Source organism: Oncorhynchus nerka, linkage group LG26, assembly GCF_034236695.1.
Source record: "Oncorhynchus nerka isolate Pitt River linkage group LG26, Oner_Uvic_2.0, whole genome shotgun sequence".
Lineage (NCBI taxonomy): Eukaryota > Metazoa > Chordata > Actinopteri > Salmoniformes > Salmonidae > Oncorhynchus > Oncorhynchus nerka.
The window spans coordinates 28,098,452-28,170,540 of NC_088421.1; the positions used below are offsets into that span (position 1 = coordinate 28,098,452).

General features: G+C 44.8%; 2 protein-coding genes and 1 pseudogene across 3 annotated transcripts; 1 reads left to right on the forward strand and 2 right to left on the reverse strand.

Annotated features, from left to right (window-relative positions):
* Positions 1-295: 295 nt before the first annotated feature.
* On the reverse strand, positions 296-17,899 carry LOC115121160 (alpha-ketoglutarate-dependent dioxygenase alkB homolog 7, mitochondrial). Its single transcript, XM_029650190.2, is given in 5 exon segments — positions 296-1,222; positions 9,166-9,290; positions 9,547-9,720; positions 17,505-17,727; positions 17,729-17,899. Coding segments are annotated over 5 exon segments (702 nt in total). The 5' UTR covers positions 17,788-17,899; the 3' UTR covers positions 296-1,101.
* Positions 17,900-19,453: 1,554 nt separating this feature from the next.
* Positions 19,454-27,781, reverse strand: LOC135564943 (alpha-ketoglutarate-dependent dioxygenase alkB homolog 7, mitochondrial-like). 2 transcript variants are annotated; one of them, XM_065011022.1, is made up of 4 exons: positions 27,488-27,781; positions 22,924-23,097; positions 22,541-22,665; positions 19,454-20,127 (listed from the first exon to the last, which is right to left on the reverse strand). In XM_065011022.1, exons 1-4 carry the CDS (start codon positions 27,671-27,673, stop codon positions 19,863-19,865), a joined length of 750 nt encoding a protein of 249 aa, XP_064867094.1. In that variant the 5' UTR covers positions 27,674-27,781; the 3' UTR covers positions 19,454-19,862. The 2 variants fall into 2 exon arrangements, with proteins under 2 accessions (XP_064867094.1, XP_064867093.1); XM_065011021.1 differs by having other exon boundaries at positions 27,386-27,781.
* A 41,700-nt stretch (positions 27,782-69,481) lies between these two features.
* The window catches only part of LOC115126624 (voltage-dependent P/Q-type calcium channel subunit alpha-1A-like), a 340,470-nt pseudogene continuing 337,862 nt past the window's right edge, over positions 69,482-72,089 (forward strand).

The following is a 72,089-nucleotide window of genomic DNA, read 5'->3' on the forward strand; positions in this document are numbered from 1 at the left end:
CTTAGAAAACCATAATGAGTGGTACACCGCAACCCATTACCTCAGATAACCTTTGAGTGGTACACCGCAACCAATTACCCATTACCTCAGATAACCCTTATGAGTGGTACACCGCAACCCATTACCCATTACCTCAGATAACCCTTATGAGTGGTACACTGCAACCCATAACCTCAGATAACCTCAGATTTAAATGTATGGATTGTAGTTCTATCCTTGTGATGTATTACATCATGTTTTTGTGGACCCCAGTAAGAGCAGTAGCTAATGGAGATGCTAATAAAATACTAAATACCACTGACAGATTTTTTTATAAACAATGATGGTAAAACATGGGCTTAAAAATGAAGTTTAGTCATTAATTTAATCAGATTATTATTTTTTAAACAGGACATGGGCATGAGTCCTCTGGTTATAGGTGCCGGGTTGGAGAAGAGTTTCAGACGGTTTCTATACAGATATCCACACATTAAACAATTTGGATGGATGGACAAGGAGTTACAGATTATAGATATGCCTTCTAAAAAATATTCAAAAAAATGTCACCAGTTATTTCCCAGGCTCCGCATTGTAGCCTTCTAGAACGCTCATGAGCGACGTCGAATATAGGGCTATAACTATTTGAAGTATCCATTTACCTCTAAGAATTCAAAGCAATTGGTAATTACCTAGTACAGATCTTGGATAGAAAATGCAGGTTCTCCTTCAACTGGTTCTCCTACAACTTATCAACTTGCCTTTCTATGTGGCATTTTTGAAAAGGCTAATAACTCAGATTCATTATATAATGATAATTAGTATAAGAAGGTCATAGATACTTATGACAAGTCTTGTAATGCATTATGACCCTTTGAAATGCATCATACCTGAATGCCTTCCCAACATCTAATTCAGAATCAAATCCTGTACAGGTAGTTTATTATGAAGTGCTCCAATGAAAACTGATAAGGGAAACATCATCTTTCCCAACATAGTCTCTCGCACAGTGAGAAAGCGTGTACATCAACTTTTAGCACAGTGATGTTCTTGAAGTCTCAGATACCAAGCTCTGGCTATTACCAGTGATACTGTCACAGTTGTGGCCCTCTTGGCTCTAATGCTTCAAACAGGAAGGTTCCGGCAGATGACAGAGATGCGGCGATGGCGGGGAACTCTCTGTCCAGAGAAAAGAGACTCATCATCTTTAAGGATCTCATGGGTGAACTTATATCTGGCCTGGTCCCTGGAAGGATGCATGAAAACAATGTCATCAGTCATTCACCACACACGCACAATGTGAAATGCCAGGAGTTATATCAAGTGTTTCAGAGTATGAGTGCCGATTTAGGATCAGTTAGCCTTTAAGATCATACATTTTTTTATTTCCCCTTTATTTAACCAGGTAGGCAAGTTGAGAACAAGTTCTCATTTACAACTGCAACCTGGCCAAGATAAAGCAAAGCAGTTTGACACATATAACACAGAGTTACACATGGAGTAAAAAAAACATACAGTTAATAATACAGTAGAAAAATAAGTCTATATACAATGTGAGCAAATGATGTGAGATAAGGGAGGTAAAGGCAATAAATAGGCCATGGTGGCAAAGTAAATAAAATATAGCAATTAAAACACTGGAATGGTAGATTTGACAGTAGATGAGAGTGCAAAGTAGAAATACTGGGGTGCAAAGGAGCAAAATAAATAAATAAATACAGTAGGGGAAGAGGTTTGGGCTAATTATACAGTGGGGCAAAAAAGTATTTAGTCAGCCACCAATTGTGGAAGTTCTCCCACTTAAAAAGATGAGAGAGGCCTGTAATTTTCATCATAGGTACACTTCAACTATGACAGACAAAATGAGAAATAAAAATCTAGAAAATCACATTATAGGATTTTTAAGGAATTATTTGCAAATTATGGTGGAAAATAAGTATTTGGTCACCTACAAACAAGCAAGATTTCTGGCTCTCACAGACCTGTAACTTCTTCTTTAAGAGGCTCTTCTGTCCTCCACTCATTACCTGTATTAATGGCATCTGTTTGAACTTGTTATCAGTATAAAAGACACCTGTCCACAACCTCAAAATGTCACACTCCAAACTCCACTATGGCCAAGACCAAAGAGCTGTCAAAGGACACCAGAAACCAAAATTGTAGACCTGCACAAGGCTAGGAAGACTGAATCTGCAATAGGTAAGGAGCTTGGTTTGAAGAAATCAACTGTGGGAGCAATTATTAGGAAATGGAAGACATACAAGACCACTGATAATCTCCCTCAATCTGGGGCTCCACGCAAGATCTCACCCTGTGGGGTCAAAATGATCACAAGAACGGTGAGCAAAAATCCCAGGACCACACGGGGGGACCTAGTGAATGACCTGCAGAGAGCTGGGACCAAAGTAACAAAACCTACCATCAGTAACATACTAAGCCGCCAGGGACTAAAATCCTGCAGTGCCAGACGTGTCCCCCTGCTTAAGCCAGTACATGTCCAGGCCCGTCTGAAGTTTGCTAGAGAGCATTTGGATGATCCAGAAGAAGATTGGGAGAATGTCATATTGGCAGATGAAACCAAAATATAACTTTTTGGTAAAAACTCAACTCGTCGTGTTTGGAGGACAAAGAATGCTGAGTTGCATCCAAAGAACACCATACCTACTGTGAAGCATGGGGGTGGAAACATCATGCTTTGGGGATGTTTTTCTGCAAAGGGACCAGGACGACTGATCCGTGTAAAGGAAAGAATGAATGGGGCCATGTATCGTGAGATTTTGAGTGAAAACCTCCTTACATCAGCAAGGGCATTGAAGATGAAACGTGGCTGGGTCTTTCAGCATGACAATGATCCCAAACACACCGCCCGGGCAACGAAGGAGTGGCTTCGTAAGAAGCATTTCAAGGTTCTGGAGTGGCCTAGCCAGTCTCCAGATCTCAACCCCATAGAAAATCTTTGGAGGGAGTTGAAAGTCCGTGTTGCCCAGCAACAGACCCAAAACATCACTGCTCTAGAGGAGATCTGCATGGAGGAATGGGCCAAAATTCCAGCAACAGTGTGTGAAAACCTTGTGAAGACTTACAGAACACGTTTGACCTCTGTCATTGCCAACAAAGGGTATATAACAAAGTATTGAGATAAACTTTTGTTATTGACCAAATACTTATTTTCCACCATAATTTGCAAATAAATTCATTAAAAATCCTACAATGTGATTTTCTGGATTTTTTTTCTCATTTTGTCTGTCATAGTTGAAGTGTACCTATGATGAAAATTACAGGCCTCCATCTTTTTAAGTGGGAGAACTTGCACAATTGGTGGCTGACTAAATACTTTTTTGCCCCACTGTAGATGGGCTATGTACAGGTGCAGCGATCTGTGAGCTGCTCTGACAGCTGGTACTTAAAGCTAGTGAGGGAGATAAGTTTTTACAGTTTCAGAGATTTTTGTAGTTAGTTCCAGTCATTGGCAGCAGAGAACTGGAAGGAGAGGCGGCCAAAGTAGGAATTGGCTTTGGGGGTGGCAAGTGAGATATACCTGCTGGAATGCTACGCATGCTACGGGTAGGCGAAGCTATGGTGACCAGCGAGCAGAGATAAGGCAGGACTTTACCTAGCAGGGTCTTGTAGATGACCTGGAGCCAGTGGGTTTGGCGACGAGTATGAAGCGAGGGCCAGCCAACGAGAGCATACAGGTCGCAGTGGTGTGTAGCATATGGGGCTTTGGTGACAAAACGGATGGCACTGTGATCGACTGCATCCAATTTGTTAAGTAGGGTGTTGGAGGCTAATTTGTAAATAACATCGCCAAACTCGAGGATCGGTAAGACGGTCAGTTTTACGAGGGTATGTTTGGCAGCATGAGTGAAGGATGCTTTGTTGTGAAATAGGAAGCCAATTCTAGATTTAACTTTGGATTGGATATGTTTTATGTAAGTCTGGAAGGAGAGTCTACAGTCTAACCAGACACCTAGGTATTTGTAGTTGTCCACATATTCTAATTCAGAACCGTCCAGAGTAGTGATGCTGGACGGGCGGGCAGGTGCAGGCAGCGATCGGTTGAAGAGCATGCATTTAGTTTTACTTGTATTTAAGAGCAGTTGAAGGCCACGGAAGGAGAGTTGTATGGCATTGAAGCTCGTCTGGAGATGAGTTAACACAGTGTCCAAATAAGGGCCAGACGTATACAGAATGGTGTTGTCTGCGTAGAGGTGGATCAGACTCACCAGCAGAATCGGCCCAAGAATTGAACCCTGTGGCACCCCCATAGAGACTGTCAGAGACCCGGACAACAGGCCCTCAGATTTGACACACCGAACTCTGTCGGAGAAGTAGTTGGTGAACCAGGCGAGGCAATCATTTGAGAAACCAAGGCTGTTGAGTCTGCCGATGAGGATGAGGTGATTGACAGAGTCGAAAGCCTTTGCCAGGTCAATGAATACGGCTGCACAGTATTGCTTCTTATCGATGGTGGTTAAGATATCGTTTTGATCCTTGAGTGTGGCTGAGGTACACCCATGACCAGCTCTGAAACCAGATTGCATAGCGGAGAAGGTACGGTAGGATTCGAAATGGTCGGTGATCTGTTTGTTAACTTGGCTTTCGAAGACCTTAGAAAGGCAGGGTACGATAGATATAGGTCTGTAGCAGTTTGGGTTAAGAGTGTCCCCCCCTTTGAAGAGGGGGATGATCGCAGCTGCTTTTCAATCTTTGGGAATCTCAGACAACATGATAGAGAGGTTGAAGAGGCTAGTAATTGGGGTTGCAACAATTTCGGCAGATCATTTTAGAAAGAAAGGGTCCATATTCTCTAGCCTGGCTGATTTGTGGGGGTCCAGATTTTGCAGCTCTATCAGAACATCAGCTGACTGGATTTGGGAGAAGGAGAAATGGGGAAGGCTTGGGCGAGTTGCTGTGGGGGGTGCAGTGCTGTTGATCGGGGTAGGGGTGGCCAGGTGGAAAGCATGGCCAGCCGTAGAAAAATGCTTATTAAAATTCTCAATTATAGTGGATTTATCGGTGGTGACAGAGTTTCCTATCCTCAGTGCAGTGGGCAGCTGGGAGGAGGTGCTCTTATTCTCCATAGACTTTACAATGTCCCAGAACTTTTTTGAGTTTGTGTTGCAGGAAGCAAATTTCTGCTTGAAAAAGCTAGCATTGGCTTTTCTAACTGCCTGTCTATATTGGTTTCTAACTTCCCTAAAAAGTTGCATTTCACGGGGGCTGTTCGATGCTAATGCAGAACGCCACAGGATGTTTTTGTGTTGGTTAAGGGCAGTCAGGTCTGGAGAGAACAAAGGGCTATATCTGTTCCTGGTTCTAAATTTCTTGAATGGGGCATGCTTATTTAAGATGTTGAGGAAGGCATTTTAAAAACAATAACCAGGCATCCTCTACTGATGGGATGAGGTTGATATCATTCCAGGATACCCGGGCCAGGTCGATGAGAAAGGACTGCTCGCAAAAGTCTTTCAGGGAGAGTTTGATAGTGATGAGTGGAGGTCGTTTGACCGCTGACCCATTACGGATGCAGGCAATGATCGCTGAGATCTTGTATTTAGAGGGCAAGTTGGTTAGGATGATATCTATGAGGGTGCCAGTGTTTACGGCTTTGGGGTTGTACCTGGTAGGTTAATTGATAATTTGTGTGAGATTGAGGGCATCAAGCTTAGATTGTAGGATGGCTGGGGTGTTAAGCATGTCACAGTTTAGGTCACCTGGCAGCACGAGCTCTGAAGATATATGGGGTCAATCAGTTCACATATGGTATCCAGAGCACAGCTGGTGGCAGAGGGTGGTCTATAGCAGGCGGCAACGGTGAGAGACTTGTTTTTAGAGAGGTGGATTTTTAAAAGTAGAAGTTCAAATTGTTTGGGTACAGACCTAGATAGTAGGACAGAACTCTGAAGGCTATCTCTGCAGTAGATTGCAACACCGTCCCCTTTGGCCGTTCTATCTTGTCTGAAAATGTTGTAGTTAGGGATGGAGATTTCAGAGTTATTGGTGGTCTTTCTATGCCGGATTCAGACATGGCTAAGACATCCGGGTTGGCAGAGTGTGCTAAAGCAGTGAATAAAACAAACTTAGGGAGGAGGCTTCTAATGTTAACATGCATGAAACCAAGGCTTTTACGGTTTCAGAAGTCATCAAATCAGAGTGCCTGGGGAATAGGAGTGGAGCTAGCCACTGCAGGGCCTGGATTCACCTCTACATCGCCAGAGGAACAGAGGAGGAGTAGGATAAGGGTATGGCTAAAAGCCATGAGAATTGGACGTCTAGGACGTCCGGAACAGAGAGTAAAAGGACCAGGTATCTGGGGGCGATAAAATAGATTCAAGGTATAGTGTACAGACAAAGGTATGGTAGGATGTGAATACAGTGGAGGTAAACCTAGGCATTGAGTGATGATGAAAGAGATATTGTCTCTAGAAACATCATTGAAACCAGGTGATGTCATCGCATGTGTGGGTGGTGGAACTGAAGGCTTGGATAAGGTATAATGAGCAGGGCTAGAGGCTCTACAGTGAAAGAAGCCAATAAACACTAACCAGAACAGCAATGGACAAGGCATATTGACATGCTTAGCCGAGTGATCATAAGGGTCCAGTGAGTAGTGAGGTTGGTTGGGGTCACGGCGATTCAGACAGCTAGCCGAGCCATGGGTAGCAAGGTAGCAGAAGATGGAGGTCTGTTTTTAGCCACCCCGTACGTTTCCGCCAGTAGATTAGTGGGTTCCGTGTGGTAGAGGGGACCAATCCAATTGTCAAAATAGTTATAGTTATAGTGGCCCAAGAAGATTGTTCGATAGACCTGTTCAGATAGCAGCCGATATAATGAATATATGGACAAGTGTTGGTCAATTCCAATTTAATTTGAAATTCCAATGAATTCACTCATGCAGTGGTTAATTTACTGTACGTTGAATTCAATTTCAATGTCAACAACCAAGTTATGGAATTAAACTGGAATTAGACTGTTTGAATTGGAATTGTGAAAAAAAGTAATATTTGGAATTTAATTGGAATTCAATATTTGTACAATTCCCAGTTAATGGAATTAATGTACTTCGTATAAAAAAAATGGACTGCTTTTTTTATATACCGTTGAAGTGGGAAGTTTACATACACCTTAGCCAAATACATTTAAACTCAGTAAAAATTCCCTGTCTTAGGTCAGTTAGGATCACCACTTTATTGTAAGAATGTGAAATGTCAGAATAATAGTAGAGAGAATTATTTATTTGGGCTTTTATTTCTTTCATCACATTCCCAGTGGGTCAGAAGTTTAGATACACTCAATTAGTATTTGGTAGCAATGCCTTTAAATTGTTTAACTTGGGTCAAATGCTTCAGGTAGCCTTCCACAAGCTTCCCACAATAAGTTGGGTGAATTTTGGCCCATTCCTCATGACAGAGCTGGTGTAACTGAGTCAGATGGCCACTCCAATACATTGACTTTGTTGTCCTTAAGCCATTTTGCCACAACTTTGGAAGTATGCTTGGGGTCATTGTCCATTTGGAAGACCCATTTGTGACCAAGCTTTAACTTCCTGACTGATGTCTTGAGATTTTGCTTCAATATATTCACGTAATTTTCCTACCTCATGATGCCATCTATTTTGTGAAGTGCACCAGTCCCTCCTGCTTTTGTGAAGTGCACCAGTCCCTCCTGCAGCAAAGCACCCCCACAACATGATGCTGCCACCCCCGTGCTTCACTGTTGGGATGGTGTTCTTCGGCATGTAAGCCTCCCCCTTTTTCCTCCAAACATAATGATGGTCACTATAGCCAAACAGTTCTATTTTTGTATCATCAGACCAGAGGACATTTCTCCAAAGAGTACGATCTTTGCCCCCATGTGCAGTTGCAAACCTTAGTCTGGCTTTTTTATGGCAGTTTTGGAGCAGTGGCATCTTCCTTGCTGAGTGGCTTTCAAGTTATGTCAATATAGGACTTGTTTTACTGTGGATATAGATAATTTTGTACCTGTTTCCTCCAGCATCTCCACAGGGTCCTTTCCTGTTGTTCTGGGATTGATTTGCACTTTTCGCACCAAAGTACGTTCATCTCTAGGAGACAGAACGCGCCTGTGTGGTCCCATGGTGTTTATACTTGCGTACTATTGTTTGTACAGATGAACATGTCACCTTCAGGTGTTTGTAAATTGCTCCCAAGAATGAACCAGACTTGTGGAGGTCTAAAAAATCTGAGGTCTTGGCTGATTTATTTTGATTTTCGCATGATGTCAAGTAAAGAGGCACTGAGTTTGAAGGTAGGCCTAGAAATGCATCCACAGGTACACCTGCAATTGACTCAAATTATGTAAATTAACCAAACAAAAGCTTCTAAAGCCATGACATCATTTTCTGCCATTTTCTAAGCTGTTTGAAGGCACAGTCAATTTAGTGTATGTAAACTTCTGACCCATTGGAATTGTGATTATAAGTGAAATAATCTGTCTGGAAACAATTGTTGGAAAAATTACTTGTGTCATGCACCAAAACTATAGTCTGTTAACAAGAAATTTGTGGAGTGGTAATATGTTTTTATATGTTATATGTTTTATTGATTCCAACCTAAGTGTATGTTAACTTCCGACTTCAACTGTAAATCATTTAAACTACCTGTGTATGCGCAGTGACATGGCCATGAGGAATTTAATGATCTCAAGTCAAAGACTTACCTGGAATTTGATGTTAAATTAATGGAATATAGAGGGAGAGGGGATTGAAATACTGTAGAATTTAATTTGTGGAATGAACCCCAACACGGACAGGGGAGGACCTGATCCTAGATTAGCACTCCCACTCTGAGATGTTTCATAGTTGATACATACGACCCCAGGTCATCGGACCAGGCGGACCACTGGGACCTCATAAGGATAGTTATAGGCTATAGGAGGCGTTCAGTCAGAGTGTACAAGCATGGAGGTAACGTAGAACAATTAAGTAAACCACTTCATGTTCTTCACAGGAGATACTGTGGGTTTGTTTAGTGCAGGGTATTTACAGTGCAGGGTATTTACTCAGTTGCTCTTTCCCATGTCAAATAAATCCATAGAATTGTTTTGGGTAGTACAAACCTACCTTAGGCCTACCAGGTAGACTCTGATTAAAGTGTATGTGCAGGTGGTCGTTTGTAAACAATGAAAGACAGAATGTTGCTATGGCAAGTCTTATTGGGTCCTTACCTGAGTATGTAGAGAGAGCGACGGGGCAGAAACAAGTTCAGATATTCAGCGGGTTCATCCTCCCTCACCAAGCGCATCACACTGTCTGACAACAAACTCAGCCCTGCTATAGTGCTGCCACAGAACTGACAGAGAGAGAGGACAGGAAGGGAAAGAAAGGGTCAGGGAGACAGTGAAAGAGAAAGGCAGGATGAAAGATTAAAAAAACAGGGGTGAGGGGGGATGAGAGAATGACTGAGTTTCAAACTGCATTGAAAAAGAAATGTCACTTTTGCCCAAAAAGTATTCACATTGTGCCCAGTCAATAATCATGTACACAGAACACCGTGTTCCATATTTATCACGCCTTTCATCTCAGGTTAATAAGAGCCGTCTACCTACCTTGACACTGTCAATGTGTGGTTTGATGTATGTAGCCTTGTCCAGGTCCAGGACATGCACAGGGCCTAGGAGAGGGCTGCCCTCAGAGAAAGCCACAGCTCGGAGGCGATCCATCACCCCCTCACACACCTCTCCCCACTGAGCACGCTCTGTCTCCCGGTAACCATGAATCGCCTGGTGAGCACAATGTTGAAAGAATGAATGAAGAAATGTAATTAAATGATGGTAGGGGCCTCAAGGGAGTGATCATTGTAAACAGGGGTGGGATTGTGGAGGGGGACTGTGTTCCAGGAGTGAAAATATTTGGATACTTTACATTGATTTCAAGGATTTTACATAATCAGAGTGTGATTTTATTTTCCAATTTTCATCCCTGATTGCCAACAAACACTGTTCTGGGCATGGATTCCCAAAAGCATTTTAAGGCTAAGTTCATCACTAGAATTTGTAGGAACATCATTAAATCTCAGAGCTGTTCCACAAAACCATCGTCATTAAAATTGCAATTGAAAACGTGTGTTATTTACCGACTGCCTCAGACCACTCGTAGATCAGCTAAGTGCGTCGTTGGAAGATTTTTTGCCCTTTCGGCATCAAACATAGAATCAAGCTGTTTATCCGTCTTGCTGGGAATGCCGATTACTTCGGAACAAAGTTGACTACAAATACAAAGTTGCCAATTTCTTTGCAGTTGTTTCAAACAAGCAAAGGATAAAAATATGCTTAAAATAAAAACCGAGATAACTACATTAATAGGCTACAGTAGGCTATAGGCTACAGTAGGCTATTGGCTACAGTAGGATATAGGCTACAGTAGAATATAGGCTACAGTAGGATATAGGCTACAGCAGGCTATAGGCTACAGTAGGCTATAGGCTACAGTAGGCTATAGGCTACAGTAGGCTATTGGCTACAGCAGGATATAGGCTACAGTAGGCTATTGGCTACAGCAGGATATAGGCTACAGTAGGATATAGGCTACAGTAGGCTATAGCAGGCTATAGGCTACAGCAGGCTATTGGCTACAGCAGGCTATAGGCTACATCAGGATATAGGCTACAGCAGGATATAGGCTACAGCAGGATATAGGCTACAGTAGGCTATAGGCTACAGTAGGCTATTGGCTACAGCAGGATATAGGCTACAGTAGGATATAGGCTACAAAGGCCAGGGGAGGCCTCTCAGAGGAGGACCATCCTGCTCAGTGAATTTCATAAAAATACATATAGTGAAACATTAAAAAAAGTGATCCTTTTTAGATAGAACGATACTAAATATACCCACGTCACCAAATAATTGATTAAAACCCACTGCTTTACAATGAAGGTCTACAGTAGCCTCAACAGCACTCTGTAGGGTAGCACCATGGTGTAGCCAGAGGACAGCTAGTTTCCGTCCTCTTCTGGGTAAATTGACTTCAATACAAAACCTAGGAGGCTCATGGTTCTCACCACCGTCCTTAGACTTACACAGTAATTATGACAACTTCCAGAGGACATCCTTCAACCTATTAGAGCACTTTCAGCATGAACTGACATGTTGTCCACCCAATCAAAGGATCAGAGAATTAATCTTGTACTGAAAGCATAAACTCCAGCTAGCTATCACCGCAGTGCATAAAATGTGGTGAGTAGTTGACTCAAGAGAGAGAAAGCAACAGGTGAACAGTTTTGAACAAATACATTAGTTTAAAAATGAAGGAGAAGAGAGAGAGATAGCTATCCTTGGTATTTTTTTTCACTTTCACTTAGCTAGCTAGTTTAGCCTACTCAAAACACCCAGCTCAGACAGAGAGGGATGCTATGTTCAATAGCTGGCTATGGCTATTCAACGCTGTATGATTGTAATGGGTTTACTAACGCGTTAGTTCTCGTAGCTATGTTGACTATGACGTTAGCTAATACGGTTACAACAATGTAGGCTGAGTGTAGCGGTTAGCAGTTATGATATGAAGGTTTGGCTTAAGTTTTTTTTGCCTGGTCAGACAGCTGATTTGTTGTGCACTGAAGTCCACAAGGGAAAAGGTGAGAGGAGGAGAGAGTGCAGAAGTGAGAAGGAATTATACAATGAGCAAAGTGATCACACTGTTTGTATGTGGCTGCGATCAAAGTGAACTGTGATCAGGGGTCTATTCATTAAAACACATTTCTTAAATGGGAGCAAAGGGAATGGGGATGAATATACCTGAATTTGTCCAAAATAAACATTTGTTTGCAACTGTTGGACTAATGATTACACCCTAGATCAGCAAGATGCAGGCAAGAGTGTGCAAGGCAGTATTGAATGTGTCATTGTCTGTCACCTTGACTACTAAAATTTCTCTCGAGCTGTGCACTTACGTTTCAAACTTTCATTCAGAGAATAGATTTTAGCAACCTCATGATGGGTATAGGGAACCTATCAATGTTATATTGAGCTGGGTGAATGGAATATGAATGACAGTCATCTAATATGTTGTAATAGAAATAAGGCGATGCTCATCATAAAAATAATCAACCTCCCTCATATAAAACAGCACCGACCACCACTGACATAGGCATTCAGTGGGGCAAAAAAGTCTTTAGTCAGCCACCAATTGTGCAAGTTCTCCCACTTAAAAAGATGAGAGAGGCCTGTAATTTTCATCATAGGTACACTTCCAACACACACTGTTGCTGGTATTTTGGCACATTCCTCCATGCAGATCTCATCTAGAGCAGTGATGTTTTGGGGCTATTGCTGGGCAACACGGACTTTCAACTCCCTCCAAAGATTTTCTATGGGGTTGAGATCTGGATATTCTAGGACCTTGAAATGCTTCTTACGAAGCCACTCCTTCGTTGCCCGGCGGTGTGTTTGGGATCATTGTCATGCTGAAAGACACAGCCACGTTTCATCTTCAATGCCCTTGCTGATGGAAGAAGGTTTTCACTCAAAATCTCACGATACATGGCCCCATTCATTCTTTCCTTTACACGGATCAGTCGTCCTGGTCCCTTTGCAGAAAAACATCCCCAAAGCATGATGTTTCCACCCCCAACGGGTTTCTCCACGCATCGCGCCGACAGAAACAAACATCTTTCTGGTAAGAAGAGTGGCGGGGGCGTATGCCTCATGACTAAAGAGACATGGTGTGATGAAGGAAACATACAGGAACTCAAATCCTTCTGTTCACCTGATTTAGAATTCCTCACAATCAAATGTAGACCGCATTATCTTCCAAGATAATTCTCTTTCTTTTATAATCACAGCCGTATACACCCCCCCAAGCAGACACATCGATGGCTCTGAACGAACTTTATTTAACTCTTTGCAAACTGGAAACCATTTATCCGGAGGCTGCATTCATTGTAGCTGGGGATTTTAACAAAGCTAATCTGAAAACAAGACTCCCTAAATTTTATCAGCATATCGATTGCGCAACCAGGGGTGGTAAAACCCTGGATCACTGTTACTCTAACTTCCGCGACGCATATAAGGCCCTGCCCCGCCCCCCTTTCGGAAAAGCTGACCACGACTCCATTTTGTTGATCCCTGCCTACAGGCAGAAACTGAAACAAGAGGCTCCCACGCTGAGGTCTGTCCAACGCTGGTCAGACCAAGCTGACTCCACACTCCAAGACTGCTTCCATCACGTGGACTGGGACATGTTTCGTATTGCGTCAGATAAAAATATTGACGAATACGCTGATTCGGTGTGCGAGTTCATTAGAACGTGCGTTGAAGATGTCGTTCCCATAGCAACGATAAAAACATTCCCTAACCAGAAACTGTGGATTGATGGCAGCATTCGCGTGAAACTGAAAGCGAACCACTGCTTTTAATCAGGGCAAGGTGTCTGGCAACATGACTGAATACAAACAGTGCAGCTATTCCTCCGCAAGGCTATTAAACAAGCTAAGCGTCAGTACAGACAAAGTAGAATCTCAATTCAACGGCTCAGACACAAGAGGCATGTGGCAGGGTCTACAGTCAATCACGGACTACAAGAAGAAACCCAGCCCAGTCACGGACCAGGATGTCTTGCTCCCAGGCAGACTAAATAACTTTTTGCCCGCTTTGAGGACAATACAGTGCCACTGACACGGCCTGCAACGAAAAACATGCGGTCTCTCCTTCACTGCAGCCGATGTGAGTAAGACATTTAAACGTGTTAACCCTCGCAAGGCTGCAGGCCCAGACGGCATCCCCAGCCGCGCCCTCAGAGCATGCGCAGACCAGCTGGCCGGTGTGTTTACGGACATATTCAATCAATCCCTATACCAGTCTGCTGTTCCCACATGCTTCAAGAGGGCCACCATTGTTCCTGTTCCCCAAGAAAGCTAAGGTAACGGAGCTAAACGACTACCGCCCCGTAGCACTCACTTCCGTCATCATGAAGTGCTTTGAGAGACTAGTCAAGGACCATATCACCTCCACCCTACCTGACACCCTAGACCCACTCCAATTTGCTTACCGCCCAAATAGGTCCACAGACGATGCAATCTCAACCACACTGCACACTGCCCTAACCCACCTGGACAAGAGGAATACCTATGTGAGAATGCTGTTCATCGACTACAGCTCGGCATTCAACACCATAGTACCCTCCAAGCTCGTCATCAAGCTCGAGACCCTGGGTCTCGACCCCACCCTGTGCAACTGGGTACTGGACTTCCTGACGGGCCGCCCCCAGGTGGTGAGGGTAGGCAACAACATCTCCTCCCCGCTGATCCTCAACACGGGGCCCCACAAGGGTGCGTTCTGAGCCCTCTCCTGTACTCCCTGGTCACCCACGACTGCGTGGCCACGCACGCCTCCAACTCAATCATCAAGTTTGCGGATGACACAACAGTGGTAGGCTTGATTACCAACAACGGCACGAGACGGCCTACAGGGAGGAGGTGAGGGCCCTCGGAGTGTGGTGTCAGGAAAATAACCTCACACTCAACGTCAACAAAACTAAGGAGATGATTGTGGACTTCAGGAAACAGCAGAGGGAACACCCCCTATCCACATCGATGGAACAGTAGTAGAGAGGGTAGCAAGTTTTAAGTTCCTCGGCATACATCACAGACAAACTGAATTGGTCCACTCACACTGACAGCGTGCCGTGAAGAAGGCACAGCAGCGCCTCTTCAACCTCAGGAGGCTGAAGAAATTCGGCTTGTCACCAAAAGCACTCACAAACTTCTACAGATGCACAATCGAGAGCATCCTGGCGGGCTGTATCACCGCCTGGTACGGCAACTGCTCCGCCCTCAACCGTAAGGCTCTCCAGAGGGTAGTGAGGTCTGCACAACGCATCACCGGGGGCAAACTACCTGCCCTCCAGGACACCTACACCACCCGATGTTACAGGAAGGCCATAAAGATCATCAAGGACATCAACCACCCGAACCACTGCCTGTTCACCCCGCTATCATCCAGAAGGCGAGGTCAGTACAGGTGCATCAAAGCTGGGACCGAGAGACTGAAAAACAGCTTCTATCTCAAGGCCATCAGACTGTTAAACAGCCACCACTAACATTGAATGGCTGTTGCCAACACACTGTCATTGACACTGACCCAACTCCAGCCACTTTAATAATGGGAATTGATGGGAAATTATGTAAATATATCACTAGCCACTTTAAACAATGCTACCTTATATAATGTTACTTACCCTACATTATTCATCTCATATGCATACGTATATCCTGTACTCTACATCATCGACTGCATCCTTATGTAATACATGTATCACTAGCCACTTTAACTATGCCACTTTGTTTACTTTGTCTACATACTCATCTCATATGTATATACTGTACTCGATACCATCTACTGTATGCTGCTCTGTACCATCACTCACTCATATATCCTTATGTACATATTCTTTATCCCCTTACACTGTGTATAAGACAGTAGTTTTGGAATTGTTAGTTAGATTACTTGTTGGTTATCACTGCATTGTCGGAACTAGAAGCACAAGCATTTCGCTACACTCGCATTAACATCTGCTAACCATGTGTATGTGACAAATAAAATTTGATTTGATTTTGATTCTTCACAGTAGGTATGGTGTTATTTGGAAGCAACTCAGCATTCTTTGTCCTCCAAACACGACGAGTTGTGTTTTTACCAAAAAGTTATATTTTGGTTTCATCTGACCATATGACATTCTCCCAATCTTCTTCTGGATCATCCAAATGCTCTCTAGCAAACTTCAGACGGGCCAGGACATGTACTGGCTTAAGCAGGGGGACACGTCTGGCACTGCAGGATTTGAGTCCCTGGTGGCGTAGTGTGTTACTGATGGTAGGCTTTGTTACTTTGGTCCCAGCTCTCTGCAGGTCATTCACTAGGCCCCCCCCCCCGTGTGGTCCTGGGATTTTTGCTCACCGTTCTTGTGATCATTTTGACCCCATAGGGTGAGATCTTGCGTGGAGCCTCAGATCGAGGGAGATTATCAGTGGTCTTGTATGTCTTCCATACTTATTTTCCACCATAATTTGCAAATAAATTCATTAAAAATCCTACAATGTGTTTTTCTGGATTTTTTTCTTCTCATTTTGTCTGTCATAGTTGAAGTGTACCTATGATGAAAATTACAGGCCTCTCTCATCTTTTTAAGTGGGAGAACTTGCACAATTGGTGGCTGACTAAATACTTTTTTGTCCCACTGTATATATTTTATTCATGTTGAAATCTATTTTATTTTCAGTAAATTGAGTTCTATTTTGCTAATTGTAGGCTACACTGTCTGTTATTTTTGCCATAATATATACTAAACAAAAATATAAAACATATATATGCAACAGTTTCAAAGGCAGCTTATGGTAGACAAATTAGCATTAAATGATTTTGCAACAGCTCTGGTGGACATTCCTGCAGTCAGCATGACAATTACACTCCCAATCAAAACTTGAGATGCCTGTGGCATTGTGTTGTGTGACAAAACTGCACATTTTATAGTGGCTCTCACTTGTCCCTAGCACAAAGTGCACCTATGTAATGATCATGCTGTTTAATCAGCATCTTGATATGCCACAGCCGTCAGGTGGATATATTATCTTGGCAAAGAAGAAATGCTCACTAACATTGATGTAAACACATTTGTGCACAAACATTTTGAGAAATAAGCTTTTTGTGCTTATGGAACATTTCTGGGAATTTTTTATTTCAGCTCATGAAACATGGGACCAACACTTTACATGTTGGGTTTATATTTTTGTGCAGTGTATTTCATGATGTGTAGCATGTGCAATAATGTGCCAAATCTGTGATTAAGTGCATAAATATTGGGTAAGTACTAGAATTTCCAGCATCAATATTTGCAGGTGATAATATTGTAATGAAACAGGCAGGGAGCAGGTCTCGAACCCTCAACCTCAAGCTATCGACTGTGCCACAAAAACATGCTCGTGCGGCAGATTCGATTTATCTGGAGATAATCAGTATTGTGGAATAACTATCAAGTAAAGGTGATATTTGAAGCTGATTCGAGAGCACCGATAGATTTCTTTGTTTTATCTCAAAAATATCAGTATCAACAAATGACCAACGATGCACTTGGCAAACGTTCTTTCTGCGTGGTGTTTTGGGAATCTTCGGCAGATGCATCGTTAAAACACGCATAAGCCTAAATTGCATTGCTATTGGGAAACTGCCTGTTCAATCTAAATTAATTAAGATCGATTCAACTTGTAATGTATGATGACGATAATTAATAGTCTAATAATTCAAATATGAAACTTTACATCATCTAGTATAGTATGGATATTGATGTTATTGCTGCCGCTGTTTTTTTCTCTGCATGTTTATAGGTGAAATATGACTACAAAGCATTTGCATGATGCCAATAGAGAAATTAATCAAAAGAGCTCCTCCGTACATACTGTAGCAGCCCCTCTGAGTGTCGGCTGGAGCTGAGGACGTGCAGCAGCTTTATCTAGCTAACGTGAGTGTGAGCTGGGCACTTCTTTGTAGTCAACAAGCAAGGTCTATTTACAACTTACATCGTCCCAGTGGTCGAACTCGTATCGTTTCTTTCTCAGCCCAGGCTCGAGTTCTTTCATGAGAGCACCCTCCTCTTCCTCACTTATGAATTCCATCCTCACCTCCACCTGACCGCGAAGCCTCTGGACCAGCTCTCCGGTCGAACCGCAGACCAGTTGGTCATCTCTGAACTGCAGGCCGCTGTTCGTAGCAGCCCCGGAGCAACTCGCTGCTGAACTTAAGACATGATGTGTACAGAGGCCGTTTATGAATACGTCTGGCAACTGTAATCAGCAGTCTCATGCTTCAGTAAATACAATTATTTATGTAGACTGTCAGATTTGCTAAATTAAGCTATGCTTTGTTGTCTGGTGGCACAGAAGTCAAGTCACGAAGGAGGGCGACATTTTGAAAACGCACTGCATTGTGGGAGTTGTATTGTCACACTTTTCATTAAATAAATAAAGCCTGCCTAGGCCTAAAATAACAAGCTATTAACCTTTTCACTGAAATTACAACAAGATTCTGTGTTATCCATGTCAAATGTATAAAGGCTACGTAAATAAGGAATGTATAAGTCTTTTTAAATCAAATAGATTGTCTTACAAGAACGGTACTTAACTAGGCCTAATGCTGTCAGCTCTTTTATTGTCTTTTAGGTGTTGTTTTTTTCTCACTAGCCTATGCCTATGCTGTCTTTGTAGGTCATGCCAGAGCTAAACAGTTAGAGGCAATGTAAATAAGTCATTACTTTCCATATCTACATATGGCTCTGGTTCGTGCTAACTTTGTGAAGCATGACCTACCCTCATAAAATCCCAAGGTCTCTTACATGTTTGACTTCCCCATCTTGCACAATGGGGTGGTGATGATATGGGTGTGGAGGACTCATATGAGTTGTGGCGTTTAACACTCTACAAAGCTAACTCAGCATAGGCAGGTACATGTATGCAGACACTTTAGAACACTGTTTTTTTACTAATTGCCTCTGTACAAACACATGAAAATGATCGACTAGGTAAACTACTCTCCTTTTATGCAACAAAATAAATAGAAAGGTTAAACAGGTTATCTGGTGGGCCTCAAACAAACTAAAACCAACCATGAATAGTTCATGTTTGATGCATCCACCTGCCATTACTCAACAGAGGACACAATTCTAGCCTAGTCAGGTGGGGTTTTGTTGAGGACAGTCATGCAGCTTACTACAACCCTCCCAACCGTCACTTTGAGTGACTAGGACTGTGTGAATCAAGGATACTTGAATGTCGGGACAATCCTTGTCTGGCAGGGAAACTTTATAGTTATAGTAAAAAAAATGTTTTGTTCATTATTTGAGCATAAAAATCAAATGTAGAGGTATTTTATAAAGGAAAACATTTGTTTTTGGAATTTTCAAAATACTTTCATTATTCATTTCCATGCCTGGAAATGCCCTTGTCCGGATCAAAGGATCTCCATTTCAAACTCTCCAAAAAAGTGTTTACAAAACAGGCAATTGTGGATATTAACTGAACTATTATCTAATGTAGTTTCTTGCAATAGCCCTCTGTGACATTTAATAATATTTCTCTCAAAACTGTGATTCCTAAAAAGATGTGTCAGGAGACTAGATGAACTCCGTCAGATTTGTCTAAAATGAATCAGGAATGAGCAGGGTCAGCTATACCATAAGGACCCCTTCTTCATGTCCTCATTACTTGTAGTGCGACAAGAACACTCATGGTCTGTAAAGTTCTCTACTTTTGATAGATTTAAACAAGCAATATTGTAATAACCATGGTCACAACCATAAACTGTCAACCTCATCTACCTGATAGAATATGAATTTTGGTTCAAATATGTTTATTTTAGAAAAGCTACTGTGTATACCACTTGAATGAAGAAGAAAAAAGCTATTTCTGTCAACTGTAAAACATCAACTCCATAAAATGTCTGTCTAATGTCAACTACATCAGAGTGCTGAAAGTTCAAATAGAATGATTATGTTTTTATTGGGGATTTTCAAATGAATAATTTTTCAGATTTTATAATGTGTAATTACACTGTAACAAGTATTGTAGTTAACTAACAACTCAAAGTTACAGTGTAATAACAACATGCAACTGGTAGTAATTTTGGTCTTTCATTACAGAAGTGTAACAACGAATGCTTGTTTAAAAATAATAAAAATAATAAATAATAAACAGCGAGTAGCAGCAGTGTAAAAAAAAAGGGGTGGCCGTTTGAGGGTAGAAGCTGTTAAGGACTATTTTGGACCTAGACTTGGAGCTCCGGTACCGGTTGATGTGTGGTAGCAGAGAGAACAGTCTATGATTTGAGTGATTTTTTTGGGCCTTCCTCTGACACCGCCTAGTATATACCTGTAGGTCCAGGACCTACAGGGCCATACACATTACCCTTTGTAGAGCTTTACGGTCGGATGCCAAGCAGTTGCCATGCCAGGCGGTGATGCAACCGGTCAGGATGCTCTCAATAGTGCAGCTGTAGAACCTTTTGAGGATCTGGGGACCCATGCCAAATCTTTTCAGTCTCCTGAACTGGAAAAGGTGTTGTCGTACCTTCTTCACAACTGTCTTGGTGTGTTTGGACCATGATAGTTTGTTGGTGATGCGGACACTCTCGACCTGCTCCACTACAACCCTGTCAATGTGAAAAGTATTTGGTTTTTAAATATACTGAAGTATCAGAAGTAAGTCGATAAAATGCTATTGTTTTTGTTGTCCGTAGCTTATGCCTGCCCATACCATAACCCCACTGCCACCATAGGACACTCTGTTTACAACTTTGACATAAGCAAAGTTGGAGGGAGAAAGTCAAACAAAAGGCATCACAGGAAGGGTTAGCCAAGAAAACAGACAGGTGTCCATTTTAACCAGGTTAAAATATGTTGTTTGAAACGGTTGACAGGCCTCTGCTTCATACTGCTTACGCAGCTGGTTCAGCAAGATACAAGGTCACAAAATGTTCAGTTAGAACAGTTAAGAGTTCAACCAAAACAATGTAAATATCACCCACGCATCCCCAGGTGGAGTAGTCTAGAAACCCGACCCTAGGCAACATTGACTAGGATCTGGTTACAATGATTAACTCTTTTGGCAGTAGAGTACAGAGCAGAGCAGTACAGTATAGTTTAATTCAGTAGAGTATAGTACAGTGCAGTAGAGTTTAATTCAGTAGAGTACATTGGAGTAAAGTAGGGTACAATAAAGTACACTATGCTTTACTTTTCTTTACTTTACTCTACTCCACTACTCTACTATGCTCTACTGTATTGTACTATACTTTGGTATACTCTAATTGTGTTTACTGTACTGTGTACCTACTGTAATGTACTATACTCTGCAGTGCTCTACTGTATTGTGATGTACTGTGCTGTCCAATCTTGTGAAACATACAGTAGATGTGTATGAATGGTTCAGATTTGGTCCGGACTGCACCAAAAGAAGACGGGTGGTCCGGACTGCACCAAAAGAAGACGGGTGGTCCGGACTGCACCAAGTCCCTCCTGCTTTTGTGAAGTGCACCAGTCCCTCCTGCAGCAAAGCACCCCCACAACATGATGCTGCCACCCCCGTGCTTCACTGTTGGGATGGTGTTCTTCGGCATGTAAGCCTCCCCCTTTTTCCTCCAAACATAAGGATGGTCATTATGGCCAAACAGTTCTATTTTTGTATCATCAGACCAGAGGACATTTCTCCAAAGAGTACGATCTTTGCCCCCATGTGCAGTTGCAAACCTTAGTCTGGCTTTTTTTATGGCAGTTTTGGAGCAGTGGCATCTTCCTTGCTGAGTGGCTTTCAAGTTATGTCAATATAGGACTTGTTTTACTGTGGATATAGATAATTTTGTACCTGTTTCCTCCAGCATCTCCACAGGGTCCTTTCCTGTTGTTCTGGGATTGATTTGCACTTTTCGCACCAAAGTACGTTCATCTCTAGGAGACAGAACGCGCCTGTGTGGTCCCATGGTGTTTATACTTGCTTACTATTGTTTGTACAGATGAACATGTCACCTTCAGGTGTTTGTAAATTGCTCCCAAGAATGAACCAGACTTGTGGAGGTCTAAAAAATCGGAGGTCTTGGCTGATTTATTTTGATTTTCGCATGATGTCAAGTAAAGAGGCACTGAGTTTGAAGGTAGGCCTAGAAATGCATCCACAGGTACACCTGCAATTGACTCAAATTATGTAAATTAACCAAACAAAAGCTTCTAAAGCCATGACATCATTTTCTGCCATTTTCTAAGCTGTTTGAAGGCACAGTCAATTTAGTGTATGTAAACTTCTGACCCATTGGAATTGTGATTATAAGTGAAATAATCTGTCTGGAAACAATTGTTGGAAAAATTACTTGTGTCATGCACCAAAACTATAGTCTGTTAACAAGAAATTTGTGGAGTGGTAATATGTTTTTATATGTTATATGTTTTATTGATTCCAACCTAAGTGTATGTTAACTTCCGACTTCAACTGTAAATCATTTAAACTACCTGTGTATGCGCAGTGACATGGCCATGAGGAATTTAATGATCTCAAGTCAAAGACTTACCTGGAATTTGATGTTAAATTAATGGAATATAGAGGGAGAGGGGATTGAAATACTGTAGAATTTAATTTGTGGAATGAACCCCAACACGGACAGGGGAGGACCTGATCCTAGATTAGCACTCCCACTCAGATGTTTCATAGTTGATACATACGACCCCAGGTCATCGGACCAGGCGGACCACTGGGACCTCATAAGGATAGTTATAGGCTATAGGAGGCGTTCAGTCAGAGTGTACAAGCATGGAGGTAACGTAGAACAATTAAGTAAACCACTTCATGTTCTTCACAGGAGATACTGTGGGTTTGTTTAGTGCAGGGTATTTACAGTGCAGGGTATTTACTCAGTTGCTCTTTCCCATGTCAAATAAATCCATAGAATTGTTTTGGGTAGTACAAACCTACCTTAGGCCTACCAGGTAGACTCTGATTAAAGTGTATGTGCAGGTGGTCGTTTGTAAACAATGAAAGACAGAATGTTGCGATGGCAAGTCTTATTGGGTCCTTACCTGAGTATGTAGAGAGAGCGACGGGGCAGAAACAAGTTCAGATATTCAGCGGGTTCATCCTCCCTCACCAAGCGCATCACACTGTCTGACAACAAACTCAGCCCTGCTATAGTGCTGCCACAGAACTGACAGAGAGAGAGGACAGGAAGGGAAAGAAAGGGTCAGGGAGACAGTGAAAGAGAAAGGCAGGATGAAAGATTAAAAAAACAGGGGTGAGGGGGGATGAGAGAATGACTGAGTTTCAAACTGCATTGAAAAAGAAATGTCACTTTTGCCCAAAAAGTATTCACATTGTGCCCAGTCAATAATCATGTACACAGAACACCGTGTTCCATATTTATCACGCCTTTCATCTCAGGTTAATATAAGAGCCGTCTACCTACCTTGACACTGTCAATGTGTGGTTTGATGTATGTAGCCTTGTCCAGGTCCAGGACATGCACAGGGCCTAGGAGAGGGCTGCCCTCAGAGAAAGCCACAGCTCGGAGGCGATCCATCACCCCCTCACACACCTCTCCCCACTGAGCACGCTCTGTCTCCCGGTAACCATGAATCGCCTGGTGAGCACAATGTTGAAAGAATGAATGAAGAAATGTAATTAAATGATGGTAGGGGCCTCAAGGGAGTGATCATTGTAAACAGGGGTGGGATTGTGGAGGGGGACTGTGTTCCAGGAGTGAAAATATTTGGATACTTTACATTGATTTCAAGGATTTTACATAATCAGAGTGTGATTTTATTTTCCAATTTTCATCCCTGATTGCCAACAAACACTGTTCTGGGCATGGATTCCCAAAAGCATTTTAAGGCTAAGTTCATCACTAGAATTTGTAGGAACATCATTAAATCTCAGAGCTGTTCCACAAAACCATCGTCATTAAAATTGCAATTGAAAACGTGTGTTATTTACCGACTGCCTCAGACCACTCGTAGATCAGCTAAGTGCGTCGTTGGAAGATTTTTTGCCCTTTCGGCATCAAACATAGAATCAAGCTGTTTATCCGTCTTGCTGGGAATGCCGATTACTGAACAAAGTTGACTACAAATACAAAGTTGCCAATTTCTTTGCAGTTGTTTCAAACAAGCAAAGGATAAAAATATGCTTAAAATAAAAACCGAGATAACTACATTAATAGGCTACAGTAGGCTATAGGCTACAGTAGGCTATTGGCTACAGTAGGATATAGGCTACAGTAGAATATAGGCTACAGTAGGATATAGGCTACAGTAGGCTATAGGCTACAGCAGGCTATAGGCTACAGTAGGCTATAGGCTACAGTAGGCTATTGGCTACAGCAGGATATAGGCTACAGTAGGCTATTGGCTACAGCAGGATATAGGCTACAGTAGGATATAGGCTACAGTAGGCTATAGCAGGCTATAGGCTACAGCAGGCTATTGGCTACAGCAGGCTATAGGCTACATCAGGATATAGGCTACAGCAGGATATAGGCTACAGCAGGATATAGGCTACAGTAGGCTATAGGCTACAGTAGGCTATTGGCTACAGCAGGATATAGGCTACAGTAGGATATAGGCTACAAAGGCCAGGGGAGGCCTCTCAGAGGAGGACCATCCTGCTCAGTGAATTTCATAAAAATACATATAGTGAAACATTAAAAAAAGTGATCCTTTTTAGATAGAACGATACTAAATATACCCACGTCACCAAATAATTGATTAAAACCCACTGCTTTACAATGAAGGTCTACAGTAGCCTCAACAGCACTCTGTAGGGTAGCACCATGGTGTAGCCAGAGGACAGCTAGTTTCCGTCCTCTTCTGGGTAAATTGAATTCAATACAAAAACCTAGGAGGCTCATGGTTCTCACCACCGTCCTTAGACTTACACAGTAATTATGACAACTTCCAGAGGACATCCTTCAACCTATTAGAGCACTTTCAGCATGAACTGACATGTTGTCCACCCAATCAAAGGATCAGAGAATTAATCTTGTACTGAAAGCATAAACTCCAGCTAGCTATCACCGCAGTGCATAAAATGTGGTGAGTAGTTGACTCAAGAGAGAGAAAGCAACAGGTGAACAGTTTCGAACAAATACATTAGTTTAAAAATGAAGGAGAAGAGAGAGAGCTAGCTATCCTTGGTATTTTTTTTCACTTTCACTTAGCTAGCTAGTTTAGCCTACTCAAAACACCCAGCTCAGACAGAGAGGGATGCTATGTTAGATAGCTGGCTATGGCTATTCAACGCTGTATGATTGTAATGGGTTTACTAACGCGTTAGTTCTCGTAGCTATGTTGACTATGACGGTAGCTAATACGGTTACAACGATGTAGGCTGAGTGTAGCGGTTAGCAGTTATGATATGAAGGTTTGGCTTAAGTTTTTTTGCCTGGTCAGACAGCTGATTTGTTGTGCACTGAAGTCCACAAGGGAAAAGGTGAGAGTGCAGAAGTGAGAAGGAATTATACAAAAGCAAAGTGATCACACTGTTTGTATGTGGCTGCGATCAAAGTGAACTGTGATCAGGGATGTATTCATTAAAACACATTTCTTAAATGGGAGCAAAAGGAATGGGGATGAATATATCTGAATTTGTCCAAAAGAAACATTTGTTTGCAACTGTTGGACTAATGATTACACCCTAGATCAGCAAGATGCAGGCAAGAGTGTGCAAGGCAGTATTGAATGTGTCATTGTCTGTCGCCTTGACTACTAAAATTTCTCTCGAGCTGTGCACTTACATTTCAAACTTTCATTCAGAGAATAGATTTTAGCAACATCATGATGGGTATAGGGAAAATAATGTAGTAGTATCATGTAGTAGCCTAAACCTATCAATGTTATATTGAGCTGGGTGAATGGAATATGAATGACAGTCATCTAATATGTTGTAATAGAAATAAGGCGATGCTCATCTTAAAAATAATCAACCTCCCTCATATAAAACAGCACCGACCACCACTGACATAGGCATTCAGTGGGGCAAAAAAGTATTTAGTCAGCCACCAATTGTGCAAGTTCTCCCACTTAAAAAGATGAGAGAGGCCTGTAATGTTCATCATAGGTACACTTCAACTATGACAGACAAAATTAGAAAAAAAAATCCAGAAAATCACATTGTAGGATTTTTAAGGAATTTATTTGCAAATTATGGTGGAAAATAAGTATTTGGTCAATAACAAAAATGTCTCTCAATACTTTGTTATATACCCTTTGTTGGCAATAACAGAGGTCAAACGTTTTCTGTAAGTCTTCACAAGGTTTTCACACACTGTTGCTGGTATTTTGGCACATTCCTCTATGCAGATCTCATCTAGAGCAGTGATGTTTTGGGGCTATTGCTGGGCAACACGGACTTTCAACTCCCTCCAAAGATTTTCTATGGGGTTGAGATCTGGAGATTCCAGGACCTTGAAATGCTTCTTACGAAGCCACTCCTTCGTTGCCCGGCGGTGTGTTTGGGATCATTGTCATGCTGAAAGACACAGCCACGTTTCATCTTCAATGCCCTTGCTGATGGAAGAAGGTTTTCACTCAAAATCTCACGATACATGGTCCCATTCATTCTTTCCTTTACACGGATCAGTCGTCCTGGTCCCTTTGCAGAAAAACAGCCCCAAAGCATGATGTTTCCACCCCCATGCTTCACAGTAGATATGGTGTTCTTTGGATGCAACTCAGCATTCTTGTCCTCCAAACACGACGAGTTGAGTTTTTACCAAAAAGTTATATTTTGGTTTCATCTGACCATATGACATTCTCCCAATCTTCTTCTGGATCATCCAAATGCTCTCTAGCAAACTTCAGATGGGCCTGGACATGTACTGGCTTAAGCAGGGGGACACGTCTGGCACTGCAGGATTTGAGTCCCTGGCGGCGTAGTGTGTTACTGATGGTAGGCTTTGTTACTTTGGTCCCAGCTCTCTGCAGGTCATTCACTAGGTCCCCCCGTGTGGTCCTGGGATTTTTGCTCACCGTTCTTGTGATCATTTTGACCCCACGGGGTGAGATCTTGCGTGGAGCCCCAGATCGAGGGAGATTATCAGTGGTCTTGTATGTCTTCCATACTTATTTTCCACCATAATTTCCAAATAAATTCATAAAAAATTCTACAATGTGTTTTTCTGGATTTTTTTCTTCCCATTGTCTGTCATAGTTGAAGTGTACCTATGATGAAAATTACAGGCCTCTCATCTTTTTAAGTGGGAGAACTTCCACAATTGGTGGCTGACTAAATACTTTTTTGCCCCACTGTATATATTTGATTCATGTTGAAATCTATTTTATTTTCAGTAAATTGAGTTCTATTTTGCTAATTGTAGGCTACATTCTCTGTTATTTTTGCCTCAATATATACTAAACAAAAATATAAAACACAACATGCAACAATTTCAAAGGCAGCTTATGGTAGAGAAATTAGCATTAAATGATTTTGCAACAGCTCTGGTGGACATTCCTGCAGTCAGCATCAATCAAAACTTGAGATGCCTGTGGCATTGTGTTGTGTGACAAAACTGCACATTTTATAGTGGCCCTCACTTGTCCCTAGCACAAAGTGCACCTATGTAATGATCATGCTGTTTAATCAGCATCTTGATATGCCACAGCCGTCAGGTGGATATATTATCTTGGCAAAGAAGAAATGCTCACTAACAGTGATGTGATTTTTTCTCTGCATGTTTATAGGTGAAATATGACTACAAAGCATTTGCATGATGCCAATAGGGAAATTAATAAAAATACCTCCTCCGTACATACTGTAGCAGCCCCCCGGAGATTCGTCTGGAGTTGAGGACGTGCAGCAGCTTTATCTAGCTAACGTGAGTGTGAGCTGGGCACTTCTTTGTAGTCAACAAGCAAGGTCTATTTACAACTTACATCGTCCCAGTGGTCGAACTCGTATCGTTTCTTTCTCAGCCCCGGCTCGAGTTCTTTCATGAGAGCACCCTCCTCTTCCTCACTTATGAATTCCGTCCTCACCTCCACCTGACCGCGAAGCCTCTGGACCAGCTCTCCGGTCGAACCGCAGACCAGTTGGTCATCTCTGAACTGCAGGCCGCTGTTCGTAGCAGCCCCGGAGCAACTCGCTGCCGAACTTAGACATGATGTCGGAGTGTACAGAGGCCGTTTATGAATACGTCTGGCAACTGTAATCAGCAGTCTCATGCTTCATTAAATACAATTATTTATGTAGACTGTCAGATTTGCTAAATTAAACTATGCTTTGTTGTCTGATGGCACAGAAGTCAAGTCACGAAGGAGGGCGACATTTTGAAAACGCACTGCATTGTGGGAGTTGTATTGTCACACTTTTCATTAAATAAATTAAGCCTGTCTAGGCCTAAAATAACAAGCTATTAACCTTTTCACTAAAATTACAACAATATTCTGTGTTATCCATGTCAAATGCATAAAGGCTACGTAAATAAGGAATATATAAGTCTTTTTAAATCAAATAGATTGTCTTACAAGAACGGTACTTAACTAGGCCTAATGCTGTCAGCTCTTTTATTGTCTTTTAGGTGTTGTTTTTTTCTCACTAGGCTATGCCTATGCTGTCTTTGTAGGTCATGCCAGAATGGCTCTGGGTTGTGCTAACTTTGTGAAGCATGACCTACCCTCATAAAATCCCAACGTCTCTTACATGTTTGACTTCCCCATCTTGCACAATGGGGCGGTGATGATTTTTATTTATTTATTTATTTCACCTTTATTTAACCAGGTAAGCAAGTTGAGAACAAGTTCTCATTTACAATTGCGACCTGGCCAAGATAAAGCAAAGCAGTTCGACACATACAACGACACAGAGTTACACATGGAGTAAAACAAACATACAGTCAATAATACAGTAAAAAAAACAAAAAAAAAAAAACAAGTCTATATACAATGTGAGCAAATTAGGTGAGAAGGGAGGTAAAGGCAAAAAAGGCCATGGTGGCAAAGTAAATACAATATAGCAAGTAAAACACTGGAATGGTAGTATTGCAATGGAAGAATGTGCAAAGTAGAAATAAAAATAATGGGGTGCAAAGGAGCAAAATAAATAAATAAATTAAATACAGTTGGGAAAGAGGTAGTTGTTTGGGCTAAATTATAGGTGGGCTATGTACAGGTGCAGTAATCTGTAAGATGCTCTGACAGTTGGTGCTTAAAGCTAGTGAGGGAGATAAGTGTTTCCAATTTAAGAGATTTTTGTAGTTCGTTCCAGTCATTGGCAGCAGAGAACTGGAAGGAGAGGCGGACAAAGAAAGAATTGGTTTTGGGGGTGACTAGAGAGATATACCTGCTGGAGCGTGTGCTACAGGTGGGAGATGCTATGGTGACCAGCGAGCTGAGATAAGGGGGACTTTACCTAGCAGGGTCTTGTAGATGACATGGAGCCAGTGGGTTTGGCGACGAGTATGAAGCGAGGGCCAGCCAACGAGAGCGTACAGGTCGCAATGGTGGGTAGTATATGGGGCTTTGGTGACAAAACGGATAGCACTGTGATAGACTGCATCCAATTTGTTGAGTAGGGTATTGGAGGCTATTTTGTAAATGACATCGCCAAAGTCGAGGATTGGTAGGATGGTCAATTTTACAAGGGTATGTTTGGCAGCATGAGTGAAGGATGCTTTGTTGCGAAATAGGAAGCCAATTCTAGATTTAACTTTGGATTGGAGATGTTTGATATGGGTCTGGAAGGAGAGTTTACAGTCTAACCAGACACCTAAGTATTTGTAGTTGTCCACGTATTCTAAGTCAGAGCCGTCCAGAGTAGTGATGTTGGACAGGCGGGTAGGTGCAGGTAGCGATCGGTTGAAGAGCATGCATTTAGTTTTACTTGTATTTAAGAGCAATTGGAGGCCACGGAAGGAGAGTTGTATGGCATTGAAGCTTGCCTGGAGGGTTGTTAACACAGTGTCCAAAGAAGGGCCGGAAGTATACAGAATGGTGTCGTCTGCGTAGAGGTGGATCAGAGACTCACCAGCAGCAAGAGCGACCTCATTGATGTATACAGAGAAGAGAGTCGGTCCAAGAATTGAACCCTGTGGCACCCCCATAGAGACTGCCAGAGGTCCGGACAGCAGACCCTCCGATTTGACACACTGAACTCTATCAGAGAAGTAGTTGGTGAACCAGGCGAGGCAATCATTTGAGAAACCAAGGCTGTCGAGTCTGCCGATAAGGATGTGGTGGTTGACAGAGTCGAAAGCCTTGGCCAGATCAATGAATACGGCTGCACAGTAATGTTTCTTATCGATGGCGGTTAAGATATCGTTTAGGACCTTGATATGGGTGTGGAGGACTCATATGAGTTGTGGCGTTTAACACTCTACAAAGCTAACTCAGCATAGGCAGGTACATGTATGCAGACACTTTAGAACACTGTTTTTTTTTACTAATTGCCTCTGTACAAACACATGAAAATTATTGACTAGGTAAACTAGTCTCCTTTTATGCAACAAAATAAATAGAAAGGTTAAACAGGTTATCTGGTGGGCCTCAAACAAACTAAAACCAACCATGAATAGTTCATGTTTGATGCATCCACCTGCCATTACTCAACAGAGGACACAATTCTAGCCTAGTCAGGTGGGGTTTTGTTGAGGACAGTCATGCAGCTTACTACAACCCTCCCAACCGTCACTTTGAGTGACTAGGACTGTGTGAATCAAGGATACTTGAATGTCGGGACAATCCTTGTCTGGCAGGGAAACTTTATAGTTAAAGTAAAAAAAATGTTTTGTTCAATATTTGAGCATAAAAATCAAATGTAGAGGTATTTTATAAAGGAAAACATTTGTTTTTGGAATTTTCAAAATACTTTCATTATTCATTTCCATGCCTGGAAATGCCCTTGTCCGGATCAAAGGATCTCCATTTCAAACTCTCCAAAAAAGTGTTTACAAAACAGGCAATTGTGGATATTAACTGAACTATTATCTAATGTAGTTTCTTGCAATAGCCCTCTGTGACATTTAATAATATTTCTCTCAAAACTGTGATTCCTAAAAAGATGTGTCAGGAGACTAGATGAACTCCGTCAGATTTGTCTAAAATGAATCAGGAATGAGCAGGGTCAGCTATACCATAAGGACCCCTTCTTCATGTCCTCATTACTTGTAGTGCGACAAGAACACTCATGGTCTGTAAAGTTCTCTACTTTTGATAGATTTAAACAAGCAATATTGTAATAACCATGGTCACAACCATAAACTGTCAACCTCATCTACCTGATAGAATATGAATTTTGGTTCAACTATGTTTATTTTAGAAAAGCTACTGTGTATACCACTTGAATGAAGAAGAAAAAAGCTATTTCTGTCAACTGTAAAACATCAACTCCATAAAATGTCTGTCTAATGTCAACTACATCAGAGTGCTGAAAGTTCAAATAGAATGATTATGTTTTTATTGGGGATTTTCAAATGAATAATTTTTCAGATTTTATAATGTGTAATTACACTGTAACAAGTATTGTAGTTAACTAACAACTCAAAGTTACAGTGTAATAACAACATGCAACTGGTAGTAATTTTGGTCTTTCATTACAGAAGTGTAACAACGAATGCTTGTTTAAAAATAATAAAAATAATAAATAATAAACAGCGAGTAGCAGCAGTGTAAAAAAAAAGGGGTGGCCGTTTGAGGGTAGAAGCTGTTAAGGACTCTTTTGGACCTAGACTTGGAGCTCCGGTACCGGTTGATGTGTGGTAGCAGAGAGAACAGTCTATGATTTGAGTGATTTTTTTGGGCCTTCCTCTGACACCGCCTAGTATATACCTGTAGGTCCAGGACCTACAGGGCCATACACATTACCCTTTGTAGAGCTTTACGGTCGGATGCCAAGCAGTTGCCATGCCAGGCGGTGATGCAACCGGTCAGGATGCTCTCAATTGTGCAGCTGTAGAACCTTTTGAGGATCTGGGGACCCATGCCAAATCTTTTCAGTCTCCTGAACTGGAAAAGGTGTTGTCGTACCTTCTTCACAACTGTCTTGGTGTGTTTGGACCATGATAGTTTGTTGGTGATGCGGACACTCTCGACCTGCTCCACTACAACCCTGTCAATGTGAAAAGTATTTGGTTTTTAAATATACTGAAGTATCAGAAGTAAGTCGATAAAATGCTATTGTTTTTGTTGTCCGTAGCTTATGCCTGCCCATACCATAACCCCACTGCCACCATAGGACACTCTGTTTACAACTTTGACATAAGCAAAGTTGGAGGGAGAAAGTCAAACAAAAGGCATCACAGGAAGGGTTAGCCAAGAAAACAGACAGGTGTCCATTTTAACCAGGTTAAAATATGTTGTTTGAAACGGTTGACAGGCCTCTGCTTCATACTGCTTACGCAGCTGGTTCAGCAAGATACAAGGTCACAAAATGTTCAGTTAGAACAGTTAAGAGTTCAACCAAAACAATGTAAATATCACCCACGCATCCCCAGGTGGAGTAGTCTAGAAACTCGACCCTAGGCAACAGTGACTAGGGTCTGGTTTCAATGATTGACTCTTTTGGCAGTAGAGTACAGAGCAGAGCAGTACAGTATAGTTTAATTCAGTAGAGTATAGTACAGTGCAGTAGAGTTTAATTCAGTAGAGTACATTGGAGTAAAGTAGGGTACAATAAAGTACACTATGCTTTACTTTTCTTTACTTTACTCTACTCCACTACTCTACTATGCTCTACTGTATTGTACTATACTTTGGTATACTCTAATTGTGTTTACTGTACTGTGTACCTACTGTAATGTACTATACTCTGCAGTGCTCTACTGTATTGTGATGTACTGTGCTGTCCAATCTTGTGAAACATACAGTAGATGTGTATGAATGGTTCAGATTTGGTCCGGACTGCACCAAAAGAAGACGGGTGGTCCGGACTGCACCAAAAGAAGACGGATGGTCCGGACTGCACCAAAAGAAGACGGATGGTCCGGACTGCACCAAAAGAAGACGGGTGGCCCGGACTGCACCAAAAGAAGACGGGTGGTCCGGACTGCACCAAAAGAAGACGGATGGTCCGGACTGCACCAAAAGAAGACGGGTGGTCCGGACTGCACCAAAAGAAGACGGATGGTCCGGACTGCACCAAAAGAAGACGGGTGGTCCGGACTGCACCAAAAGAAGACGGATGGTCCGGACTGCACCAAAAGAAGACGGATGGTCCGGACTGCACCAAAATAAGACGGATGGTCCGGACAGGACCAAAAGAAGACGGATGGTCCGGACAGGACCAAAAGAAGACGGATGGTCCGGACTGCACCAAAATAAGACGGATGGTCCGGACAGGACCAAAAGAAGACGGATGGTCCGGACTGCACCAAAAGAAGACGGATGGTCCGGACAGGACCAAAAGAAGACGGATGGTCCGGACAGGACCAAAAAGAGACGTCCAAAAGACGTCGCCGTTGGTAAATTCGATCCAAAATGAATTCTGGGGACTCTCCCAACACGATGCAGACATTCCAGAACATCGCTATTCAAAACCAATGTTTTCAGGCAAAACCTTTGCAGTGGTTTTAGTTAAGGTAGTTCATGGAAACTAGCCATTTGCGAAATGCACTCATTAAAAATAAGCTGTGTGATCTCCATCTTGTTAGCGAAAATGTGGTATTTTATTCAAGCGCATAAAGAAGTGTCGTCGGTAGTGACGTAGTTACTCTGTGTGTTGTGGTGCAGGTGTGGTGCAGGTGTGTTGTGGTGTAGGTCTGTGTGTGTTGTGGTGTAGGTGGTCTGTGTGTGTGTTGTGGAATAGGTGGTCTGTCTGTGTGTGTGATGTGGTGTAGGTCTGTGTGTTGTGGTGCAGGTTGTCTGTGTGTGTTGTGGTGTAGATGGTCTGTCTGTGTGTGTGTGTTGTGGTGTAGGTGGTCTGTGTGTGATGTGGTGTATGTCTGTGTGTGTTGTGGTGTAGGTGGTCTGTGTGTGTGTTGTGGTCTGTCTGTGTGTGTGTTGTGGTGTAGGTATGTGTGTGCTGTGGTGTAGGTGGTCTGTGTGTGTGGTGTAGGTGGTCTTTGTGTGTGTTGTGGTGTAGGTGGTCTGTGTGTGTTGTGGTGTAGGTGGTCTGTGTGTATGTTGTGGTGTAGGTGGTCTGTCTGTGTGTTGTGGTGTAGGTCTGTGTGTTGTGGGGCAGGTGGTCTATCTGCTTCCTTGTTTCTAATGTAATGAGAGACTGGTAGAGGCCTACTGGCTGGATTTACTAGTCTCAGAAACCCAGACATAGGGGCAAGAGCATGAGGTCTTGGGAGGCTATCAGATTCTCGTAGACATGACAAAAGGTGAAGACATTTTTCTGGGGGTTTCGACCTGAAACCGGTTCAGCAAGGTGTAAGGTTACGGAAGGTTCAGATTGAAAATGTAGTCTTTGTGATGTGTGTGTTGTGGTGTAGGTCTGTGTGTGTGGTGGTGTAGGTGGTCTGTGTGTGTGGTGGTGTAGGTGGTCTGTGTGTGTTGTGGTGTAGGTGGTCTGTGTGTGTTGTGGTGTAGGTGGTCTGTGTGTGTTGTGGTGTAGGTGGTCGTGTGTGTTGTGGTGTAGGTCTGTGTGTTGTGGTGCAGGTGGTCTGTGTGTGTTGTGGTGTAGGTTGTCTGTGTGTGTTGTGGTGTAAGTGGTCTGTCTGTGTGTGTTTTGTGGTGTAGGTCTGTGTGTGTTGTGGTGCAGGTGGTCTGTGTGTGTTGTGGTGTAGGTCTGTGTGTTGTGGTGCAGGTGTGTTGTGGTGTAGGTCTGTGTGTGCTGTGGTGTAAGTGGTCTGTGTGTGTGTTGTGGTGTGGTGTAGGTGGTCTGTGTGTATGTTGTGGTGTAGGTGGTCTGTCTGTGTGTGTGTTGTGGTGTAGGCGGTCTGTGTGTGATGTGGTGTAGGTCTGTGTGTTGTGGTGTAGGTGGTCAGTCTGTGTCTGTGTGTTGTGGTGTAGCAGGTCTGTGTGTGATGTGGTGTAGGTCTGTGTGTTGTGGTGCAGGTGGTCTGTGTGTGTTGTGGTGTAGATGGTCTGTCTGTGTGTGTGTTGTGGTGTAGGTGGTCTGTGTGTGATGTGGTGTAGGTCTGTGTGTGTTGTGGTGTAAGTGGTCTGTGTGTGTGTTGTGGTGTAGGTGGTCTGTCTGTGTGTGTTTTGTGGTGTAGGTGGTGTGTGTGTTGTGGTGTAGGTCTGTGTGTTGTGGTGCAGGTGGTCTGTGTGTGTTGTGGTGTAGGTGGTCTGTGTGTGTGGTGTAGGTGGTCTTTGTGTGTGTTGTGGTGTAGGTGGTCTGTGTGTGTTGTGGTGTAGGTGGTCTGTGTGTGTGGTGTAGGTGGTCTTTGTGTGTGTTGTGGTGAAGGCCTGTGTGTGTTGTGGTGTAGGTGGTCTGTGTTTTTTTTATTTTACCTTTATTTTACTAGGCAAGTCAGTTAAGAACAAATTCTTATTTTAAATGACGGCCTAGGAACAGTGGGTTAACTGCCTGTTCAGAGGCAGAACGGCAGATTTGTACCTTGTCAGCTCGGCGATTCTAACTTGCAACCTTTCGGTTACTAGTCCAACGCTCTAACCACTAGGCTACCCTGCCGCCCCGGTGTTGTGTGTTGTGGTATAGGTGGTCTGTGTGTGTGTTGTGGTGTAGGTGGTCTGTGTGTTGTGGTGTAGGTGGTCTGTGTGTGTGTTGTGGTGTAGGTCTGTGTGTTGTGGTGCAGGTGGTCTGTGTGTGTTGTGGTGTAGGTGGTCTGTGTGTGTTGTGATGTAGGTGATCTGTGTGTGTTGTAGTGTAGGTGGTCTGTGTGTGTTGTGGTGTAGGTGGTCTGTCTGTGTGTGTGTGTTGTGGTGTAGCAGGTCTGTGTGTTGTGGTGCAGGTGGTCTGTGTGTGTTGTGGTGTAGGTCTGTCTGTGTGTGTTGTGGTGTAGGTGGTCTGTGTGTGTTGTGGTGTAAGTGGTCTGTGTGTGTGTTGTGGTGTAGGTGGTCTGTCTGTGTGTGTTTGTGGTGTAGGTCTGTGTGTGTTGTGGTGTAGGTGGTCTGTGTGTGTTGTGGTGTAGGTCTGTGTGTTGTGGTGCAGGTGGTCTGTGTGTGTTGTGGTGTAGGTCTGTGTGTGATGTGGTGTAGGTCTGTGTGTTGTGGTGCAGGTGGTCTGTGTGTGTTGTGGTGTAGGTGGTCTGTGTGTGATGTGGTGTAGGTCTGTGTGTGTTGTGGTGTAGGTGGTCTCTGTGTGTTTTGTTGTGTAGGTGGTGTGTGTGTTGTGGTGTAGGTCTGTGTGTTGTGGTGCATGTGGTCTGTGTGTGTTGTGCAGTTGGTCTGTGTGTGCTGTGGTGTAGGTGGTCTGTGTGTGTGGTGTAGGTGGTCTTTATGTGTGTTGTGGTGTAGGTGGTATGTGTGTGTTGTGGTGTAGGCCTGTGTGTGTTGTGGTGTAGGTGGTCTGTGTGTGTGTTGTGGTATAGGTGGTCTGTGTGTGTGTTGTGGTGTAGGTGGTCTGTGTGTTGTGGTGCAGGTGGTCTGTGTGTGTTGTGGTGTAGGTGGTCTGTGTGTGCTGTGGTGTAAGTGGTCAGTCTGTGTCTGTGTGTTGTGGTGTAGGTGGTCTGTGTGTTGTGGTGCAGGTGGTCTGTGTGTGTTGTGGTGTAGGTGGTCTGTGTGTGCTGTGGTGTAGGTGGTCAGTCTGTGTCTGTGTGTTGTGGTGTAGCAGGTCTGTGTGTTGTGGTGCAGGTGGTCTGTGTGTTTTGTGGTGTAGATGGTCTGTCTGTGTGTGTTGTGGTGTAGCAGGTCTGTGTGTTGTGGTGCAGGTCTGTCTGTGTGTGTTGTGGTGTAGGTGGTCTGTGTGTGATGTGGTGTAGGTCTGTCTGTGTTGTGGTGTAAGTGGTCTGTGTGTGTGTTGTGGTGTAGGTGATCTGTCTGTGTGTGTTTGTGGTGTAGGTGGTGTGTGTGTGTTGTGGTGTAGGTCTGTGTGTTGTGGTGTAGGTGGTCTGTGTGTGTGTTGTGGTGTAGGTGGTCTATTTGGAAGATGATACACACAATGACTCAGCCGCGAAGTGGTAAACCACATAAGCTCACAGAAAGGGACCACCGCATGCTGAAGCTTGTAGCTCGTAAAAATCATCTGTCCTCGCTTTCAACACTCACTATGGAGTCCCAAATGGACTCTGGAAGCAACGTTAGCATAAGAACTGCTTGCGGGGGCATCATGAAATGGGTTTCCATGGCCAAGCAGCCGCACAGAAGCCTAAGATCACCACGCGCAATGCCAAGTATCGGCTAGAGTGTGGTTTGAAGCTTGCCGCCATTGGACTCTGGAGCAGTGGAAACATGTTCTCTGAATCACGCTTCACCATCTGGCAGTCCGACAGCTGATTCTAGGTTTGACAGATGCCAGGAGACCACTACCTGCGCGAATACAAAGTACCAACTGTAAAGTTTGGTGGAGGAGGAATAATGAAATGGGGATGTTTTTCATGGTCCGGGCTAGGCCCCTTCGTTCCAGTGAAGGGAAATCTTAACGCTGCAGAATACAATGACATTCTAGACAATTCTGTGCTTCCAACTTTGTGGAAACAGTTTGGGGAAGGCCTTTCCTGTTTCAGCATGACAAAGTGAGGGCCATACAGAAATGGTTTGTCGAGATCGGTGTGGAAGAACTTAACTGACCTGCACAGAGCCCTGACCTCAACCCCATCGAACACCTTTGGGATGAATTGGAACGCTGACTGCGAAGCCAGGCCTAATCACCCAACATCAGTGCCTGACCTCATTAATGCTCTTGTGGCTGAATGGAAGCAAGTCCCTGCAGCAATGTTCCAACATCTAGTGGAAAGTCTTCCCAGAAGAGTGGAGGTTGTTCTAGCAGCAAAGGGGAGATCAACTCCATATTAATACATTTGGAATGAGATGTTTGACAAGCAGATGTCCACATACTTTTGCTTATGTAGTGAATTTGTTAGCCTACTGACAGATATTTGTCTTCACTTTTCAGCAGGAGCCATTTGCTTTCCAATCTGTGTTTCCCCCGATTGTGTGAAACCTGAATGTGACCCCCCCCCCCAATTTAATCTCTGAACTGCCTCTACGCTAACCCACGCCAACCTATGTGAGAATGCTATTCATTGACTACAGCTCAGCGTTCAACACCATAGTTCCCTCAAAGCTCATCACTAAGCTAAGGACCCTGGGATGAAACACCTCCTTCTGCAACTGGTGGTAAGGGTAGGTAACAACATATCCGCCACGCTGATCCTCAACACGGGGCCCCTCATGTACTCCTGTTCACTCATGACTGCATGGCCAGGCACGACTCCAACACCATCATTAAGTTTGCCGATGACACAACAGTGGTAGGCCTGATCACCGACAACGATGAGACAGCTTATAGGGAGGGGTCAGAGACCTGGCCGTGTGGTTCCAGGACAACAACCTCTCCCTCAACAGGATCAAGACAAAGGAGATGATTGTGAACTACAGGAAAAGGAGTACCATGCACGCCCCCATTCTCATCGACGGGGCTGTAGTGGAGCAGGTTGAGCGCTTCAAGTTCCTTGGCGTCCACATCACCAACAAACTAACATGGTCCAAATACACCACGACAGTCGTGAAGAGGGCACAACAACGCCTATTCCCCCCTCGGGAGACTGAAAAGATTTGGCATGGGTCCTCAGATCCTCAAAAGGCTCTAGAGCTGCTCCATCGAGTCTGATTGCGTCACTGCCTGGTACGGCAACTGCTCGGCCTCTGACCGCAAGGCACTACAGAGGGTAGTGCGTACGGCCCAGTACATCACTGGGGCCAAGCTTCCTGCCATCCAGGACCTCTATACGAGGAGGTGTCAGAGGAAGGCCCTAAAAATTGTCAGACTCCAGCCATCCTAGTCAGACTGTTCTCTTTTCTACCACACGGCAAGCGGTACCTGAGTGCCAAGTCTAGGTCTTAGAGGCTTATTAACAGCTTCTAGCCCCAAGCCATAAGACTCCTGAACAGCTTATCAAAGGCCTACTCAGACCCCTCTTACACTGCTGCTACTTTTTTTATTATCTGTGCAAAGTCACTTTAACTCTACCTACATGTACATATTACCTCTGTTACCTCGACTAACCGGTGCCCCTCGCACATTGACTCTACCGGTACTCCCTGTATATAGCCTCCACATTGACTCTACCGGTACTCCCTGTATATAGCCTTGCTATTGTTATTTTACTGCTGCTGTTAAATTATTTGTTACTTGTATTTGACATTTTTTACATTCACTCTTATTTTTCTTAACTTCTCAAAGCATTGTTGGTTAAGGGCTTGTAAGTAAGCATGTCACTGTAAGGTCTACATCTGTTGTATTCTCCGCATGTTACAAATAACATTTGATTTGATGCCGTTCACTGAAAGATTTTCCCGACTGTAGGCATGTTTTGTGATTGGGCTACACACAATCCACGGCTAGGCAATTGAAAGAAAAAAAAGCTATTGATTCTGTGGCTAAATGATAGGCCTACTCCTGGTGTAGTGTTCTGAACTGTTGAATTTGTTTCTGAACAGACAGCAGTAGTTCTTTGGCAGATGTATTTCAATTTAGATGCACTATTGTAAAGTGGCTGTTCCACTGGATGTCATAAGGTGAATGCACCAATTTGTAAGTCGCTCTGGATAAGAGCGTCTGCTAAATGACTTAAATGTAAATGTAAATGTCTGTGTGTTGTGGTGTAGGTGGTCTTTGTGTGTGTTGTGGTGAAGGCCTGTGTGTGTTGTGGTGTAGGTGGTCTGTGTTTTTATTTATTTTACCTTTATTTTACTAGGCAAGTCAGTTAAGAACAAATTCTTATTTTCAATGACGGCCTAGGAACAGTGGGTTAACTGCCTGTTCAGGGGCAGAACGACAGATTTGTACCTTGTCAGCTCGGGGATTCTAACTTGCAACCTTTCGGTTACTAGTCCAACGCTCTAACCACTAGGCTACCCTGCCGCCCCGGTGTTGTGTGTTGTGGTGTAGGTGGTCTGTGTGTGTGGTGTAGGTGGTATGTGTGTGTTGTGGTGTAGGTCTGTGTGTGTGTTGTGGTGTAGGTGGTCTGTCTGTGTGTTGTGGTGTAGGTCTGTGTGTTGTGGTGTAGGGGGTCTGTGTGTGTCTGTGTGTTGTGGTGTAGGTGGTCTGTGTGTTGTGGTGTAGGTGGTCTGTGTGTGTCTGTGTGTGTGTTGTGGTGCAGGTGGTCTGTGTGTGTGTTGTGGTGTAGGTGGTCAGTCTGTGTCTGTGTGTTGTGGTGTAGGTGGTCTGTGTGTTGTGGTGCAGGTGGTCTGTGTGTGTTGTGGTGTGATGGTCTGTCTGTGTGTGTGTTGTGGTGTAGGTGGTCTGTGTGTGATGTGGTGTGTCTGTGTGTGTTGTGGTGTAAGTGGTCTGTGTGTGTGTTGTGGTGTAGGTGGTCTGTCTGTGTGTGTTTGTGGTGCAGGTCTGTGTGTGTTGTGGTGTAGTGGTCTGTGTGTTGTGGTGTAGGTCTGTGTGTTGTCTGGTCTGTGTGTGTTTGTTGTAGGTCTGTGTGTGCTGTGTGTAAGCTGCAGGTGTGTGTGATGTGGTGTAGGTCTGTGTGTGTTGTGGTGTAGGTAGTCTGTGTGTCTGGTCTGTCTGTGTGTGTGTTGTGTGTGTGTTGTGGTGTAGGTGGTCTGTGTGTGTTGTGGTGTGGTGGTCTGTGTGTTGTGGTGTAGGTGGTCTGTGTGTGTGTGTGGTGTAGGTGGTCTGTGTGTGTGGTGTGTGGTGTGTGTGTGTTGTGGTGTAGGTGGTCTGTGTGTTGTGGTGTAGGTGGTCTGTGTGTGTTTGTGGTGTAGGTGGTCTGTGTGTGTGTTGTGGTGTAGGTGGTCTGTGTGTGTGTTGTGGTGTAGGTGGTCTGTGTGTTGTGGTGTGGTCTGTGTGTTGTGGTGTAGGTGGTCTGTGTGTGTCTGTGTGTGTGTTGTGGTGCAGGTGGTCTGTGTGTGTGTTGTGGTGTAGGTGGTCAGTCTGTGTCTGTGTGTTGTGGTGTAGGTGGTCTGTGTGTTGTGGTGCAGGTGGTCTGTGTGTGTTGTGGTGTAGATGGTCTGTCTGTGTGTGTGTTGTGGTGTAGGTGGTCTGTGTGTGATGTGGTGTAGGTCTGTGTGTGTTGTGGTGTAAGTGGTCTGTGTGTGTGTTGTGGTGTAGGTGGTCTGTCTGTGTGTGTTTGTGGTGGGTCTGTGTGTGTTGTGGTGTAGGTGGTCTGTGTGTTTGTGGTGTAGGTCTGGTGGTCTGGTCTGTGTGTGTTGTGGTGTAGGTCTGTGTGGTGGTCTGTCTGTGTGTGTTGTGGTGTAGGTGGTCTGTGTGTGATGTGGTGTAGGTCTGTGTGTCTGTGTGTGTGTGTGGTGTAGGTGGTCTGTGTGTGTTGTGTGTTGTGGTGTAGGTGGTCTGTGTGTTGTGGTGTAGGTGGTCTGTGTGTGTGTGTGTGTAGGTGGTCTGTGTGTGTGTTGTGGTGTAGGTGGTCTGTGTGTTGTTGTGTGGTGTGGTCTGTGTGTGTGGGTGGTCTGTGTGTGTGTGGTGTAGGTGGTCTGTGTGTGTGTTGTGGTGTAGGTGGTCTGTGTGTGTGTTGTGGTGTAGGTGGTCTGTGTGTTGTGGTGTAGGTGGTCTGTGTGTGTGTTGTGGTGTAGGTGGTCTGTGTGTGTGTTGTGGTGTAGGTGGTCTGTGTGTTGTGGTGTAGGTGGTCTGTGTGTTGTGGTGTAGGTGGTCTGTGTGTGTGTTGTGGTGTAGGTCTGTGTGTGTGTTGTGTAGGTGGTGTTTGTGTGTATGTTCGTTGTGGTGTGTGTTTTCCCCCCCATTCTGTTTGTTCAGTATATTTGACAGTGTACGTTACATTTTGTTCTATACAGTATGTTACATTTTGTTCTATACAGTATGTTACATTTTGTTCTATACAGTATGTTCCGTTTAGTCTATGTTATATATAGGCTTGTTAGTCGATAAAAAAACGTGTTGATTATTATTATTATTATTTGTATGTTAGTTGAGTAGTCTGTAAACGTTTAACTGGTCTCCATCCCTGTGTAGGTATATTTACATTATAAACAGCCTTGAGGTGGCAATAGGCTCTATATCCCTCCTTTGTGTGTTGTAGCCAACAGTGGAAGAGCCAACAGTGGCAGTCTTGGTAGATTCAGCGCGCTTTCCCCTGCTCAGATGTTGCATGCATCAACCAATGCTTACATACAACGTCATCGCCCGTTCATCGACTGACTGAATGCTAGAACATATGATGTGGTTAGTTGATAGGTAAATACACCTATCCAGGCCTTATAAGATCTGGCACGACTCAGCAATGCCTAGGCAGAGGAATGTGTCTGCTATGCCTGATGACGTCATATCTCTACAACAAGAGGGAGGCCGACACATTGACAGTATTATTCATAGACACTAAGTGGCAGTATAGTATCATAGTTCCTGCTTGCTTCAATGAGAACCTTTCCTTCTCTAGGCTCTGCTCTCTAGGCCATTTACTCTTGTCTATTTTTACCAATGACCTGCCACTGGCATTAAACAAAGCATGTGTGTCCATGTATGCTGATGAGTCAATCATATACGCTATGCGTCAGCAATCACAGCTAATGAAGTCACTGAAACCCTTAGCAAAGAGTTGCAGTCTGTTTAGGAATGGGTGGCCAGTAATAAACTAGTCCTGTACATCTCTCAAACTAAGAGCATTATATTTGGTAAAAATATTTCCTTAAGTTCTAGACAGCTGAATCTGGTAATGAATGTTGTGGCTGTTGAACAAGTTAAGAGACTAAATTACTTGGTGTTACTTTAGATTGTAAACTGTCATGGTCAAAATATATAGATTCAATGGTTGTAAAGATGGAGAGAGGTCTGTCTGTAATAAAGAGATACTCTGCTTTTTTGACACCACACTCCAGAAAGCAGGTTCTGCAGGAATATAGTTTTATCTTATATCATGGTAACATACCTAAATGACTATCACCCCATAGCATTCACTTCTGTCATCATGAAGTGCTTTGAGAGACTAGTCAAGGATCCACCCTACCTGATACCCTAGAGCCACTTCAATTTGGGTACTGCCCAAATAGGTCCACAGACGATGCAATCGCCATCCCACTGCACACTGCCCTATCCCATCTGGACAAGAGGAATACCTACATAAGAATGCTGTTCATTGACTACAGCTCAGCATTCAAAACCATAGTACCCTCCAAGCTCATCATTAAGCTTGAGGCCCTGGGTCTCAACCCCGCCCTGTGCAATTGGGTCCTGGACATCTTGACGGGCCGCCCACAGGTGGTGAAGGTAGGAAACAATATCTTCACTTCGCTGATCCTCAACACTGGGGCTCCACAAGGGTGTGTGCTCAGCTCCCTCCTGTACTCCCTGTTCACCCATGACTGCATGGCCATGCACACCTCCAACTCAATCATTAAGTTTGCAAATGACACAACAGAGTAGGCTTGATTACCAACAATGACGAGACAGTCTATAGGGAGGAGGTGAGGGCATGAAAACAGTGTTGTGTCATGAAAACATCCTCTCACTCAACGTCAACAAAACAAAGGAGATGATCGTGGACATCAGAAAACAGCAGAGGGAGAACCCCCCTATCCACATCGACGGGACAGCAGTGGAGAAGGTGGAGAGTTTTAAGTTCCTCGGCGTACACATCAAGGACAAGCTGAAATGGTCCACCCACTTCACCCACATACAGTGTGGTGAAGAAGGCGCAGCAGCGCCTCTTCAACCTCAGGAGGCTGAAGAAATGTGGCTTGTCACCTATAACCCTCACAAACCTTTACAGCTGCACAATGGAGAGCATCCTGTCGGGCTGTATCACCACCTGGTACGGCAACTGCACCACCCATAACCGCAGGACTCTACAGAGGGTGGTGCGGTCTGCACAACGCAAACTTCCCACCCTCCTGGAAACCTACACCACCCGATGTCACAGGAAGGCCAAAAAGATCATCAAGGACAACAACCACCAGAGCCACTGCCTGTTCACCCCGCTATCATCCAGAAGGCGAGGTCAGCACAGGTGCATCAAAGCTGGGACTGAGAGACTGAAAAACAGCTTCTATCTCAAGGCCATCAGACTGTTAAACAACCATCACTAACACAGAGAGGCTGCTGTCTACATACAGACTCAAATCACTGGCCGCTTTAATAAATGGATCACTAGTCACTTTAATAATGACACTTTAATAATATTTACATATCTTGCATTATCAAATCAAATCAAATCAAATGTATTTATATAGCCCTTCGTACATCAGCTGATATCTCAAAGTGCTGTACAGAAACCCAGCCTAAAACCCCAAACAGCAAGCAATGCAGGTGTAGAAGCACGGTGGCTAGGAAAAGGCCAAAACCTAGGAAAAAACCTAGAGAGGAACCAGGCTATGTGGGGTGGCCAGTCCTCTTCTGGCTGTGCCAGGTGGAGATTATAACAGAACATGGCCAAGATGTTCAAATGTTCATAAATGACCAGCATGGTCGAATAATAATAAGGCAGAACAGTTGAAACTGGAGCAGCATCACGGCCAGGTGGACTGGGGACAGCAAGGAGTCATCATGTCAGGTAGTCCTGAGGCATGGTCCTAGGGCTCAGGTCCTCCGGGAGAGAGAAAGAAAGAGAGAAAGAGAGAATTAGAGAGAGCACACTTAAATTCACACAGGACACCGAATAGGACAGGAGAAGTACTCCAGATATAACAAACTGACCCTAGCCCCCCGACACATAAACTACTGCAGCATAAATACTGGAGGCTGAGACAGGAGGGGTCAGGAGACATTGTGGCCCCATCCGAGGACACCCCCGGACAGGGCCAAACAGGAAGGATATAACCCCACCCACTTTGCCAAAGCACAGCCCCCACACCACTAGAGGGATATCTTCAACCACCAACTTACCATCCTGAGACAAGGCTGAGTATAGCCCACAAAGATCTCCGCCACGGCACAACCCAAAGGGGGGGTGCCAACCCATACAGGATGACCACATCAGTGAATCAACCCACTCAGGTGACGCACCCCCTCCAGGGACGGTATGAGAGAGCCCCAGTAAGCCAGTGACTCAGCCCCTGTAATAGGGTTAGAGGCAGAGAATCCCGGTGGAAAGAGGGGAACCGGCCAAGCAGAGACAGCAAGGGCGGTTCGTTGCTCCAGAGCCTTTCCGTTCACCTTCCCACTCCTGGGCCAGACTACACAATCATATGACCCACTGAAGAGATGAGTCTTCAGTAAAGACTTAAAGGTTGAGACCGAGTTTGCGTCTCTGACATTGGTAGGCAGACCGTTCCATAAAAATGGAGCTCTATAGGAGAAAGCCCTGCCTCCATCTGTTTGCTTAGAAATTCTTGGGACAATTAGGAGGCCTGCGTCTTGTGACCGTAGCGTACGTGTAGGTATGTACGGCAGGACCAAATCAGAGAGATAGGTAGGAGCAAGCCCATGTTATGCTTTGTAGGTTAGCAGTAAAACCTTGAAATCAGCCCTTGCTTTGACAGGAAGCCAGTGTAGGGAGGCTAGCACTGGAGTAATATGATCAAATTTTGGGGTTCTAGTCAGGATTCTAGCAGCCGTATTTAGCACTAACTGAAGTTTATTTAGTGCTTTATCCGGGTAGCCGGAAAGTAGAGCATTGCAGTAGTCTAACCTAGAAGTGACAAAAGCATGGATTAATTTTTCTGCATCATTTTTGGACAGAAAGTTTCTGATTTTTGCAATGTTATGTAGATGGAAAAAAGCTGTCCTTGAAATGGTCTTGATATGTTCTTCAAAAGAGAGATCAGGGTCCAGAGTAACGCCGAGGTCCTTCACAGTTTTATTTGGGAGGACTGTACAACCATCAAGATTAATTGTCAGATTCAACAGAAGATCTCTTTGTTTCTTGGGACCTAAAACAAGCATCTCTGTTTTGTCCGAGTTTAAAAGTAGAACGTTTGCAGCCATCCACTTCCTTATGTCTGAAACACATGCTTCTAGCGAGGGCAATTTTGGGGCTTCACCATGTTTCATTGAAATGTACAGCTGTGTGTCATCCGCATAGCAGTGAAAGTTAACATTATGTTTTCGAATGACATCCCCAAGAGCTAAAATATATAGTGAAAACAATAGTGGTCCTAAAACAGAACCTTGAGGAACAGCGAAATTTACAGTTGATTTGTCTGAGGACAAACCATTCACAGAGACAAACTGATATCTTTCCGACAGATAAGATCTAAACCAGCCCAGAACTTGTCCGTGTAGACCACTTTGGGTTTCCAATCTCTCCAAAAGAATGTGGTGATCGATGGTATCAAAAGCAGCACTAAAGTCTAGGAGCACGAGGACAGATGCAGAGCCTCGGTCTGATGCCATTAAAAGGTCATTTACCACCTTCACAAGTGTAGTCTCAGTGCTATGATGGGGTCTAAAACCAGACTGAGGCATTTTGTATACATTGTTTGTCTTCAGGAAGGCAGTGAGTTGCTGCGCAACAGCCTTTTCTAAACATTTTGAGAGGAATGGAAGATTCGATATAGGCCGATAGTTTTTTATATTTTCTGGGTCAAGGTTTGGCTTTTTCAAGAGAGGCTTTATTACTGCCACTTTTAGTGAGTTTGGTACACATCCGGTGGATAGAGAGCCGTTTATTATGTTCAACATAGGAGGGCCAAGCACAGGAAGCAGCTCTTTCAGTAGTTTAGTTGGAATAGGGTCCAGTGTGCAGCTTGAAGGTTTAGAGGCCATGATTATTTTCATCATTGTGTCAAGTGATATAGTACTAAAACACTTGAGCGTCTCTCTTGATCCTAGGTCCTGGCAGAGTTGTGCAGACTCAGGACAACTGAGCTTTGAAGGAATACGCAGATTTAAAAAGGAATCCGTAATTTGCTTTCCAATAATCATGATCTTTTCCTCAAAGAATTTATCACTGCTAAAGTGAAAGCCATCCATTCCGGATTGTTCTTATTTTCCTCAATTACTGTAAGTTAGAAAAATAGGATGATCGAGCAGCAGTAAGGGCTCTTCGGTACTGCACGGTACTGTCTTTCCAAGCTAGTCGGAAGACTTCCAGTTTGGTGTGGCGCCATTTCCGTTCCAATTTTCTGGAAGCTTGCTTCAGAGCTCGGGTATTTTCTGTGTACCAGGGAGCTAGTTTCTTATGAGAAATGTTTTTAGTTTTTAGGGGTGCAACTGCATCTAGGGTATTGCGCAAGGTTAAATTGAGTTCCTCAGTTAGGTGGTTAACTGATTTTTGTCCTCTGGCGTCCTTGGGTAGACAGAGGGACTCTGGAAGGACATCAAGGAATCTTTGTGTTGTCTGAATTTATAGCACGACTTTTGATGTTCCTTGGTTGGGGTCTGAGCAGATTATTTGTTGCAATTGCAAACGTAATAAAATGGTGGTCCGATAGTCCAGGATTACGAGGAGAAACATTAAGAACCACAACATTTATTCCATGGGACAAAACTAGGTCCAGAGTATGACTGTGACAGTGAGTGGGTCCAGAGACATGTTGGACAAAACCCACTGAGTCGATGATGGCTCCGAAAGCCTTTTGGAGTGGGTCTGTGGACTTTTCCATGTGAATATTAAAGTCACCAAAGATTAGAATAGTATCTGCTATGACTACAATGTCCGATAGGAATTCAGGGAACTCAATGAGGAACGCTGTATATGGCCCAGGAGGCCTGTAAACAGTAGCTATAAAAAGTGATTGAGTAGGCTGCATAGATTTAATGACTAGAAGCTCAAAAGACGAAAACGTAATTTTCTTTTTGTAAATTGAAATTTGCTATCGTAAATGTTAGCAACACCTCCGCCTTTGCGGGATGCACGGGGGATATGGTCACTAGTGTAGCCAGGAGGTGAGGCCTCATTTAACACAGTAAATTCATCAGGCTTAAGCCATGTTTCAGTCAGGCCAATCACATCAAGAGTATGATCAGTGATTAGTTCATTGACTATAATTGCCTTTGAAGTAAGGGATCTAACATTAAGTAGCCCTATTTTGAGATGTGAGGTATCATGATCTCTTTCAATAATGACAGGAATGGAGGAGGTCTTTATCCTAGTGAGATTGCTAAGGCGAACACCGCCATGTTTAGTTTTGCCCAACCTAGGTCGAGGCACAGACATGGTCTCAATGGTGATAGCTGAGCTGACTACACTGACTGTGCTAGTGGCAGACTCCACTATGCTGGCAGGCTGGCTAACAGCCTGCTGCCTGGCCTGCACCCTATTTCATTGTGGAGCTAGAGGAGTTAGAGCCCTGTCTATGTTGGTAGACAAGATGAGAGCACCCCTCCAGCTAGGATGGAGTCCGTCACTCCTCAGCAGGTCAGGCTTGGTCCTGTTTGTGGGTGAGTCCCAGAAAGAGGGCCAATTATCTACAAATTCTATCTTTTGGGAGGGGCAGAAAACAGTTTTCAACCAGCGATTGAGTTGTGAGACTGCTGTAGAGCTCATCACTCCCCCTAACTGGGAGGGGGCCAGAGACAATTACTCGATGCCGACACATCTTTCTAGCTGATTTACACGCAGAAGCTATGTTGCGCTTGGGGATCTCTGACTGTTTCATCCTAACATCGTTGGTGCCGACGTGGATAACAATATCTCTATACTCTCTACACTCGCCAGTTTTAGCTTTAGCCAGCACCATCTTCAGATTAGCCTTAACGTCGGTAGCCCTGCCCCCTGGTAAACAGTGTATGATCGCTGGATGATTAGTTTTAAGTCTAATACTTACTCATCTCATATGTATATACTGTATTTAACACCATCTATTGAATCTTGCCAATGCCGCTCTGTCATTGCTCATCCATACATGAATATGTCGGTATTCTTATTCCATTCCTTTACTTAAATGTGTGTGTGTATTAGGTAGTTGTTGTGGAATTGTTAGATTACATGTTAGATATTGCTGCACGGTCGGAACTAGAAGCACAAGCATTTCGCTTCACTCTCAATAACATCTGCTACCCATGTGTATGTGACCAATAAAATGTGATTTGATGATTTGATTTATTGTCCAGTCATATGGTCCAGTGCTGCAAAGAAAGACCTAGTTAGGCTGCATTTGGCCCAGAACAGAGCTGCACATCTTGTTCTTCATTATAGTCAGATGGCTAATATTAATACTATGCATGCCAGTCTCTCTTGGCTAAGAGTTGCGCTGACACACACACTTACCCCACCAGACATGCTACCACGGGTCCTTTCACAGTCCCCAGATCCAGAACAAATTCAAGGAAACGTACAGTATTTTACAGAGCCATGAGTGCATGGAACTCCCTTCCATATTCAACCCACACCCACACCCAGACACACACACACTGTCTTTTCAATTGGAGTTACACCCGTGTAATGTCTATAGCCCACACTGACTAGCTCTTCCTATCGATTAGGCCTCATGTCTGTAATGAATGTAGTCACTGCCATTGTGAAAGTCGGCCAGTAGTAGGAGTGGTGGTTTGGCTGAATTAAGGCACTGCTAACCATACTCAGTTGTACCAGACAGCTCTGCTACTGCTGCTGCTACACTTCTACAATGGGACAGCTCAGTCTGCTCACTATGCTACGGCTATCATGGCTCAGAGACACACACACACAAAGAGAGACATGGAGTGAGGGAGGAATAGAGCGGAAGGGGAGAGGCAGGGAGGAGAGAAAGAGAGAGAAAGGGGTAAGTCATCCAATGTGTTCCTCACTGACTGCCTTCCATGCCTCATCTGACCCTCACTGAGTCCTCCAGGCTGCTCTCATTGGCTGCTCTCCAGCTTAGCTCCTCCCCCTGAGCCTTTTCTCAATGGGGTCTCTGTGATTGCCAGTTGTGGGGTGGCACTGCATGCAGAGGCAGATGGGTACAGGAAGTAGTCTAGGTGTTGTGACAGAATGCTGAGTAACTAGTATTACACTATTGATTGTAACATATACATGAAGTTCATCCAGGATGTTCAACTCCCGGTCTGAGGGACCACTGTGTCTTCTGCTTCCCTGGCATCCCTGGCATCACTGGCTTTAGACTCAGCCACTGGTTTAGTAGCTGGAAACCAGGTGTGTGTGTATGGCTACGGACATGAATTAATGTAAATATCAGGGAGATATGAAAACCAGCAGACACTGCAGCCCAGAAGGACCAGAATTGAATGTGAGAGAAGAGAGGAGGAAGAGAGGTATAGGAACTAATAGTAGAGATAAAAATGTGAATGTGGTTGAGAGGGATGCGAGAAAGAGGGTGTACCGTAAGAGTAAAAGAGAGAAGGATATAGAATAAGAAGTGCCTATGGGAGAAAGAGAAAAACAGTAAAATGGAGAAAATGGTGGGGTAGAGAATTGGGGTTGAGGAAACAGGGAAGGTGAGAAATGTAGAGGCATTTTGGGAGACAGAGGAAAGAAACTTATGGGGGAGAGAGGTGTGGTACGGACAATAGGGGATGATGAGAAAGGAGGTGAGGGGGAAAGAGAGGTGAGGACAATAGGGGATGATGAGAAAGGAGGTGAGGGGGAGGGAAAGAGAGAGAGGTGTGGTACGGACAATAGGGGATGATGAGAAAGGAGGTGAGGGGAGAAAGAGAGAGAGGTGGGGTACGGACAATAGGGGATGATGAGAAAGGAGGTGAGGGGGAGGGAAAGAGAGAGAGGTGGGGTACGGACAATAGGGGATGATGAGAAAGGAGGTGAGGGGGAGGGAAAGAGAGAGAGGTGGGGTACGGACAATAGGGGATGATGAGAAAGGAGGTGGGGGAGGGAAAGAGAGAGAAACAATAGGGGATGAGAGAAAGGAGGTGAGGGGGGAGGGAAAGAGAGAGAGTGGGGTACGGACAATAGGGGATGATGAGAAAGGAGGAGGGGGGGAGAGAAAGAGAGAGAGGGTGGGGTACGGACAATAGGGGATGATGAGAAAGGAGGTGAGGGGGGGGAAAGATGATGAGAAAGGGGTGAGGGACAATAGGGGGATGATGAGAAAGGAGGTGAAAGGAGGTGAGGGGGAGAGAAAGAGAGAGGTGGAGGTACGGACAATAGGGGATGATGAGAAAGGAGGTGGGGTACGGACAATAGGGATGATGAGAGAGGTGAGGGGGAGAGAAGAGAGGACAATAGATGAGAAAGGAGGTGAGAAAGGAGGTGAGGGACAATAGGGATGATGAGAAAGGAGGTGAGGGGGGAGGTGAGAAAGGAGGTGAGGGGGAGGGAAAGAGAGAGAGGTGGGTACGGACAATAGGGGATGATGAGAAAGGAGGTGAGGGGAGGAAAGAGAGAGAGGTGGGGTACGGACAATAGGGGATGATGAGAAAGGAGGTGAGGGGAGAGAAAAGAGAGAGAGGTGGGGTACGGACAATAGGGGATGATGAGAAAGGAGGTGAGGGGGAGAGAAAGAGAGAGAGGTGGGGTACGGACAATAGGGGATGATGAGAAAGGAGGTGAGGGGAGAGAAAGAGAGAGAGGTGGGGTACGGACAATAGGGGATGATGAGAAAGGAGGTGAGGGGGAGGGAAAGAGAGAGAGGTGGGGTACGGACAATAGGGGATGATGAGAAAGGAGGTGAGGGGGAGAGAAAGAGAGAGAGGTGGGGTAGGACAATAGGGGATGATGAGAAAGGAGGTGAGGGGGAGAGAAAGAGAGAGAGGTGGGGTACGGACAATAGGGGATGATGAGAAAGGAGGTGAGGGGGAAAGAAAGAGAGAGAGGTGGGGTACGGACAATAGGGGATGATGAGAAAGGAAAGAGAGAGAGAGAAGGAGGTGGGGGAGGAGAAAGAGAGAGGTACGGACAATAGGGGATGATGAGAAAGGAGGTGAGGGGAGAGAAAGAGAGAGGGTGGGGTACGGACAATAGGGGATGATGAGAAAGGAGGTGAGGGGGAGAGAAAGAGAGAGGTGGGGTACGGACAATAGGGGATGATGAGAAAGGAGGTGAGGGGGAGGGAAAGAGAGAGAGGTGGGGTACGGACAATAGGGGATGATGAGAAAGGAGGTGAGGGGAGACAAAGAGAGAGAGGTGGGGGGAAATACGGGATGATGAGAAAGGAGGTGGGGGAGAGAAAGAGAGAGGGTGGGGTACGGACAATAGGGGATGATGAGAAAGGAGGTGAGGGGAGGGAAAGAGAGAGAGGTGTGGTACGGACAATAGGGGATGATGAGAAAGGAGGTGAGGGGAGGGAAAGAGAGAGAGTGGGGTACGGACAATGGGGATGATGAGAAAGGAGGTGAGGGGGAGGGAAAGAGAGAGAGGTGGGTACGGACAATAGGGGATGATGAGAAAGGAGGTGAGGGGGAGGGAAAGAGAGAGAGGTGGGGTACGGACAATAGGGGATGATGAGAAAGGAGGTGAGGGGAGAGAAAGAGAGAGAGGTGGGGTACGGACAATAGGGGATGATGAGAAAGGAGGTGAGGGGAGAGAAAGAGAGAGAGGGGGGTACGGACAATAGGGGATGATGAGAAAGGAGGTGAGGGGAGAGAAAGAGAGAGAGGTGGGGTACGGACAATAGGGGATGATGAGAAAGGAGGTGAGGGGAGAGAAAGAGAGAGAGGTGGGGTACGGACAATAGGGGATGATGAGAAAGGAGGTGAGGGGGAGAGAAAGAGAGAGAGGTGGGGTACGGACAATAGGGGATGATGAGAAAGGAGGTGAGGGGGAGAGAAAGAGAGAGAGGTGGGGCTGGGAAAAGAGAGGATGGGGAGAAAGGAGGGGGGAGTGCTCTCTGCAGATATTCTGGTGATTTCATCCTCACCAGTAAACCATGTTGGTATACTTACACCAAGAACAGATTTTACAGCCTCTCTCTCTCTCTCTCTCTCCATCCCCATCACACCACTCCCATCTCCCTCTTTACAGGCTTTACTCTCATCTTCCAAAACAAGTCATTTTTTACCCTTTTTTTAAAAGAAAATGTCCTCAAGGAAAAGAGAATGTGATGTGAATCTAATGGAAATACATTCTATCTGGCAGAGATAGCTTCCTCTTAGAGAAGTACATGCTTGGCTCTTATTGTTGCATTGTACTGTATGTACTGTAAGCCAATAAAACACCATTGAATTAGATTGAAACTGTTACAGAGAATTTCGTGCTCCTCTGGTAGAAGACTGTGAGCAGTAGGAGCCTATTTATGAGCGGGTTAATAATTCCAGCTGTTTAAAAATGTATTGTGCTTACATCAGCATCGCTTCGGCCTGCCTGTGTGTACTGCAGCGCCTAGACAGGCACAGCACACACACACACACACACACACACACACACACACACACACACACACACACACACACACACACACACACACACACACACACACACACACACACACACACACACACAGGGGACTGAGGAATTAGCAGCCCTCTATCTGTGAGCATTCTGTGAGTCACAGTTTTAAGCATCATTAACATAGACTGCTCATCAACCTGATCACATGAACACACACACACACACACACACACACACACACACACACACACACACACACACACACACACACACACACACACACATACAGCACACACAGCCCAATAGTAACACACCTGATTGAAGGGCTTGACAATTGGTTGATTAGTTGAATCAGGTGTGCATTGGGCTGGAACAAAAGCCTGCATACCTAGTGGGTTCCCGGGACACTGCATTGGACAAAGATGACCGTTTTGGCAACATTGCTATTTCTGGCCTTTGTAGCCTGTCTGTATAGTAACTTCTTACTGGAGTAAGTCTGTCCTTTGTAGCCTGTCTGTCTACTCACTGCAGTAAGTCTGTCCTTTGTAGCATGGCTGTATAGTAACTTCTTACTGGAGTAACTCTGTCCTTTGTAGCCTGACTGTCTACTCACTGCAGTAAGTCTGTCCTTTGTAGCCTGACTGTCTACTCACTGCAGTAAGTATGTCCTTTGTAGCATGGCTGTATAGTAACTTCTTACTGCAGTAAGTCTGTCCTTTGTAGCCTGGCTGTCTACTCACTGCAGTAAGTCTGTCCTTTGTAGCCTGGCTGTCTACTCACTGCAGTAAGTCTGTCCTTTGTAGCCTGGCTGTATAGTAACTTCTTACTGGAGTAAGTCTGTCCTTTGTAGCCTGTCCACACAGTGACTACTTACTGCAGTAGGTCTGTCAGAGCAGAGGCAGAGAGAGACGGTTCACCAAGGACAGAGAGGCAAAGGCAGAGGCAGAAGGAGAGAGCTCTACATGCCTCCAGCCAATGAATTATTCAGCTTTATGAATCATTGAGTCCCACACGGCTCCTTCTTAGACTGCATCTCAGAACCACCCAGCCTCACAGCCTACAGGATGCACCTACCACTTGGTCTGAGACTTGAGCTTTCAGAAAAACATCTCCTGATAGGGTTTAACACGTTAAATGGATGGTTGCACAGACGCAGATGAAGCCTACTCAGGGACCTCTCCATTGAGGATGCTTATTGGAACCTGTCTTATTATGGGTCCAGGCAAGTAAGGCAACCACCCCTGAGAGGGTTGTGTAACTCTGCACACATGCCCATACTTGTTGGTTGTCCATTCCATTGGTGTTAAATATGGTGTTTCTCTCATTGCTGATAAGTATCTTCGTGGCAGAGGCACCACATCAGCCTGCACACACTAAGATCCACATTGTATTTATTTGATACAATCTGGATTTTAGTTCAAATTTTTCCAGTACTTCTTCTATAGAGTAGGTGGGAGAAGGAGGAGGAGGAAAAGGAGGAGGAGAAGGAAGATGAGGAGGCCAGGCTGTGCTTGAAGGGGGAGAGACCGGGTCTCCTGCAGGGGATGATTAGGGACGTCTGACTGAGAGACAACACAGCACACTCCAGGGTGGCAGAGATTATCAGCTGGCCACACAGACAGCATATATCAAAACAATGAAGGTGACAAGTATGCAACAGAAAGATGAGACATATGGACACACATGTACTGCAAACACACGCACACACATACACACGCACTGTCAGGGTATGCGTGAAGGGCTGTAGGAAGACAGGCGCAGGAGAGCTGATAGTTGGTAGTAACACGGAGCCTTTTAGTTGGTAGTAACACGGAGCCTTTTATTTGGCGAACCAAAAGCACACGGCACAAATGAACACGAAATACAAAATATGGGTTGAACATAACCAGCGCAACCAGCCTAAAGTGGGCATACATGAACACAGAAAAAACAATACCACACAAAGACATGGGGGAAACAGAGGGTTAAATACACAACACATAATGAGGGAAATGAGAACCAGGTGTGTGGAAAAACGATGAAAAATGGATCTGCGATGCTAGAGACCGGCGAACACTGCCCGAACAAGGAGAGGCATCGACTTCGTGACACACACGCACACACAGATATGCGTAAACACACGCACACACAGATATGCGTAAACACACACACAGATATGCGTAAACACACACACACAGATATGCGTAAACACACGCACACACAGATATGCGTAAACACACGCACACACAGATATGCGTAAACACACGCACACACAGATATGCGTAAACACACGCACACACAGAAATGCGTAAACACACACACACACAGATATGCGTAAACACACACACACACAGATATGCGTAAACACACACACAGATATACGTGCAAACACACAACCCACATATTCATATAAACACACACACACAGACAGACACAAAGACACATCTAGAGTAACCCTCATATTAGGATAATTTTTCACCCATCTTTGAATGAACTCCACTCCCCCTTCCCTTTATTCATAGGCCAACTGCCATAGCTAAAAAGTGTTTCTTGCATGAGTTTAGTAGGCCCCTCCACCCCATGTTTGATATTCTACTCTGTACCATATTGCAATCTCCACCCATCCATATTTTCCTCTACACAGTGCTTGTTTCTGTTTCTGATTTTGGTGTATTCCTCTGGCTCTGAGTTCGACCTGCTCAAGCGCATTCGATGTGTTTAGCATCAGGCGGGTATGTCCGCGGGACACGATATCGCACACAGACACGGCACCCACAAAGCAGGCCGCCTGTGTGGGCGGGAGGCGCTGGATCCGGCACGGCGGTTCACCCAAGCTGACAGAGCTCATCTCTCAACCGGCGCGAGGAGCCAGAGAGCGGCTAGCTCACAGACTCTGTTTCTATGGGCCAGCTCATGCATGTGTGTCGCGCCCGTGCCCAATTCAACCCTACCCCCACCGCTCCTCAGAAGTCTCTCTTGCTTGTTGACTGGGGGAAGGATCCACCCAGGAAGGAAATGTATGTCACATGGATGACAGTGGGTGCAAGATGTTTTATGTATGTGGCTATTTGAGAAGTGCACAATGTGTATGATGGGTAATGTCCAATGTATGTATTATGCTGAATGTGAAATGTGCACCGTCTTTTTGTATGCGTCAGTACTGTGTCTGACAATTTTCCTCTCAGGGACATTAAAGTTCATCCTATCCTAACATCCTGTCCTAGAAAACACTGTATTCTACTGGCCAGCTTCAGCACTATGGGCAGCTAGTTCCATTGTCCCGTTCAACTGCTGCAGGGCCAATAGCTGTCTGTGGTGCTGAAATGGTCCACAGCATCAACCCTAATTCACAGCCCTCTCCTGGGGGACGTTTTAGTTCTAGCCCTGCACTAACACACCTGATTCAACTCACTAATTACCAAGCACTTGAGATGTTGAATCTGGTGTGTCAGGTATTTACCAAGTCCTTGAGTTGTTGAATCTGGTGTGTCAGGTATTTACCAAGTCCTTGGGTTGTTGAATCTGGCGTGTCAACTATTTACCAAACCCTTGAGTTGTTGAGTCAGGTGTGTCAACTACTTTCCAAGCCCTTGAGTTGTTGAATCTGGTGTGTCAGTGCAGGGCTAGAACAAATGTGTCGACAGTCTGGTGGTCTTGTAGTAGAGGACTGGAAATAAGGGGCTAAAACAGGTATCAAACAATGGACAGTTCTATTGGCCTGGAAGTTGTTCAATTGAGCAAGGAACTGTGGTCATTTTCAGCACCACGGACAGTTCCATGTGTCTCTAGCGCAGGGGTGTGTCCAAATAACCATACTAGTGTACTAAATAATTTGCGAAAAAAGATTTATAGTATAGTGAAATTTCGAATGCATGATCTAATGCTCAAATGCATGATCTAATGTTTGATTGCGTTGACTCCCATCATTCGTTCATTTTGGTACAGTGCGTCAATTTATCTGATTATCAGCTGTTGTCAAACACTTGAGTCAGAAAAACAAGTGAATTCTAGTATATTAAATGCCGTAATGACTATGCAGTGTAAGTATGTAGTAGCCTATGCTGCTATGGGTATTTGGACCTGGCCTGTGCTTCTTAATCCTGAGGTGCATTCAGTTCGCTTGAACTTTCACTACGTTGTGGAACGGTTTTTGCTGAACGACACGTTTTGCCAAAACGTTCATGAACGTTCTTGAACAGACTTTGAGGGATGTTTGCTCCCGTTTGGTGGGTGTGCGAGGTGTGGCTTGAAGCAATGAGTGACGCATTTAAAGGCCTGTGGCCAAGCTCACAGCGTTCCCCAACCCACACCCCAACGTTTTTCAACTGGTCGTTCAGTACAGCGCTGTTTCCCTTCAATTAAACTAACATAAAAACGTACTGAACGCAGCCCTGGTCCTAAGGACCCAAATGGGTGCACACTTTTTTTGATACCCTAGCACTACACAGCTGATTAGACAAAACAGAACTGTCTGTGATGCTGAACATGGTTTGTTGCTGGAACTGTTGCTGTGGGTCGTTTTAAGCACCACGGACAGTTCTGTTGGCCTTGCAGAATCTTGAATGGTTAAGGGAACTATCCATGGGCCTGACATGGTCCAACACAATAAATAGGGCGAATTTTGAATGGGTAGAAGATTGGTAGTGTTGGTATTTGTAAGGGTTGGGGTTAAGGTAAGGGTTAAGTTTCCTCCCATGGCCTTTCTACCATGGTTACACTGTAAAAAGTAACTGCCTAACTCATTAAATTAATTGATTAGTGGCTACTCAAACATCTCCAACTGTCAGTAGAACTCATAAAAGTAGTTCTAACTCATGTCAATAAGATTTCTTATCACTTAAGGTTTTATGAGTACTGTTAACAAATATTATGTTATTTAGTGAATATAACTTTATGTATTTGTATTCTGCTAATGTTATGATTAGTTAATATGTTAATGTCAATCTAACATGTATTAAATAAGTTATTCTTACATGACTCTATTATGTTTTACATATTTACTTAAAATAATAAAGTAGTAGTCAGACACATTGATATTAGAGTAAAAACACTTGATTTATCTGTGTTGTGATGATATAGAATTATTACGTTTTTGAAAGTTACCAATATGTAATAGTGCCACATGACTTGTTGGAAGAAAGAAAAGTATATTTCTAAAATAGTATTAAGCAGTTTTAGGTGTAATTGATCATGATGACCGGATATCAAATCCGCTAAATACAGTTATATAGTTAAAAATACAGTTAAATAATACAGTTATACAGTTAAATAATGAGAGAAGCCATTCCCACCACCAAGAAGGTAATGTGCACCACCACCGCTAATGCAGCACACTGTAATGCGTACAGCTCTTACCTCCAGTTACTGCTAGAGGGATGAGAACTGTGCTCAACAATGACTGGTTACAGCTCTTACCTCCAGTTACTGCTAGAGGGATGAGAACTGTGCTCAACAATGACTGGTTACAGCTCTTACCTCCAGTTACTGCTAGAGGGATGAGAACTGTGCTCAACAATGACTGGTTACAGCTCTACCTCCAGTTACTACTAGAGGGATGAGAACTGTGCTCAACAATGACTGGTTACAGCTCTACCTCCAGTTACTGCTAGAGGGATGAGCACTGTGCTCAACAATGACTGGTTACAGCTCTATCTCCATTTACTGCTAGAGGGATGAGAACTGTGCTCAACAATGACTGGTTACAGCTCTTACCTCCAGTTACTGCTAGAGGGATGAGAACTGTGCTCAACAATGACTGGTTACAGCTCTACCTCCAGTTACTACTAGAGGGATGAGAACTGTGCTCAACAATGACTGGTTACAGCTCTACCTCCAGTTACTACTAGAGGGATGAGAACTGTGCTCAACAATGACTGGTTACAGCTCTACCTCCAGTTACTACTAGAGGGATGAGAACTGTGCTCAACAATGACTGGTTACAGCTCTACCTCCAGTTACTGCTAGAGGGATGAGCACTGTGTTCAACAATGACTGGTTACAGCTCTACCTCCAGTTACTACTAGAGGGATGAGAACTGTGCTCAACAATGACTGGTTACAGCTCTACCTCCAGTTACTACTAGAGGGATGAGAACTGTGCTCAACAATGACTGGTTACAGCTCTACCTCCAGTTACTACTAGAGGGATGAGAACTGTGCTCAACAATGACTGGTTACAGCTCTACCTCCAGTTACTACTAGAGGGATGAGCACTGTGCTCAACAATGACTGGTTACAGCTCTACCTCCAGTTACTGCTAGAGGGATGAGAACTGTGTTCAACAATGACTGGTTACAGCTCTACCTCCAGTTACTGCTAGAGGGATGAGAACTGTGCTCAACAATGACTGGTTACAGCTCTTACCTCCAGTTACTGCTAGAGGGATGAGAACTGTGCTCAACAATGACTGGTTACAGCTCTACCTCCAGTTACTACTAGAGGGATGAGAACTGTGCTCAACAATGACTGGTTACAGCTCTACCTCCAGTTACCACTAGAGAGATGAGAACTGTGCTCAACAATGACTGGTTACAGCTCTACCTCCAGTTACTGCTAGAGGGATGAGAACTGTGTTCAACAATGACTGGTTACAGCTCTACCTCCAGTTACTGCTAGAGGGATGAGAACTGTGCTCAACAATGACTGGTTACAGCTCTTACCTCCAGTTACTGCTAGAGGGATGAGAACTGTGCTCAACAATGACTGGTTACAGCTCTACCTCCAGTTACTACTAGAGGGATGAGAACTGTGCTCAACAATGACTGGTTACAGCTCTACCTCCAGTTACTGCTAGAGGGATGAGCACTGTGCTCAACAATGACTGGTTACAGCTCTTACCTCCAGTTACTGCTAGAGGGATGAGAACTGTGCTCAACAATGACTGGTTACAGCTCTACCTCCAGTTACTACTAGAGGGATGAGAACTGTGCTCAACAATGACTGGTTACAGCTCTACCTCCAGTTACTACTAGAGGGATGAGAACTGTGCTCAACAATGACTGGTTACAGCTCTACCTCCAGTTACTACTAGAGGGATGAGAACTGTGCTCAACAATGACTGGTTACAGCTCTACCTCCAGTTACTACTAGAGGGATGAGAACTGTGCTCAACAATGACTGGTTACAGCTCTACCTCCAGTTACTGCTAGAGGGATGAGCACTGTGCTCAACAATGACTGGTTACAGCTCTACCTCCAGTTACTACTAGAGGGATGAGAACTGTGCTCAACAATGACTGGTTACAGCTCTACCTCCAGTTACTACTGTGCTCAGACTGGGCTCTATGAGAACTGTGCTCAACAATGACTGGTTACAGCTCTACCTCCAGTTACTACTAGAGGGATGAGAACTGTGCTCAACAATGACTGGTTACAGCTCTACCTCCAGTTACTACTAGAGGGATGAGAACTGTGCTCAACAATGACTGGTTACAGCTCTACCTCCAGTTACTGCTAGAGGGATGAGCACTGTGTTCAACAATGACTGGTTACAGCTCTACCTCCAGTTACTACTAGAGGGATGAGAACTGTGCTCAACAATGACTGGTTACAGCTCTACCTCCAGTTACTACTAGAGGGATGAGAACTGTGCTCAACAATGACTGGTTACAGCTCTATCTCCATTTACTACTAGAGGGATGAGCACTGTGCTCAACAATGACTGGTTACAGCTCTACCTCCAGTTACTGCTAGAGGGATGAGAACTGTGCTCAACAATGACTGGTTACAGCTCTACCTCCAGTTACTACTAGAGGGATGAGAACTGTGCTCAACAATGACTGGTTACAGCTCTACCTCCAGTTACTACTAGAGGGATGAGAACTGTGCTCAACTGTGACTGGTTACAGCTCTACCTCCAGTTACTACTAGAGGGATGAGAACTGTGCTCAACAATGACTGGTTACAGCTCTACCTCCAGTTACTACTAGAGGGGATGAGAACTGTGCTCAACAATGACTGGTTACAGCTCTACCTCCAGTTACTACTAGAGGGATGAGAACTGTGCTCAACAATGACTGGTTACAGCTCTACCTCCAGTTACTACTAGAGGGATGAGAACTGTGCTCAACAATGACTGGTTACAGCTCTACCTCCAGTTACTACTAGAGGGATGAGAACTGTGCTCAACAATGACTGGTTACAGCTCTACCTCCAGTTACTGCTAGAGGGATGAGCACTGTGCTCAACAATGACTGGTTACAGCTCTACCTCCAGTTACTACTAGAGGGATGAGAACTGTGCTCAACAATGACTGGTTACAGCTCTACCTCCAGTTACTACTAGAGGGATGAGAACTGTGCTCAACAATGACTGGTTACAGCTCTACCTCCAGTTACTGCTAGAGGGATGAGCACTGTGCTCAACAATGACTGGTTACAGCTCTACCTCCAGTTACTACTAGAGGGATGAGAACTGTGCTCAACAATGACTGGTTACAGCTCTACCTCCAGTTACTGCTAGAGGGATGAGCACTGTGCTCAACAATGACTGGTTACAGCTCTACCTCCAGTTACTACTAGAGGGATGAGAACTGTGCTCAACAATGACTGGTTACAGCTCTACCTCCAGTTACTACTAGAGGGATGAGAACTGTGCTCAACAATGACTGGTTACAGCTCTACCTCCAGTTACTGCTAGAGGGATGAGCACTGTGCTCAACAATGACTGGTTACAGCTCTATCTCCAGTTACTGCTAGAGGATGAGAACTGTGCTCAACAATGACTGGTTACAGCTCTACCTCCAGTTACTGCTAGAGGGATGAGAACTGTGCTCAACAATGACTGGTTACAGCTCTACCTCCAGTTACTGCTAGAGGGATGAGAACTGTGCTCAACAATGACTGGTTACAGCTCTACCTCCAGTTACTACTAGAGGGATGAGAACTGTGCTCAACAATGACTGGTTACAGCTCTACCTCCAGTTACTACTAGAGGGATGAGAACTGTGCTCAACAATGACTGGTTACAGCTCTCCAGTTACTGCTAGAGGGATCCAGTTACTACCTCCAGTTACTGCTAGAGGGATGAGCACTGTGCTCAACAATGACTGGTTACAGCTCTACCTCCAGTTACTGCTAGAGGGATGAGCACTGTGCTCAACAATGACTGGTTACAGCTCTACCTCCAGTTACTGCTAGAGGGATGAGCAAACTGTGCTCAACAATGACTGGTTACAGCTCTACCTCCAGTTACTACTAGAGGGATGAGAACTGTGCTCAACAATGACTGGTTACAGCTCTACCTCCAGTTACTACTAGAGGGATGAGAACTGTGCTCAACAATGACTGGTTACAGCTCTACCTCCAGTTACTGCTAGAGGGATGAGCACTGTGTTCAACAATGACTGGTTACAGCTCTACCTCCAGTTACTACTAGAGGGATGAGAACTGTGCTCAACAATGACTGGTTACAGCTCTACCTCCAGTTACTGCTAGAGGGATGAGCACTGTGCTCAACAATGACTGGTTACAGCTCTACCTCCAGTTACTGCTAGAGGGATGAGCACTGTGCTCAACAATGACTGGTTACAGCTCTACCTCCAGTTACTGCTAGAGGGATGAGAACTGTGTTCAACAATGACTGGTTACAGCTCTACCTCCAGTTACTACTAGAGGGATGAGCACTGTGCTCAACAATGACTGGTTACAGCTCTACCTCCAGTTACTGCTAGAGGGATGAGCACTGTGCTCAACAATGACTGGTTACAGCTCTACCTCCAGTTACTACTAGAGGGATGAGAACTGTGCTCAACAATGACTGGTTACAGCTCTACCTCCAGTTACTGCTAGAGGGATGAGCTCTAAGTTACTGTGCTCAACTATGACTGGTTACAGCTCTACCTCCAGTTACTGCTAGAGGGATGAGAACTGTGCTCAACAATGACTGGTTACAGCTCTACCTCCAGTTACTACTAGAGGGATGAGAACTGTGCTCAACTGCAATGACTGGTTACAGCTCTACCTCCAGTTACTACTAGAGGGATGAGCTAACTGTGCTCAACAATGACTGGTTACAGCTCTACCTCCAGTTACTGCTAGAGGGATGAGCACTGTGCTCAACAATGACTGGTTACAGCTCTACCTCCAGTTACTGCTAGAGGGATGAGCACTGTGCTCAACAATGACTGGTTACAGCTCTACCTCCAGTTACTGCTAGAGGGATGAGAACTGTGCTCAACAATGACTGGTTACAGCTCTACCTCCAGTTACTGCTAGAGGGATGAGCACTGTGCTCAACAATGACTGGTTACAGCTCTATCTCCAGTTACTATGACTAGAGGGATGAGCACTGTGCTCAACAATGACTGGTTACAGCTCTACCTCCAGTTACTGCTAGAGGGATGAGCACTGTGCTCAACAATGACTGGTTACAGCTCTACCTCCAGTTACTAACTAGAGGGATGAGCACTGTGCTCAACAATGACTGGTTACAGCTCTACCTCCAGTTACTGCTAGAGGGATGAGCACTGTGCTCAACAATGACTGGTTACAGCTCTACCTCCAGTTACTGCTAGAGGGATGAGCACTGTGCTCAACAATGACTGGTTACAGCTCTACCTCCAGCTACTGCTAGAGGGATGAGCACTGTGCTCAACTATGACTGGTTACAGCTCTACCTCCAGTTACTGCTAGAGGGATGAGCACTGTGCTCAACAATGACTGGTTACAGCTCTACCTCCAGTTACTGCTAGAGGGATGAGCACTGTGCTCAACAATGACTGGTTACAGCTCTACCTCCAGTTACTGCTAGAGGGATGAGCACTGTGCTCAACAATGACTGGTTACAGCTCTACCTCCAGTTACTGCTAGAGGGATGAGCACTGTGCTCAACAATGACTGGTTACAGCTCTACCTCCAGTTACTGCTAGAGGGATGAGCACTGTGCTCAACAATGACTGGTTACAGCTCTACCTCCAGCTACTGCTAGAGGGATGAGCACTGTGCTCAACAATGACTGGTTACAGCTCTACCTCCAGCTACTGCTAGAGGGATGAGCACTGTGCTCAACAATGACTGGTTACAGCTCTACCTCCAGTTACTGCACTAGACTGGGATGAGCACTGTGCTCAACAATGACTGGTTACAGCTCTACCTCCAGTTACTGCTAGAGGGATGAGCACTGTGCTCAACAATGACTGGTTACAGCTCTACCTCCAGTTACTGCTAGAGGGATGAGCACTGTGCTCAACAATGACTGGTTACAGCTCTACCTCCAGTTACTGCTAGAGGGATGAGCACTGTGCTCAACAATGACTGGTTACAGCTCTACCTCCAGTTACTGCTAGAGGGATGAGCACTGTGCTCAACAATGACTGGTTACAGCTCTACCTCCAGTTACTGCTAGAGGGATGAGCACTGTGCTCAACAATGACTGGTTACAGCTCTACCTCCAGTTACTGCTAGAGGGATGAGCACTGTGCTCAACAATGACTGGTTACAGCTCTACCTCCAGCTACTGCTAGAGGGATGAGCACTGTGCTCAACAATGACTGGTTACAGCTCTACCTCCAGTTACTGCTAGAGGGATGAGCACTGTGCTCAACAATGACTGGTTACAGCTCTACCTCCAGTTACTGCTAGAGGGATGAGCACTGTGCTCAACAATGACTGGTTACAGCTCTACCTCCAGCTACTGCTAGAGGGATGAGCACTGTGCTCAACTATGACTGGTTACAGCTCTACCTCCAGTTACTGCTAGAGGAATGAGCACTGTGCTCAACAATGACTGGTTACAGCTCTACCTCCAGTTACTGCTAGAGGGATGAGCACTGTGCTCAACTATGACTGGTTACAGCTCTACCTCCAGTTACTGCTAGAGGGATGAGCACTGTGCTCAACTATGACTGGTTACAGCTCTACCTCCAGTTACTGCTAGAGGGATGAGCACTGTGCTCAACAATGACTGGTTACAGCTCTACCTCCAGTTACTGCTAGAGGGATGAGCACTCCAGTTACTGCTAGAGGGATGAGCACTGTGCTCAACAATGACTGGTTACAGCTCTACCTCCAGTTACTGCTAGAGGGATGAGCACTGTGCTCAACAATGACTGGTTACAGCTCTACCTCCAGTTACTGCTAGAGGGATGAGCACTGTGCTCAACAATGACTGGTTACAGCTCTACCTCCAGCTACTGCTAGAGGGATGAGCACTGTGCTCAACAATGACTGGTTACAGCTCTACCTCCAGTTACTGCTAGAGGGATGAGCACTGTGCTCAACAATGACTGGTTACAGCTCTACCTCCAGTTACTGCTAGAGGGATGAGCACTGTGCTCAACAATGACTGGTTACAGCTCTACCTCCAGCTACTGCTAGAAAGATGAGGACTGTGCTCAACAATGACTGGTTACAGCTCTATCTCCAGTTACCGCTAGAGGAATGAACACTTTGCTCAACAATGACTGGGTACAGCTCTACCTCCAGCTACTGCTAGAGGGATGAGCACTGTGCTCAACAATGACTGGTTACAGCTCTACCTCCAGTTACTGCTAGAGGGATGAGCACTGTGCTCAACAATGACTGGTTACAGCTCTACCTCCAGTTACTGCTAGAGGGATGAGCACTGTGCTCAACAATGACTGGTTACAGCTCTACCTCCAGTTACTGCTAGAGGGATGAGCACTGTGCTCAACAATGACTGGTTACAGCTCTACCTCCAGCTACTGCTAGAGGGATGAGCACTGTGCTCAACAATGACTGGTTACAGCTCTACCTCCAGCTACTGCTAGAGGGATGAGCACTGTGCTCAACAATGACTGGTTACAGCTCTACCTCCAGCTACTGCTAGAGGGATGAGCACTGTGCTCAACTATGACTGGTTACAGCTCTACCTCCAGCTACTGCTAGAGGAATGAGCACTGTGCTCAACAATGACTGGTTACAGCTCTACCTCCAGCTACTGCTAGAGGAATGAGCACTGTGCTCAACTATGACTGGTTACAGCTCTACCTCCAGTTACCGCTAGAGGGATGAGCACTGTGCTCAACTATGACTGGTTACAGCTCTACCTCCAGTTACTGCTAGAGGGATGAGCACTGTGCTCAACTATGACTGGTTACAGCTCTACCTCCAGTTACTGCTAGAGGGATGAGCACTGTGCTCAACAATGACTGGTTACAGCTCTACCTCCAGTTACTGCTAGAGGGATGAGCACTGTGCTCAACAATGACTGGTTACAGCTCTACCTCCAGTTACTGCTAGAGGGATGAGCACTGTGCTCAACAATGACTGGTTACAGCTCTACCTCCAGTTACTGCTAGAGGGATGAGCACTGTGCTCAACAATGACTGGTTACAGCTCTACCTCCAGTTACTGCTAGAGGGATGAGCACTGTGCTCAACAATGACTGGTTACAGCTCTACCTCCAGCTACTGCTAGAGGGATGAGCACTGTGCTCAACAATGACTGGTTACAGCTCTACCTCCAGTTACTGCTAGAGGGATGAGCACTGTGCTCAACAATGAAAGGTTACAGCTCTACCTCCAGCTACTGCTAGAGGGATGAGCACTGTGCTCAACTATGACTGGTTACAGCTCTACCTCCAGCTACTGCTAGAGGAATGAGCACTGTGCTCAACAATGACTGGTTACAGCTCTACCTCCAGCTACTGCTAGAGGAATGAGCACTGTGCTCAACTATGACTGGTTACAGCTCTACCTCCAGTTACTGCTAGAGGGATGAGCACTGTGCTCAACTATGACTGGTTACAGCTCTACCTCCAGTTACTGCTAGAGGGATGAGCACTGTGCTCAACTATGACTGCTAAGGTGGATTATAATGACAAATCATCAAATACATAAAACATCGTTAAACATGGCACGACCACTGAAAATGACTAATCAGAACTACTTAGTACTTACACTTGAAAACAATTACTAATGAATGTAAATATTTGAAGTAGATGGGACCCTAAATTGTTATGTTCACTACAACAAATACTCATATTCAAGCAACTTCAATCGGTATAGTTCAGAATACATAACGCAAAAAAGTTAATAGAACACAAAAACAGTTAAGTATTTACAACATTAAAAGAACCATATGGGTGGTGATGTCACTTTATTACTTTAAGATTTGAACACTGCAATACTTTGAGTTGGGTTACTCGAATGGTTCTTGAAACGGGTTTCCACAAAAGTGTACAGTGTATGTAGAGACGACCTTCTTAGACCTAGATCTTGACGGTGGGTCACTCTCACCGCTGAAGAAAACATTGATCCAAGCTTCATGTGATACAAGATACGCGATAACAGTTTTAAGGTCGAGCAGATATCGGTCGTCTTCTTTCTCCCACAAGAACGTTGTGACACCATCAGAATTATATATTGACCAGAGGATGACTCCAAATATGGACTAATTCGCAGATCTCCCTTAAATCCATGTCCTCTTGATCATTTACCATTCAAAGCGGCTGCTATTTCGGGCGGCAATCAATTAAAACCTACAATAGATCACACTGGACCGAGGTTTGGAGGGCTGCTACGCCGCTTCTGTTCTCTTCTCAAAAAGACCAGCACCAACCCAACACGAATTGCAGAAAGTAGAAACCACAAATACAACGTCGTATTCATTTATATATTCACAGGGACTTTTTAGGCATATATAGACTCCACTTCATTTGCACATCATGTAGCCAGAATTGTGCATTTGATTTCAGAATGCCCGGCAATGGCAATGGACGAGGGACATTAAGGGATGGCCGTACCTTGAGCATTAGGGACATGCATGCCGGACTGAAGAGAGCATTGGCACCTGCTCGGATACAGAGAGAGAGAGGGGAACGGGGGTGGAAGAGCGAGAGAGACCGTAGAGGTAGAGGAAGAGCGAGAGACGAGGGAGGGAGAACTTCGTCCATTAATTTCCAAATGTCTGCAGCTAAGATTAGCCTGCCGACATTTCTCTCTGCACGTTCCCTAACGCGGGCGCACTCTCTCTCTCTCCTTCCTCTTTCTCTCGCACACACACACAGACACACAGACACACACACACATCTCCCCCGAGAAGCGCGCACGTGTACGCACACTCGCTCGCTGTCTCACGCCAGGGGGTGCAGCTGTATCCCCTCGCGCGAGCTACACACGCCAGGAGAAATGTACCCCCCCCCCCAAACCTCTTCCTCCCTCACCAAAACACACATAGCTCACACACAAGGCTGACCTTGACACAGTTACCAGGTCGTTCATGAAATAGCAATAAAAACAAACATAATCATCCATCTCGACCCCCCACACTCTCACAATCACCAAGCAACCATGTCCCTCCGCGGATCTCTTTCAACGCAGAGGTATTTTACGCATGATGTTTTCCATTGATGTGTGCTAGAATGTGTGTACGATAGGGACAGGCATCGTGAATCCAGGGCTGGGCATGTGGCTATAGTTCCTAAATAAATCAGGGCTCACCTCACCGTGCACGGGTCTGGAACTTGAGCGAAGGGGAGCGAGGAGTGAGTCTGTGAGTGGGGGCTGTGTGCGTCATGTGCTGCAGCGCCTGGCGGCAACACACACATTGGCTACACACACAGGTTTTGGGACAGAGCTTTTCTCAGGCATTCAGCGCTGAATTGATCGGCTCTAGTCGATTAGTAGCCTGTAGTCCAAAATACTGGCGGATCTGGACGGAGACAATTTCGTGTTCTGATCTCTTTAAAAAAAACATTTCTACTAATTTCTACTATTTCTAAAGAAAAAGGGGGCTATTTCCTTCCTCCCTCTCCATTCATCCATTCTTCCATCTTTCCCTCCCCTAAGGGCCGCTGGACGGATAGCCGAGGAGGCCGTGGAGCGCACTTTTTCAGTTAGGGGAGAAAGAGGACGAGCAGGACACTGTTTTTTCCAGCGGGCAGAGGCATTCTGCGGGGCGGGGTTGGTGTTCGACTTTCACGGTTTCTGCACTGCGCTCGACCCGCTTGTGGAGATCACGATGACTGGTGGCGAGACACCGGAGCGGTGGCGGATGCTCCCCACTCTGCTATGGTGATGTTGCCCGTGTCCAAATGTCCCCTCCTCGGATGAGACCACGTATGAATGGACGGCTGTGCAGGTGATGGAGAGAATATGATCATTGTGTCGAGATGGACATCATTTCATTGTTGATTCAGCTCTAATATTACCCTACATTACAGTACAAACCACGACGGATTTCAATTAAAGATGATTATTGAATGCAAATAAGAAAAATCAACAAATGTCACATTTATCCTTTTCATGTATAAGGATGCCAGTTCATCTTTGCGCGCGTGTAAAGCGAGTGTGAGGTGGCGGGAGACAAATTAGCCAGTGTACCAAACGTTGCGGATGTTACAAAATAAATAAATAATTATAGATTTTAGCTCTTTTTTCCAACATGTTTTGGTGTCTGAAACGTACCATGGCAATCACGACCAACATGCCCGGTTGAGGGGAAACACTTGGTGGATTTATTTAAAATAATCTGATTGATTTTAATATTGTGCTGTAGTCATGATGACAATACAACATTTTATCTTCAAGCGAAGCACAAGGGGCTTCTGACGAGCCTATCGCACCGTGGAAATGGTTCGGGAGAAAACGATGGAGCAGCCATGGAGAACATGAAACATTTATACTAACTCATCTTGGAATGTCCCCAATCTGATATCCTCAATATCCCAACAGAGCCGTACTCTTCTTTTTTGGACATCGAAAAACGACCTGAAGAAGAATTGTGAATCCTACTGCACTGATAGTCGTGCAACAAGCCAAGCTATCCACCCCACCCCCACCCCCACCACACGTTGCATTTGTTTTACACCCGCACTTGACCATTAGTACTAACGCACCAAGAGAGACCAAAGCCTAGATGGCGTCTTCATCTTGTAAAGGCCGCCCCATATAGGCTTACCGCCCGGCAACTCTCCCCCTATGCAGGTGGAAGAAGCAGAATAAAACAGTTGAGTGTCTGAGCAGTCCGCAAGCAGATGGGATGTAATGTTGTGTGGTCGTGCTGAGCATTCGCCTCCTTCTCAGCTACAGCTGCTTTGTAAAGATTTGGTGTCCAGAGAATGGCGCGGTTCGAAAACGAGATGCCGTCCAGGTATGGCGGCGGCCACGGCCATGGACCAGGGCATGGACCTGGAGGCCCTGGCCGTGGCGGCAGCCGGCAGGGCGGCCCGCCTGGAGGCCCCGGGGGACAGCGGGTCTACAAGCAGTCCATGGCGCAGAGAGCCCGGACCATGGCCCTGTACAACCCCATCCCGGTGCGTCAGAACTGCTTCACCGTCAACCGCTCGCTGTTCATCTTCAGCGAGGATAACTTTGTGAGAAAATACGCCAAAAAGATTACAGAATGGCCATATCCTTTACATGTTTCTCATCACTGTGTATCATAACATCAGTGCTAAACCCCGAATATCAGGTAGGACCACTGTACTTGCAATGTTATTATCATAATGGGAAGATGATCTAATGATGGGACCTATCTATGTGGCTCTACCATTAGCCAATTAGGTAGGGCATCATTAGGCTAGTGTGAGCATGTAATGATGACAACATAGCCTACTAGACAGCAATACTCAAAGGCCTTCCTGGCGCTGTAGTGTGTGGTGATTCAACAGAAACCTGTAGACATGATAGGTTTAGGATCCATTGAATGTTTTTATTTGGGCATCATTGATATGATTTTTGTCATTATGAATAATAACGTTGTTATTAAGGGCATTCATCATTTTTTTTGAGAGAGAGAGAGACAGAGAGAGAGACAGAGAGAGAGAGAGAGAGAGAGAGAGAGAGATGTTTGTAGTGCAGAGCTGCTGGTTGCTGATGTCAGCATGTTCAGTCTCAGCTCAGGAAAAACAGTGAAGTGGAAGGCGAGGAGGGAGGGAGAGAGTATATACTGCCACCATTTCTGCGTAGACTGAGAGAATGGAGTGAACTAGGCCTTGTCCTTATCAGCACACATATCTCTAGGTTTTCACTGATGTATCATGCCTGTGGTGTGCTGGAGTGTATGTGTGTGCCTGACTACCTGCGTGTGTGTGTCTTGTCTGTGTGTCCGTGTTTCCCCCTGACTGTTTGTGTGTGTGCCTGCATGTGTTTTCTCTGTGTGTGTGTGCGTGCATGTGTGTGTCAGGCCAGACACAACTGCCCCTGACTGTATGTGTATGTGTGTGCCCACTGAGGCCATCTGTATGTGTGTGCCCACTGTGGCCATCTGTGTGTGTGGCACACTGGACATACAGTGTCTGCTACTATACTGCCAGTGTTATTTTTTTATTTAAAAAAATATAATTTTCTTTATTATTTTCCCCTAACCCAGAGCAGAGCAGAAACAGCCTAACCCTAACCCTACCCCTACCCCTAACCCAGAGCAGAGCAGAAACAGCCCAACCCTAACCCTAACCCTAACCCAGAGCAGAGCAGAAACAGCCTACCCCTAACCCTAACCCTAACCCAGAGCAGAGCAGAAACAGCCTAACCCTACCCACCCCTCTGCTAATTGGAGTAAACTAATGGACAACAACACTTAGGCTTCTTCTTCCAGTTTCTACATTTTTACAGACACAATGCACCTTACAACAGTTATCTTTTGTTTGTTTTTAACCCCATCCTTCAGTCTTAGTGTTAGCATAGCACCATTTTGGGAGAAACGGGGAGGTATTTGGGCAATGTCTGTTCTCCTGTTGGAAGCTGTGAGGCTGTCAGGACGAGAGAGGAAAGTAGAATAATGATTGCATTGATCTGTAGTGATGGGTCAGAAATGATACACTCTAATTGGCCTGCTGCTCTGGCAAATGGATGAGATTGTTTTAAGGCTTTTGAATCGTATCTGTTCAATTGTTTGAATGGAGATTGAACACAGATGTGTGTGAAATATGTTCAATACATGTTACTCTATGAGCATGTGTGGGAGCTTGCCTCTGTACCGTTTTGAAAAAGGGATTTTGAATATGTATTGAATGTGTTGGATTGTGGACATTGTCTCTTCCACACCTGCACACCCCTACCTAGTTCAGATGGTTTTGTCCTCTCTGGTTTTGTTTGAACATGCTGGATGTTGATCTAAGTGTGTTCAGGGTAATAGTTTAGCAGTGTCTCATCTTCTTCCTCTATTACCCTTTCTCTCTTCTTCTCCACATCTCCCTCTCTTCCTACATCTCTCTCTCCTGCTTTTCTCTCTCCCCTCCATTCCTCTATCATCACCTTCTCTCCCTCTGTCCCTCTCTCTCTCACTCTCTCACCCTCTCTCTCTGCCTCCTCTCCCTCCTCTATCTCCCTCTCTTCCTACATCTATCTCTCCTGCTTTTCTCTCTTCTCTCCATTCCTCTATCATCATCTTCTCTCCCTCTGTCCCTCTCTCTCTCTCACCCTCTCCTCTGCCTCTCTCCCTCTCTCTATCTCCCTCCTCCTCTATCTCCCTCCTCCTCTATCTCTCTCCTCATCTATCACCCTATCCCTTTAAATCTCACTCCTTCTCCTGTTTCCTTAGTTACTCCCTTACCTCTCATGCCCCCTCCGTCCTCCGTCCTCACACGCACCCACACGTGAACACGCACACGCACACAC

Excerpts from the sequence above, each read along its gene's own strand:
- LOC135564943 (XM_065011021.1), bottom strand. The coding sequence starts at position 27,673 with ATGAGACTGCTGATTACAGTTGCCAGACGTATTCATAAACGGCCTCTG. Across the intron at positions 22,666-22,923 it reads CACACATTGACAGTGTCAAG|TTCTGTGGCAGCACTATAGC; the intron begins GTAGGTAGACGG and ends TCTCTCTGTCAG. Across the intron at positions 20,128-22,540 it reads CGCTCTCTCTACATACTCAG|GGTTGTAGTGGAGCAGGTCG; the intron begins GTAAGGACCCAA and ends TCACATTGACAG.